The sequence below is a fragment of the Rattus norvegicus genome, chromosome 1 (genome assembly GCF_036323735.1).
Source record: "Rattus norvegicus strain BN/NHsdMcwi chromosome 1, GRCr8, whole genome shotgun sequence".
NCBI classification, from domain to species: Eukaryota; Metazoa; Chordata; class Mammalia; order Rodentia; family Muridae; genus Rattus; species Rattus norvegicus.
In genome coordinates, this window is record NC_086019.1 from 35,747,662 (window position 1) to 35,819,750 (window position 72,089).

The following is a 72,089-nucleotide window of genomic DNA, read 5'->3' on the forward strand; positions in this document are numbered from 1 at the left end:
CTGTGATGTCTATGTTCCCTTTGTGGCTGAGCATATCACTGAGACATTCTCTGTACATAGATCAGTTTCACATTTCTGCATTAACTGACATCTGATGAACAAAGAAACTTCTCAGACGACATCTCAGAGCTGTGCAACTCTGTTTACAGAGATACAAATTTAGAGGGCAGTTCGATACTGTGTCTTTTAACGGAATAATAGTAATAGTAATAGGTCCTATGCACTCTCCACCCACCAGTCCTCTCATACGCTTATAGTACCAGGCATGAGATTCTTTCTGTGGGTGGGCCTTAAATCCAGTGAGGGGGCAGTTGGTTAGCCTTACAACATTGCTGCCAACTCTTTCACCCATGGGCATATCTTGCCACACTGGTCCTTCATTACAGTTCACAGGGTTCATGGCTGGGCAAGGCTGTTGATGGTTTTCCTCCCTAGAAGCCTGTATAGAACCTTCCAGAATATGAGAGCTGACCAGCAGGGAAGAAACTTCCTAGCCATTACTGGTTTCTCTGTGTCCTGTAACCCTGTGCATGGTGTCTTCAGCAACTGGGTGTTACCATCAAGTTCTAGGGGGAAAGCAAGAACAACAACAGCCTTTATTGTTTTGTGTGTCTGAGACTCTTCTGACAAAACAAAACAAAAATAAAACAACAACAACAGCAGCAGCAACAGCAGCAGCAGCAACAGCAACCCACAGCAACCTCAAGAAGAGGCATCCTCTAGCTGGCATTGGATTTCTTTGGCAGTCTATGGAAACTGTGGCTCTAGGGTCAAGACTGGAGTGAAGATGACTTAGGGCCACAGGGAAGTGGTACAAGAGGAGATATTTTCATGCCAACCGACAAGAGAGATGCTCAGACACAGAGTTGGCTGATCCTGAGAGATCCTTGTTGCCTGTTTATCTCCAGCAATGATGTGGTTGTTGGCAGCCACTCTGTTATGAGATGATCACAGTGTGAAGGAGCAGGATAGGCATCCAATGGTGTCATGGAATAGTTGTCATCAGCTGCAAGACCTCAGTGGATGGGATTGTCCAGGCTATACATACTGATGATGACAGTACACACTGCTGTGGAGGTCTCTTTCTCCTAGGAAGAGAGTGTGCATGGTCCTGACAGTCTGTCTGTATGGGCCGCAGTGGAGGCTTTGTCCAGCCCCGTTTGGATGGCATGCTGGAGATGAGATTGACAGGTAGGACACAGCTGCTGTGGTTCTTGACTCATGGCAGAGATGCAGGCCAGGTGAGCATAAGAGTTGAGGTTCGTGTCAGATCTCAGCTTGGAAACCAGAGCTCTTGCAGTGCTATGGGGTCTGCTGTAGGAAGTGCTGTGGGTGGGCAGATCTGGAAAGGGTGAGATGGAGGGGTTGAGTTGGACATAAGCACTTGAGACTGCAATGCTGGGCAGGTGATGAACTGTCCAGGCTTACAGGAAGGTCCAAACCACCTTAGAGAGTGTGATAAGGACATCTACTGAGACCTGTGGAGCCACATGCTCGTTTGTGGCATATATTCAAATGCTTAGTTAGCAGAGGGTTGGGCTGCTGGCAATGAATGAGCCTATGGCTAGGAAGAGAAGGCAGGTATATGGCAGTGTGCTAGTGTGAACCACCCAGTTCCACACCTGAGTGTCGCAGCCCCAGTGAGCTAGAAATTCCTCTGGACTTTCCAGCTCTCATGAGCTAACTTGAACCTAGAATCCCATGGAATTCCGTGAACTACAACTACCTCCTTACACAGGAACATAGGTCCTCAAATGGTAGCACACGAGGAACCATTCGAGTCTTGTACTCTGTTTGGGGGTGGGAGGGTCACTTTTTGGACCACTTAATTATCTCCCGACCTGATCTAATTAAACATTAAGATGGCCACTCAGAATCAGGCTTTCATTGAACGATAGAATAAGCCATGATATTAGGGTGGTGGAGTGACCTTTTGGCCTGAGGTCACGCTGTTGCTGGCCAACAGGATGCCAGGGCAGGTGTTCATCTTCTCCTGGGCAGACGCACCTTAGGTGCTTTGGACAAATAAAGAAGAGGCCATGTCTCTGTACATGACACTTGGGAGGAGTGTCACAGGGACAACTGTCTGCAAGGACAGGAGAGTCCTGTCCCAGTGTCAGAGGATTTTGGGCTCCAGATAGAGTGGTATGACAGGAATGGGAAGTGGGAAGGAGTGGGCTTTGCTGCCTGGGATTCTGCTGTCTGTCAGTGAGTGATGAGTGCTCCGGACTTGTCAGCACAAGGATGGGGATCTGTCCTAGATACAACACCAGGGGCTTGTTACTGTTTCTCAAAAGGGTTTTCTCACAACTCAGATCCTCTGGTCTCCCCAGGTTCCACAACATTCTGCTTTTCTTCAGTTACTTCAGATCCTCGGATCTCTCCATTTTCCACAATTTTCTGGTTTTTTCTTCCATTGGAGGGCAGTTAGAAATAAAAATATGATCTGGGGAAACATCAGAATGGGAGACACACAGTGTCTTCCCTCATCCCGTTAGCATTCATGGCTTCTCAGACGTCACCTCCCATTGCCTTTGAGGTGGAATCCTATGCCCCATGCATTCCTGACACAGTGTCTTTGTTAACACAAAGACTCTGAACATTGGCAAGACCTCCTCTGGTTGTCACAGAAGTAAAAACCCATTTCACTATAGAAACCCAAATTGAAGTGTGTGTGGGTTCTATGGCTTGGAATATTTGGGCGGGCTTTCTGGCAGCTGTGTGATTGTGTACTGGACAGTGAATAGTTCTGTTGAGAAATTGCTCCCCTAAACCTGAAAACTTACTGTATGTGGGCAGAGCTAAACTGTTAACTAAGCCTTTCAGGAAGTACACAGAATGGGAATGTGCAGGCGTGAAGAGCAGCCTCACCCCCAACAGTGTAACCATCTGTTAAAAAAAACAAAACCCTTCAACAACAGGACACTTAGCAAACACTAAACGAGCACTTCCTAACCAAGAGTGCTGATTTTATAGGCTTTGTTTCTTCAGACACTGTAACTTGATAGGACTTTAGTAGTTCTAATTTGAAAACCATGAGACAAAGTTGGGTGGGAAGTTGGGACCAAGAGGGGTTGCAATCAGGATGTAAAGTGAATAAATAAATAAATCAATGAAAAAAATTAGTGAAAAATAATGAAATGAATTCTTAAATACCAAGCCCTCATCTCTCTTCGATCCTCCTGTCTCTTGGTTTCCAGGTGAATGTGGCTGAGATGATATCACAGGCTTAAGGAACCTGAGGCTACAGAGCTGGAGACGTGCTTGTGCTTCACGCTGATGGGTCATACCTCACGAGGCTGGTGTTATAACTACCTGATGCCCTAATGTAGCCTGGGAAACCCAATAAAGACATGATAGTACCCTCAGTGCCGCACTGAGGGTGATAGAGGCAGGTTAGCCCTCTCATTGAGCCACACATAGACTTACCACCAACTGTTTGATAGCCGTGTGTCCAGGTCTTCAGAACTCAGCTTCCAGCAGTGTTTTTTGTTTCCAGAATGAGGCAGGGATGAGTCACAGGTGTTTTACCTACCATGGGGTTTGTAGGGCTTTGCCCCTTGATCCCTGGGGAGGTGTATCTTTCTCATGTGATGTACAAAATGGCACCTGGCAAGTCCAGACAAGGTTGTTGTGGATTTGTTTAATGCTTCCAGGCAGCTGCACAATCAGTCTCTTGTGGGAGAAATGACAGACGGTACTGTCACAATTCCAGACAAGTCCAGTCCCAGAGGACACTGATTGCTGATGTGCTGGGTAGTACCGTGAAATCAGAGCAGGAGAGCAGCATAGGGGAGGGGGGAGGGGATCTTGTTCAAGGAAAATTCAGTGAAGTCTGAACTTACAGCTGCTTCTCACTCTCTGAGTGACAGGTACATCCCAAACAGGGCGTGGCATTGAACCTGCTCAGAGGGGTTGGCCTCTCCTCAAACCTTGTGGTTCCATGTTCTAAAATGTTCTCGTTGTTTTACAGTCTCCACTGGCCATGCCGCATGAGTTATTTGGGAATGGATTCTCAGGCTCCCTGGATATTTGAGACTGGCCAGTCTGCCTGGCTGAGAAGGACATAAGGGAGGCACAGACTTTTCTTCATTTTGTTGTAAAGAGTGGGATGGCAGCGACAGGCTCACACTGAGAGCAGCATGGTGCTTAGTGGGGAGGAGACAACACAGAGGCTCAGCGGCCTTCACAATTCTCTGTCACAGTTCAGCTCCTGTGAGGAATCCTCTTTTAAGACCATCTCCAAATTGCAGTTTCTTCTCTCTCTCTCTCTCTCTCTTTTTTTTTTTTTTTTTTTTGGTTCTTTTTTTCGGAGCTGCAGTTTCTTCTCTTATGTGAGGTTACCTTAAGTGAGGACACTTGCTTGGATGTTTCTGAAGAGAGAGAGAGAGAAAAGGAGAGGAGAGCAGAGCAGAGCAAAGTCCCCTCTTTAGAGGAATTTTTTTCTTTCTTCCCAATTAATAACCTCTGCTTCCATAATGCTCTTTACACTAATAGGAAGTGTATTATCTTGGCACAGTGACACTTTGGCATCTGCCTCTTCCAGCCCAGTGAGTGATGTAATTTGTAGCTCTCTCTGGTGTGAGATAATGATGCGCCTCCTGTTCTTAAGTGGAGGGTTGAGCCGGTCCACCAGCTCGCACATCATGAAGTGTGAACTCTGCTTCATGCCAGAAGAACAGTGTGAACCCTCCCATGTGGTGGAGACTCCAGTCCTCTCTGGTAGTCCAGGTTCCTCATAGTTGGTTTTCTGTGTTTGCCCTTCTTTGGTGCTGAGATATCGAAACTGAAGCAATTGTGACCATCGGTCCATTGAATCAGGTTGCTGTGAATCCAGTTGCACATGAATTCTCATCTTGGTTCCAGAGTTATCATCCTCCAAGGGGCCATTTGACCTTCAACATCATTGGAAGATGCCATCCTTACTTGCACAGTGCAATGCAGACAAATGTTTTGAACAATATAGTGGAAGTGATTTGTACAAGGCCACTTTATAGAACCATCTACAGTAGAGCAGGTCAACTGGTCAACCTGGAAAGGGCAAGACGGAAGATAAAGGTGGGAACATCTGCTTTCTCCCATCACCACAGCCTTGTCTGTATACATGGAATGTACTATGTGATGGGCTTGTGCTAAAATGGCCTGCTCTTCCCATGTCCTCCCCAGAGGGAAGTGATGACTCATCTAATACACACTGGGAGCTTGCCTCTGCATGAGGTAGTTTATACCAAGTGAAAAGGAGGACGGGCTGCATATCCATCAGCCTTCTTTACCATGCAGAAAACATACTTCTTGCAGAAGGACAGTTTCATGGGTTCCTGTGATCATTCTATGCTTCTTCATATGCTGCTTCAATCCTGCCTTTGTTATACTCATACTATTTTGAGATTTGGGAGGAGGTTAACTTCATTTTTTTTTTGAGATTATAATTACAGCATTTGGTTTTTCCAGTTTCTGACTCCAAACCTTCCTCTATATCCCTTTTAGTACTCTTTCAAATTCATGGTTTCTCTCTCTCTTTTTTTTATTGATTGTTAATGTGTTTATAAAAAGATAAAGAGAGGGGGACCCAAATCCTGTGGGGAAGAGAACTGAACTCCCAGAAGTTCAGAAAATGCAGAGAGCTCAGGGGAAAACGCCACTTCTGCTCACATTCCTGACCCAAGAGGAACCTGCATAGTGGTCTCTGGATACAGGAATACAGGAAGAGACAGTGGCAAGAACCTGCTGGTTTCTGCCTGTGCCCTGAACTGAACTGAACCAATCCTACAGCTCCCTCCACCCAAATCTCACTGGGGAGAGAAGTGCAGACACTCCTGAGAACTCAGAGGAGACAACTACTTTCTGCCCACATTCCTGACCCAAGAGGAAGTCGCCTAGTGCCATCTGTGTCCTCTGGGCACAGGGACCTAGGAGCAGTCAGGGGCAGGACCTTTTGGGTTTCTGCCTGCGCCAAGAACTGAAAGCCAGTAGCCAGGAGCACCTACACACCTGAGAGCAGAGGTGAGACCAACTCTTCTGTGCCAAGCAACCCACCTGGAGGCTTCAGATCACACAAACTCAGGAGCAGTTCACTATACCCAGATCCAGCTGAAAGAAAACAGGTCTACAGGAGTGATGACACACAGGCCTACAGGAGGGTTAAGTCACTGTTAGAGACAGCAAGACAAGCTAACAAAAGAAACAACCTGATGGCAAGAAGCAAGCACAGGAACCTAAGCAACAAAACCCAAGACTACTTGGCATCATTAGAACCCAGTTCTCCCACCAAAACAAATACTGGATATCCAAACACATCGAAAAAACAAGGTTTGGATTTAAAATCACATCTTATGATGATGATAGAGGACTTTAAGAAGGACATAAATAACTCCCTTAAAACATACAGGCTATATTATAGGATTGTTAAAGATCTTTTCCCAATCTGTTGGTTGCCGTTTTATCCTAATGACAGTGTCTTTTGCTTTACAAAAGCTTTGCAGTTTTATGAGGTCCCATTTGTCAATTCTTGATCTTAGAGCATAAGCCACTGGTGTTTTGTTCAGGAAATTTTCCCCAGTGCCCATGTGTTCGTGATTCTTCCCCACATTTTCTTCTATTAGTTTGAGTGTATCTGGTTTGATGTGGAGGTCCTTGATTCACTCGGACTTAAGCTTTGTACATGGTGATAAGAATGGATCGATTTGCATTCTTCTACATGCTGACCTCCAGTTGAATCAGCACCATTTGTTGAAAATGATATCTTTCTTCCATTGGATGGTTTTAGTTCTTTTATCAAAGGTCAAGTGACTATATGTGTGTCGGCCATTTCTGGGTCTTCAATTCTGTTCCACTGATCTACCTGCCTGTCTCTGTACCAATACCATATAGTTTTTATGACTATTGCTCTGTAATACTGCTTGAAGTCAGGGATGGTGATTCCCCCAGACATTTTTTATTGTTGAGTATAGTTTTCGCTATCCTGGGTTTTTTTGTTATTCCAAATGAACTTGCAAATTGCTCTTTCTATCTCTATAAAGAATTGAGTAGGAATTTTGAAGGGGATTGCATTGAATCTGTAGATTGCTTTTGGTAAAATGGCCATTTTTACTATATTAATCCTACCAATCTACAAGCATGGAAGATCTTTCCATCTTCTAAGATTGTCCTCAATTTCTTCCTTCAGAGATTTGAAGTTCTTGTCATACAGATCTTTCACTTGCTTGGTTAAAGTCATACCAAGATATTGTATGTTATTTGGGATTATTGTGAAGGGTGTCATTTCCCTAATTTCTTTCTCAGCCTGTTTATCCTTTGAGTAGAGGAAGGCTATTGATTTGTTTGAGTTAATTTTATACCCTGACACTTTGCTGAAGTTGTTTACCAGTTTAAGGAGTTCTCTGGTGGAACTTTTGAGGTCGCTTAAGTACACTATCTACACAATCATATCATCTGAAAATAGTGATATTTTGATTTCTTTCCTTCCAATTTGTATCTCTTTGACCTCCTTTCGCTGTCTGATTGCTCAGGCTAGGACTTTGAGTACTATATTGAATAAGTAGGGAGAGAATGGGCAGCTTTATCTAGTCCCTGATTTTAGTGAGATTGCTTCAAGTTTCTTTCCATTTAGTTTGATGTTAGCTACTGGTTTGCTGTATATGGCTTTTACTATGTTTAGATATGGACCTTGAATTCCTATTCTTTCTAGGACTTTTATCATGAAGGGGTGTTGAATTTTGTCAAATGTTTTCTCAGTCTTTAATGAAATGACTATGTGGTTCTTATCATTGAGTTTGTTTACATAATGGATTACATTGATGGATTTTCGTATATTAAACCATCCCTGCATGCCTGGGATGAAGCCTACTTGATGATGATGGATGATCGTTATGATGTGTTCTTGGATTCGGTTTGCAAGAATTTTATTGAGTATTTTTGTATCAATGTTCATAAGGGAAATTGGTCTGAAGTTCTTTTTCTTTGTTGTGTCTTTGTGTGGTTTAGGTATAAGAGTAATTGTGGCTTCATAGAAGGAATTCGGTAGTGCTCCATCTGTTTCAATTTTGTGGAATAGTTTGGATAATATTGGTATGAGGTCTTCTATGAAGGTCTGATAGAATTCTGCACTAAACCCGTCTGGACCTGGGCTCTTTTTGGTTGGGAGACCTTTAATGACTGCTTCTATTTCCTTAGGAGTTATGGGGTTGTTTAGCTGGTTTATCTGTTCCTGATTTAACTTCGGTACCTGGTATCTGTCTAGGAAATTGTCCATTTCCTGCAGATTTTCCAGTTTTGTTGAATATAGGCTTTTATAGTAAGATCTGATTTTTTGAATTTCCTCTGAATCTGTAGTTATGTCTCCCTTTTCATTTCTGATTTTGTTAATTTGGATACACTCTCTGTGACCTCTGGTTAGTCTGGCTAAAGGTTTTTCTATCTTGTTGATTTTCTCAAAGAACCAGCTCTTGGCTTTTGTTGATTCTTTGTATAGTACTTTTCGTTTCTCCTTGGTTGATTTCAGCTCTGAGTTTGATTATTTCTTGCCTTCTATTCCTCTTGGGTTTATTTATTTCTTTTTGTTCTAGAGCTTTAAGGTGTGCTGTCAAGCTGCTGACATATGCTCTCTCCTGTTTCTTTTTGCAGGCACTCAGAGCTATGAGTTTTCCTCTTAGTGCTGCTTTCATTGTGTCCCATAAGTTTGGGAATGTTGTATCTTCATTTTCATTAAATTCTATGAAGTCTTTAATTTCTTTATTTACTTCTTCCTTGACCAAGTTGTCATTGAGTAGAGCATTGTTCAACTTCCATGTATATGTGGGCTTTCTGTCATTATTGTTGTTATTGAAGACCAGTCTTAGTGCATGGTGATCTGATAGGATGCATGAGATTATTTCTATCTTCCTTTATCTGTTGAGGCCTGTTTTGTGACAGATTAATGGTCAATTTTGGAGAAGGTTCCTTGAGGTACTGAGAAGAAGGTATATCCTTTTGTTTTAGGATGGAGTGTTCTTAAATATCCATTAAATCCAATTGGTTCATAACTTCTGTTAGTTTCTCTATGTCTCTGTTTAATGATCTGATCAGTGATGAGAGTGAGGTGTTGAAATCTCTTACTATTATCATGTGTGGTACAATGTGTGCTTTGAGCTTTAGTTAAGGTTTCTTTTATGAATGTAGGTGTCCTAGCATTTGGAGCATAGATATTTAGGATTGAGAGTTCATCTTGGTGGATTTTTCCTTCGATAAATATGAAGTGTCCTTCCTTATCTTTTTTAATGACTCTTGGTTGAAAGTCAATTTTATTTGATATTAGAATGGCAGCTCCAGCTTGTTTCTTCAGACCATTTGCTTGGAAATTTTTTTCCAGCCATTTACTCTGAGGTAGTATCTGTCTGTGTGTTTCCTGCATGCAGAAAAATGCTGGGTCCTCTTTACCTATCCAGTCAGTTAGTCTATGTATTTTTATTGGGGAATTGAGTCCATTGATATTGAGAGATATTAAGGAATAGTTATTGTCGCTTCCTGTTATTTTCGTTGTTAGAGGTGGAATTATGTTTATTTGTCTCTCTCTTGGTTTCATAGCAAGGAAATTATATTCTTGCTTTCTGTAAAGTGTAGTATCTCTCCTTGTGTTGGAGTTTTCCATTTATTATCCTTTGTAGGGCTGGATTTGTAGAAAGATATTGCATACATTTGGTTTTGTTGTGGAATATCTTGGTTTGTCCATTAAGGTTAATTGAAAGTTTTGCTGGATACAGTAACTTGGGCTGGCATTTGTGTTCTATTAGGGTCTGTCCGACATCTGTCCAGGATATTTTGGCTTTCATAGTCTCCGGTGAGAAGTCTGGTGTAATTCTTATAGGTCTGCCTTTATATGTCACTTGACCTTTTTCCCTTACTGCTTTTAATATTCTTTCTTTGTTTTGTGCATTTGCTGTTTTAAGTATTTTGTGATGGGAGGAATTTCTCTTCTGGTCTAATCTATTTGGAGTTCTGTAGGCTTCTTGTATGTTTATGGGCATCTTTTTCTTTAGGCCAGGGAAGTTTTCTTCTATAATTTTGCTGAATATATTTACTGGCCCCTTAATTTGGGAGTCTTCACTTTCTTCTATACCTATTATCCTTAGCAAACAAAAGAACTTGAGAGAATATGCTGAGTAGGTGACAGAATGAGTAAATAGCAATAATTAATAGTGCACAAAACCCTGTAAAATCTCTTTTTGATGTATCTGAATATTCATATAATCAGATATTTTGACTCATATGATTAGTCAAACGTTAAATTTTAGGACCGATTTTTAACTTAGTTTAGTTTGACAGTACATATATTTTATATAATGTATTTTAAAAGACATTATTTCTATTTTTAAGTGTGTGTGTGTGTGTGTGTATGTGTGTGTGTGTGTGTGTGTGTGTGTGTGTGTAAAAGAGAGAGAGGGGGCATATGTTCTGTGGATGTGTGGTGAGGTATATCCCTTCCCTCTGAGGGACCAGCCAGAAGTCAGTAGAGTATAAAGTAGAATTTATTCATGACATGGGAAGGGGAGTCAGGGGGCTAGTAGAGACAGAGAAAGGCAGAAAGAGAGAGAGGGTGGGGGAGGAGAGGGGAGGGGAGGAAGGAGAGGAAGGGGGAGGGGGGAGAGGAAGAGGGGAAAAGGGGAAAGTAAGTAGAATAATAGAGGCTGGCCATGAGCACATGGAAAGAGATGGGGGAAGGGGATGGGGACAGAGTCAGGGCAGGAAGGCAAGAGAAGAGCAAGAGACCAAGACAGAGGAAGCAGCCCCTTTTATAGTGTTAGGCATACCTGGCTGTTGTCAGGTATCTGTGGGGTGGAACTTAGAATGCTAATAATTGCTGTCACACACATTCATAAATACATAAATTTAATATAAATATAAATTGCTTGATCTGTGTCTTAGTCAGGGTTTCTATTCCTGCACAAACATCATGACCAAGAAGCAAGTTGAGGAGGAAAGGGTTTATTCAGTTTACACGTCCATATTGCTGTTCATCACCAAAGGAAGTCAGGACTGGAACTCACACAGGGCAGGAACTTGGAGGCAGAAGCTGATACAGAAGCCATGGAGGGATGCTACTTACTGGCTTGCTCCCCCTTGCTTGCTCAGCTTGCTTTCTTATAGAGCCTAGGATCACTAGTCCAGGGATGGCACCACCCACCATGGGCTGGGTCCTCCCCCATTGATCACTAATTGAGAAAATGCCTTACAGCTGGGTCTCATGGTGGCATTTCCTCAAGGGAGGCTCCTCTCTCTGTGATAGCTCCAGCTTGTGTCAGGTTGACACACAGAACCAGCCCGTATGGTCTGTATAAAGCTACTTGCATGTGTGCTTTCACAGGCGTGCATACCATTTGGATAACTGTGCTCTTCCCTGAGGAGACTGTTTCTCCCACTCTTACTTGTTTGCAGTTCTTTGTGTGGGGTTGAAGCGCTATGATCTTTTCCTGTCCACGTTGGCATGCCTATTGTTGTTGTCTTTGTTCAGCTTATGTTTGCACAGCCATGGTGAGACCTCACGGGATTAGCTTCTGACATTCCTAGGAGACACAGTCTCACAGCAAACTCACCATCCTCTGGCTCTTAACCTTTCTGATCCCTCTTCCACAATGTTCCCTAAGCCTTAGGTCAGGAGTGTTTTGAAGATATATCCACTGGGACTGGGCTCTGCAATATTGTGTTTTAATTAATTGTGTTTCTTTTGTAATGGTCTCAGTTTGTTGGAAAGAGAAGTTTCCCTGAGGAGGAGCAAGATGGCATAGGGATAAATATTTAAAAAGTAATTAGGGACGATGCTGGTTTAGTAAAGTGGCAGTCGTAGGTTCTCCTCCTAGACCCGTGACTCCTCTAACCTTGGGTACTTGACTAGCTTTCCAGTCAGGCATTATTTCTCTCTTATTGAGCAGGTCTCAAGTACAATTAGAGAGTCCAATTGCGAACAAGGTCTGTGTGCCATGCTGAGGGTTATTGGGGTTTATAGGCATCATCGCTGGTTAGGATTGCTGGTTGCTTCCCTCCTTTGGAAGCTTGCATGGTGCTTTCTGGTATCCATGAGAGCTAGTCCTGAGAGAAGGGACATTCAGATCCATTCTAGCTCAGGGACCTCTGGGTCCTGCATCTGAAGTACATAGTGTCTTTAGGAATAGAAAATTACCTTCAACTTATGAGAGAAAACCAAGGGCAATAATATTAAGCTGCATGTTTCGTGAGTTTCTTGGACAGTTCTGGCAGCAACTCAATAGAGGGCATCACATGCCTGGGTTTTGTTAGATGGTAGCTCAGATGAGAAAAATCTCATTTAAACCATATGTGCATTTTTTTGATAGATAGTTAATAGTATGATTCCTTCTCAGGCATCCTTACTGTTATTTTGCCCAAGGAGGGGTTAGCTTTTGAGAAAAAAGAGTTAATCTTTTGTGACTGCATATGGCGTTTTTGCTTGGTCATTTTGCTCTGATAGAATTTTCCAGTTTCCTTCACTCAAAGGCATAACTCAGATTAGAACGCATTTCTGTGAGATTCTAGGATCAGCTACCAAGTCACGGTGAATGTAGACTCATTTGCTCTCAGTATAACTAGTTTGTTAACTTGTTATACAATGGGGAAGACATGATGCTTGGGATGGGTTGAGAGAAGCAGTGGTGTTGGACACTTGTTGGTTGTTCAACCTCATAAACCCTAAGTAAAATTTTCACCTGCTCATCGTGGGCAGCATCATCAGTTGTGATAGGCACTCTGGGTCCTTGTGACACATGGACCATGCTCTCTGTCATCTTCACATTCTTCTGTCAAAGTAACTGCAGGAATGATCATCACCACCTCACAAACTTGTCAGCAAGTTCATGTTGTCCATAATGACCTTGACAGGTACCTTGTTGGGGACTAGCCAGTGTCTAAGACCTTGTTAGTTGTGTGAAACTTCTGGCTCTGAGGAGGCTCTGAGGGACCAGATTCTCCCATATCATCTTCTGGAAAGCACGTGATCCCACTGTAACATGTGCCATTCTCAGAGCGGGCAATGATCGGAGTACAAAGACATTGATTTTTAGGATTTGTGTTAGAGGGTATGGAGAGATGGCTCAGCCATTAAGAATGTTTGCTCCTCTTTTAGAGGACCCAGGTCTGATTCCCAGCATCCCCTCTGGGTGCCTGACAATGGGCTGCAACTCTAGCTTTAAGGGATCTGGCACCTTTTTCTGGCCTCTTCAGAGACTTGCACACACATGATACTCATTCACATAGGCGTGCATATACATACATACATACATACATACATACATACATACATTCATACACACACACATACATACATACAAATATAATAAAAACAAATATTAAAAAGACTCGGTGTTAGAAGCTGCAGCATGTTGCCATGACTGATCATGTGGTGACCTTTGTGGGATAATGAGTGAGGATGTTTGTTTGAAGGTGTGCTCAGGAGAAGACAAATTTGCTATTGCTTCACTTAAGAGTCTCTTGGTTCAATTTGTTAAATATTTATCATGCATCTGTTACTTGCCAAATATAATGCCAAACTCTGGAGTTTAAATACCATGTACTTTGAAAGCATTTTTAGAGTGACAGGGGACATCATTTAGTGAGTAATGTGCTTTTCTACCACACACATACATTGCTGAGTTTGACCCACACCACTGCCTTAGACCGAGTGTGGTGGTCCATACTTGGGATTGCAGCACTTACCTGGGGTAGTGCCAGGAGCATGAGAGCTTCAAAGTCATGCTTAGCTACTTATCAAGGTTAAAGCTGCTTTCACAGGAGACCCTGTCCCAATGACAGTGTTCTTGGTGGTGAGGTTATTTGAGTGATTGTCAACACCATATAAAGAATAATGAGGAAGAGATTACAGGGCTGAGGTGAGAGCTGGAGAAACCACGTACCACACACACTGTGACCAAGACTAGCATGCTGTGTCTTGACAGGAGGACAGACAGATGGACAATGGGGACAGGCAGGTTTTACTGAGTTATATGAAATACAGATTATAAGAGGCTTTCCAAGGAAGGTAGTGATGGAAGGTTTTGGAGCCAGAAAGTGGCCCGGTGTTTGAGGTTAGGATCTGTGCTTAGGTAGCCAGGAGGGAACACCAGGGTCAAGGTGTGTGCCTCACCAGGACAGCCTTTCCTGTACTTGAATGTCTATCTATTCTTACTGCCAATTCTTCCTTTTTCTGGAAAAAAAATCCTGCCGTAGACAGACAGTGCAGTACAAGGATGAGCTGACGTTTCTTCATAGCTACTGTAACAGGACTCCTTCTACCCTAAAAGAACGATTTCCGTAATAACCCCTGATTAATGAGGACATGTAATTTTCTTGCCATTTCATGCTAATAGGTCAGAGCAGGAACTTTTATGATGCGATTTTAAATTTCTAAAAGGTCCTAATTTCCAAATCTCTCCTGTAGAAAAACTTGATGTTTAATAATACAGTGATAGCCATGATGATTACCAATGTGCAGTCCTTGTTAGGTTAATGTCATCAGTTCTGATGCCACTTAGTGAGGGGTCCAATTCTGGAAATGACCCAAGGATGGGGATTGTGCTGTTCTTGCCTGTGGAAGCTGATGTTCTGAGGGGTCACTCATTTCCCAAAGTGACAGAACTAAGGCCAGTGAAGACGGAACCTGGACTGCCAGAGGGTGGGAAAGCTCTCTGGCATTAACAGCCCCGAGTCTCCTTGGCCTGTGGCCATAGTTTCTGGACTGGGGATGTGGCTATTGGCTTTAGTTAATTTGTCAAAAGTTAAAACTAAGTAACGGCTTGTTCTGATGAATTGCCAACGAGCCCATTTCTCTGCCCATTCATCTAGCAGAGTCTTTACAAAGGAAACTGAGTGTTTTAAACAAAAACTAACTCAGGGATTACACTAGGAAAATAGAGAAAGATAATACCAGGAAGTGATCTGTGTAATTCTATTGAAACAATAAAATCGAAACATCAACCAAAATATGGGAGCTGAGAGTGAGATGTAGTATGTGTTTGAGAGACCGTGGAGTGCGATGAGGAAGGTGGGTGGGAAAATGCTGACGTAATAGCTCGGGCAGAAGGACTGTAGACTGCTGTTTCTGCTGTCACTGGCTCACCACCACAGCTTGCTGTCACACCCTGCAGGAATGTAAAAAGCAGTGAGAGGTGTATTCCATTATTGTTACTGCTATAGTGTTCACTTGCAACAGCAGTGGCATAAGAAGTGGCTAACACATTCTCCACACTGAGTCTCAGAGAACCCAGGAGCGGTGCAAGTAGCAGCAGACTTTCCAGACAGAATGTCCCTAGGCTTGGTGTGGCCTTCCACAAGGGCTGGGTGTTTCTGTGCTATCAACTCTTTTATTTTTTCTCTACATTGTATAGTATTTTGGAGATGTGATTTCACTGTATAGACAGACCATGCTTACCTCATACTTACAGAGACATCCTGCGCCTGCCTCCTGAGCGATGGGGTTAAAAGTTTGTGTTCACTTGCCTGAAGCTCTTTGTCTAGGGCTGAGGCCCCAAGATATTTCCACCTTCCATCTCAGCAGGTCTATTGGTGCCTTCCAGTTTAGGGTCTGTTTAGGCTGCCGTGATGATGAGAATTCATGGGTATAGCTTCACAGACATTTCCAGGAGACACAATCCGACAGCAAGCTTCCTGTCCCTTTGGCTTTTACCATCTTTCTGTCTGCTTTTCCATCATGATCTCTGCTACATCAGCTGGGCACTGAATCATATTCATACAAGTAACATTGTAAGAGCTGAGTGGGATAAGTTCTCAGGAACAATCCCCAACCCCAACACACACACACATTTGTTCTTGGGGCCATGCATGGGACTGGTTGGAGGAAGATGAGAGAGGAAGATGATGTAATTATATATTGTTTTCAAAAGGAGTATTTTTTAAAAAGAAGATTCGAAGAGAGAAAGAAAATGTGTTGATGATAGAATTATCAAAATGATGGAACCCACAGCTGTAATCTTTACATTCATACCCTTGTGGTGACACCACCCCATCTAGCACCTCACTCGGATAATGCCTGGGAAGCCACTGTAGAGGCATTCACTCTCAGAAATTCCACTGTGGCTGCCAAAGCACATCCCCAGAGTTCAGTAAATGGATGTGTTCATGCTTAAATAAACCAAGTCATTTGTCTCCCAGATTAACTCCGTGGTTACTATATTACCAGCCACACATGGTTTTTGTTTTGTCATGAAAATCAATATTTGCTCAGTGTTGGGGGGGGGTGTTTCTTTATTTATGTTAAATGTGGGTAAAAACTAGTAACTAACCATTAGTCACTGACTTCCTTTTAGATATACATTTTAGCAGCTAAAGAATAAAAGAAACAAAAGAGCACAGAGCTCAGCTGAGAAAACAAAAGAAAATGTATCAGAAACCTGAGATGACAAAGGCAAAGTGTTACCCTCCGCTGGGGACAATAGATTGCATTCTTTCAGGTGAGACCAAGCCCTTTCTCTTCCTCACAAGACAGGGTGAGGATGAGGTTGGAGTATAGCCTGGGGGGTCGTCTACTTTTAACTTGCAGACTTAGTAGGTAGCTCTGTGTAGGCGGGAATCAAAACTTGCCACAGGGCTAATTAATTTCCTTGTACTGCCCAGAAGGCATGGTAGCTACTATTATGGTGGTGGGGTTGGAAATAAGCTGGAGGGAGAGAGTAAAGATCAAGGGGGCAAGGGCAGGGTGTGGAACCATAACTGTAAGTGGAGACGATGGGGACTGGGCTGTGTGTATATTTGTATCCCGTGAACTTACAAGATCATCCTGAGACTGGCAGCAGCAGGGCTCATCTCTGAAAAGGACCAGAACCATTTGGGGCTCCCTGGGTCATACATATATGCTCTTCCCTGTCTTGAGGGATAGTCAGATGTGGCTGCCACCACCCAAAGTTCTGCAGAAAAGTCAGTCTGTGGCATGCTCCTCCCACCCCCACCCCGGGGAGTAAACACTTAAAACGAAATGCTCAGGGACTGGAGGCAGAAGGTTGGCAACCCAAGCACAAAGAGGATGAAAATGGGAGTATTTTATAATAAAAGTGCAAGTAATAAAGTAAAAGTAGAGCACACAATGAACCGTTTCTATTGTCATGGTCAAATTAAGCACCGGTATTGGTCTGGATGAGTGGAGCAGAGGCCAGGGCCAGGAGGGAGAAGGGAGCAGCTTGTCTGAAGGACCCTATCCTGGAGGAAAAGAGAGGAAAGCAGAATGCTGGGAGTCACAAGAGCCCACCGTTCCCAAGGAGCCAAGTGACAGACAGCAAGCAATAACCGCACAGAGAATCCAATGCAAGAAGGGGCAATAAACCCAGCCACGCACCCTTACCCACACCACCGTGGAGATCAGCATCAACACAGAAGGAGAACCACATCTTCTACAAATAAAAAAAAAAAAAAAAGCAAAGTTGTTCTCAAAATGTCAGTAGTGTGGATGGATGCTAAAGAAAATGGAATAAAATATTCCCATGTTGAGTGAAAAGAACCAAGTTGCCATTTAAATTACTGTGATGATACTGTCTAAGATATTTTAGGCATATGAAAACCCATACAATATATCTCCATGAGTCAAGTATGAAAAATATTTTATAAGAACCACATTAGCAGGAATGGTAGTGAACCAAGATGAAAACAACCAAAATAAAGAAAAAGAAAGGACCAAACGTGAGAAGACTCTCAGTAAAGGCTAGCACTGCCTATATAAACTCTGAATTCAAGGGGACGTGTGGACCATCAACACCGGAAGCTGTGTGGAGCAGTGCTAACGTGGGCAGTGGACAAGACACCTGGCAGAGATGTGTGGTCCACAAACTTCCCCGTATAAAGGAGAAGGTGACTTTGATGGGCTTGGCCAATCTTTGTGGGGGACATAGAGGAAAAGCATGGCTTCAGGCACACATTTAAAAAGGAATAGTAGAAGAGGGGCTGGAGAGATGGCTCAGAGGTTAAGAGCATTATCTGCTCTTCTAGAGGTCATGAGTTCAATGCCCAGCAACTGCATGGTGGCTCACAACCATCTGTAGAGTAATCTGCTGCTATCTTCTGGCCTGCGGGTGTACATGCAGATAGAACACTCAAACATGAAGGAAGGAAGGAAGGAAGGAAGGAAGGAAGGAAGGAAGGAAGGAAGGAAGAAGGAAGGAAGGGAGAAAGAAAGGAAGAAAAGAGTAGAAGAGTGCTTGCTGTGTTGAAAGGAGGATTAGTATAGAAAACAGGAGGTGGGGGGAGGAGGGGGATTTCAAAAGACCTCTTCCCCACACCCAAATGAATAACTTAAGGTAACTAAGGAGCCCTGAGGGTGGGAGGAAGCCCTTCTGGGGGATGAGTTGAGCTCCCAGTTGGTTATTTAGTACCAAGTAGTCAGCTCTGGGATCACATACCTATAAGAAATACATATTTACATATGTAGGCATGCATGTGTGCATGCACATGCATGTAGCAATAACAGCTAAGAGGCTGTGATTTTGAGCAGACAGCAAGGGGAGGATACTGGACGGGTTAAAAGGAGGAGAGGGAAGATGATGTAATGTTTAATTAAAACTGAAATTAGGGGGTTGGGGATTTAGCTCAGTGGTAGAGCGCTTGCCTAGCAACCGCAAGGCCCTGGGTTCAGTCCCCAGCTCCGAGAAAAAAAAAAAAAAAAAAGAAGAAGAAAAAACTGAAATTAGAAAATTCTGAATAAAGATGGAAAGTTGAAAACATAAAGTTATGAAAATGACTCAGAGAATGGGAAGGAAGCACTGAGTAAATAGTGCTTGCCTAGCGAGCCTGATAACCACGGTTCAAATCCCCACATCCTCAGAACTCTGTGAGAGCTGGGAGGGTGGCACACATCACTAATGTCGCTTCTCCTCTGGTGAGGTGGAGACAGGAGGATCTCCAGAAGCTCATGAGCCGGTTTATACTCTACACTCTGTCTCAGACAAGGTGATGAGGCAAGAGAGGACGGGAACTCGAAGGGTGGTCTCTGAGCTTTACTCATCAGTGTTCTCATCTGCAAGAAAAACTGTGCAGTGCATTTTATTTCAATAGGTCGCATCCAACACCTGACTTTTGCGAAGACTGAGGCGCTCTTCCCGTGGTTTCTCATTTGTGAAACAAAGGTCTGGACTCAGATTTATTTGTGAACCTGAGAACATAATCTTGGAAGTATTAAAGTCAGCCTTTTTTTAAAAATTCTCTTCTGTGAAGTTTCCAGAGTGATTCAGGGTCCTGTTGTGTCTGCACCGGTATCTTGTAATATAAAACAGCATGGCTCCGTGAGAGAGAAATAGCTTGAAAAGGGTCTGAGATTGTATTGTGATTTTCTGAGTCCAGCAGGGTCTCTTCCAGGAGTTTCGACACCCGGGTTCTGACATAGAGTCACTCCAAGGGTTGGCATCTCTGTGGAAGGGTGTGCCTGGCCACGTGGCCTTGGCCCATCTTTAACAATGGCCTTTTCTCGTTGAGCTTCTAGACTCTGGCACTTGGGAACAGGTCCCCCTTGAGGCCACATTGCTCACTGGGACCGCTAGGATGGGACACATAGCAAGTGCTAATGGAGTTAACTGTAGGAGTTCCCCCGGCACCCCCAGCCAAAATGCTGACTGGTTGACTGGGTTTTTGACACAATGGCATGTTTTTATGGAAGCACGTGTGGCTGGCTTTACTGGCAAACTAGCATTTCTGAAATAAACGATCTCCATTTCTCCTCCTGTGTTCCCTTCCCACCCTCCTCTTGTCTTGCTTTCCCTCTTTTCTTTCCTCTTTCCCTTCCTTCCTTCCTCCTTCCATTGCTACTTCTTTCCTTCCCTCCCTTTGTCTTTTCTTCCCTTTCTCCTCATTTTCTTTCCTCTTTAACCTTATGTAAGAAACAAACTCATGCAAAGCAAGAGGCACCTCAGGTCCTGTTAGCCTACATTTTCTGAAGGATGTTTATTTGTCTACCAAGAGAAGATTTAAAAATTGGCGCACAATCATCCCAGTGGGATCCTGGTTCCCACGGGGCACTTTCAGGATAAAGAAAGAGGCTGGTCTGTAAGCCGCCCCCTGGCAGACCGTGGGGAGTGCTTTCGTGCTCTTCTGCAGATGCTGCTTGCTGGCCAACGACCTCGCCCAAGTTAGTTACTCTTCGGAACTGAACACATCTCATCTGTTTGGGCTTCCTCCCCAGAGGTGTCGGGAGGCTTGAAAGTACGCAGAAGGCATTAAGAACAGTGGTTGTTATTCACCAAGCGATTCGTTAATAGAAGCCTTCTTCTTTCCCATTACTGTGACTGTGCTTTGTGACTGATGTGTCCCCTGCTGTGGCAGGGAGCAGAGTCCAGGACATGACAATTCAGCATCTTCACCACTCCACTGATGGGCATCCCTTCTGATTCATTACATTATTTTTGAGCAGTATTTCACCGGAGTTTGTCTATTTAGCAGCTGAAGGATATGCAAATTAAGATATGCAAATTAAGCTTTCTGACTTAAACCATCGTCCTCTAAGACAAGAGCTCACCCCCCAGCCCAGCTGGCTCCTGTTTCATTTTCTCCTCAACTTCCCAGGTGTTGGGATTTCAGGTTTGAGCTTTAGCTTTTTGTTTTGAAATAGAAGCACACAGAAAGTTACGGTGCGAGGCTATTCAGGCTGTTTGCCATTCTCCCTCAGAGTTACATCTTCCATTGCTCTAGAACAGTGTCAGGACCAGTAACTTCTTCCGGGGCCATGTTGCATAGATAGTGCTGGATCACCTGGCACATGCAGATCCCCATGACGACTGCCACGGGGAAGACTAAACAAACTCTTCCATTACCCAGAGGTCCCTGCATTCCTTATCTCCTTCTGCTCTGATCAAAGACTTTTTTTTTAGACATAGTCTTATTGGCTGTCCTGGAACTTACGGTGCAGAGTAGGCTGGCCTCAGATTCACAGAGATCTACCTGCCTCTGCCTCCTGAGTGTGGGATTAAGGTCATGCACCACCACGCCCAGTTCCAAGGGCATTTTTCTAAAGTTCTATACTCTAAGTAGACACTGTTTAATGGTCTGGAGTCTCCTCTGGGACTCATTTGGATCTTTTAATTGTGTGCCCCTCTGATTCTGCCTCCTATCGCCACATCGTCTCTATCTCGGGCTGGCTTTGCTCTGCATCTGAAGCTTTCCTTGGCAGACATCCCACTACACTGGCATTCCCAATATCATGGAGTCTCTTCTGCAATTCAAGTGTCACTTCCACAGCTCCATGCAATTAACGGCTTTTCAGCGTACCCTTAAGGGGAACTGGACCCCGCCATAAGCTGCACAGACTCAGCGGCCTTTTGGAATCTTGACAAAAGCCTCAAGGATCCCGTAATGTGTGCACTTTACACACCACAAAAGAAATATGATATGCCTTCAAATTCCAATGCAAGCTCCAGACGTAGCTGGGTTCCCTTGCAGCACAAATGTAGATATTTCTGTGTTTCGGTGGCTGAATCTGTGGAAACACTTTCGCAGGTCATTGTTTTTAAGCAGAGGACAGTCATAGCTCAGTCCAGTCTCCTTCTAAATGAGTTTACATCTTAAAAATGAAGCTTTTCAGAGGCATTTGCTGCTCTCTCTTGCCAGAAACATGAACAAGAGTGTTAACCAGCCACAACCCGAATTAGCATTCTTCCCCAGAATCCCCCTCACTAAACAATTTAGACCGTTACTTTTGAAGTAAGCCTCACTAAAGTTCCCAGGACACAGGGAGGACGAAGTTAGGTTGTCAGAATGTAATATGGACAGCTCCAGCTTTTACTGTGTCTGAAACTTTGTGGACAGAGGAGTCATTGTTAGTACTTTTGCCAGTACTGCAGTCTTCCACACTGATGCCAGCACGACCCAGTAAGCTATGAACACATCAGCCTAGGGATCTTCTAGTCCACAGATTTCAGACTTTCCACGTTCCTCCTGCATTCCAGTTTCAAAGGCCTACAGCAGCAGTGTCGTTCCTTGGCGCTAGCTTTTGATATTAGTTACTTATTTTTTAATTCAAAATATTTCACAGTGAGCAATTAAAGAGGTATTCATTTTGGCTCACAGTTTGTGGTTCAGCAGCAAGGGAGTGGGATGGCTGGTCACATCACATCAGACACACATCACATCACACAGAGCAGTGGATGCTGATATGGGAGTTATCTCCTATTTTCTTTTCTTTAGTCTTGAGACCTTGGCTTTTAAGATGGCAACATCCAGGGTGGATCTCCCTTTTGCACTTTGGAAACACCTCGAGAGACAGCCTGGAAGTAGGTTTCCTAGATGATTTTAAGTTCCCAGTGAAAAGTGAGCATGGCAACTACTCTCCTACTACTCTAGGTAGTAGCCAACTAGCTACATAGTGCTCACTACCATGCCTCATTGCATGGCCATTTCTGATCTCTGACCTCCAGAGTTCATCTGTACAAGACTACCATTTCAGGAGCACTGAAACTAGAATTGTTGCATGTGATGACTGGGAATTGACCGTTAGTCAGCATAATGGCCCTGATTTTTGTGTTCCTCATACATACTTTGATCCCACTGTAGCTAGAGAATATGTACTCCAGTGGTTTCTAGTTTTGTTTGTTTGTTTGTTTTTGGTTGTTGTTTGTTTATTTCCTGAGGTAGCTCAAGCTGGCCTGGAATTCACAATTTAGTACAGGCTGGCCTCAAACTTGTGGTATCTTTGCCTCAGCCTGCCAAGTGTGGGGATTGCAGAGGTGGCACCAAGCTCAGCATGGTGTTAATTCTTTTAGAGGTTTTGTTTAAAGGACTGGTGTGTGGTATATGTATCCTGGATCTCTGAAAATAACTTGTATCTTCAACCCTTATGTAATGATGGTGAGAATGTAAACAGTGTAATCACTGTAGAACGTAGAGCGATTTCTAAAACCAGGAGAGAACCCATGCTTAAGCCATTCTACTCCAGGGTATATGCTAAAGGAATTTAAGTCATCTAAGCATGTCACAGGGGCACCTGAACGTCCATGTTTATTGAAGCACTGCTCATAATAGTCAAGGTGTACAGTCAGCTTGATTACAAGTAACGGATAGTAAGGTGATGCATATGGATATACAATGGGATTTTATCCACTGGTGAATAAGGGAAATGCTCAGGAAAGTGGCCGGAACCGAGATCATTGTGTGAGGTGAAGTAAGCCAGGAAGCAGATGGCCATGTTGCTTATACATGGGAGATGGACCTTATTTCTATGTTTATCTGTATGTGTGTTTCTGTGTATGGATGCATTGTCTGTCTATCATCCAGGCAAATGTACAGAAGGGAACTGTTTCCTGGGATGCAGGAGAGTAAGAAGAAGGAGAGAGGAGCTGAGAGGGTCACAGCAGGGTGAATTGAGCAAAACACAGTAATAGACATTAATGAAAATGTCTTGATGAAAAACCCATTGCTTTGCACATATAAATTTAATTACAATGGTTATAAATACAAGATGTGTTTTCTGCTTGTCTTAGGGTTTTACTGCTGTGAACAGACACCATGACCAAGGCAACTCTTATAAAGCACAACATTTAATTGGGTCTGGCTTATAGGTTCAGAGTTTCAGTCCATTATCAAGATGGGAACATGGCAGCATCCTGGCAGGCATGGTGCAGGCAGAGCTGAGAGTTCTACATCTTCCTCTGAAGGCTGCTAGCAGAACACTGGCTTCCAGGCAGTCAGGATGAGGGTCTTAAAGCACACACCCACAGTGACATACCTACTCCAACAAGGCCACACCCCCTAGTAGTGCAACTCCCTGGACCAAGCATATACAAATCTTCATATTGCTGTTCTGGAATGTTCCACCATGTCCCCTGCATACTGGATAGTGGAGTTGTCAGCACCCAACTCCTTGGTCCATTTCTTGAGGTATGAAGAGTGTACTGCCGAAGTCTCCAGACAAAATTCTAGGTCTGTCTTTTTCTTCAATTTTAACAATTCAGTTTCCACATCTTGAAGTTTTGCTTTGTGAAGTGGTCACATGTAATGTTGGTTTTCTATCTGTTCCACCGTGTCACAATGCTTGTCCCCTTTCTGAGAATTTGGGTAGAAAAGTTTCAGTAGTTCATTTGGCTTCCTCTGGTGACTTCCTGGCAAGACTAACTGTAAGTTCCACATGGATTCCCACAGACTCCTGGGTAATGTAGGAGAAGAAATACCAACAGTCAGGGATGTGTGCTAGACCCCATAGAGGTGTAGTTCTAATGGGCTGGGATCTCACCTTGATGAAACTTCAGACCATTAGCCACAACAAACTCATTTACCAAATCCTTCATCAGGGACAAAAGGTCCTTCTTAAAGTCAATCCATTGGGTTGGTCTTGCTTTGCTATGCAGGTCCGGCCCCTCATAGACAGCCGGATCCTCAGAGAGTGCTATGCATTGTTGGCAGACTCTCTACACAACCAGTTTCCCAACCAGTGTGGTTTCCAGGTCCAGAAAGCCTCCATTTGGAAGAGCTACAGCACACACCTATTCAGCCTGTGCAGAGTCTATGGCAGCTGGTGCACCCTGCACAGCTGGATACCGAGATCATAGCTTTAGAGGAACATAAGCAGTGTTGACTGAACAAGTCAGGATGTCTGTGGTGCATCCTGGTCCAGGGCATGTGGCTCTGGGGTCAGGGAACAGCAGACTGACTTGTTGCACATAGCAGAGGCTGCAGGTACCTCCAGAACTGGCTGGGTCATTGGTTTTGTTTTCATTTCTTACCATTATATTTAAATCTATTTATTTAATATATTGACTAATGCTAATTACAATTAAGTGAGGTTACTCCACTAATAATGGAATTTCTCTGAAATACACATATATACCCCAGAAGCTGGGTTTGTCCTTGACCTTGACATAAGCATTGCTCAGTTCCATGGTGTCCATATTGGTATTAGTTTTTGGCAGCAGTATCACTCCTGTCCCTGATGACCTTTGGTTGTACCCTGATAAGTATCTTATGGGTAATTTAAGATGAGTCTCAGTTAGATAGTGCTTTATAGTTTCTTTATAACCCGACAAGTAGAAATAAGGTCACAGCAGGATGAATAAGACTGTGACCTCACGAGGCTGCAAGTTTCCAGTTAATTATGAATACTTACTGTGAACCACCTCATGTCTTTGCAAAAAGAAAAGAAGTCAGCTATGGAACGACTTTCACATTTTCCTTTTTAGAGCAAACCTAAACGTTCTTGAATGTTCTGCTTTTGTAAGAAATGATCTTAGGAGTACTATAGTGTGAGGTTTCTTTTCAAACTTATTTTACACAGGATTGCTTCACACCGTCATCATCATTGATAGACTTTTAGTGGGAAGAGCTGTCTATTGAGTACAGAATTGTTACCTTCCATGGCTGGGTTTAGAGTTTATTTATCCTTATTAAATAAGGTCACCATGAAGCATTGAATTATTCTTCCTCATTTTCATTATTGCTTATACCATCAGCTTTTCAGTTTCCAAGGTTCAGTGCTTGGGTCAGTGCAACGCACTGTGGGTTTGGCTTGCATGTGTACCTAGGTCTTCAAGGGAATTTATTTTCAGAGAACAGAGAACAGAGCATAGAGATCATGGGCTGCCTGCCCTCTCTGTGCTCATTCTTCCCTCTACTTATACTACCTGACCCATATACTCTGGAGTAGTGATAAAGTCACATTGTCACACTAAATCCACAACAGACACTGGGTCATTTTAGTTGCATATATCATGGTCTTGTACAAACATACAAAACATCACCATTACTGTGTCACACACACTGTAACCACTCCAAACATTCTCTGTCCCAATTCACCCCTCCACCCACTTCCCTTATGCCTGGCCCCTCAGATGTCTGTCTTTATGCTACCACAGTATTAGAATCATAGTATTCATGATTGTTTGTCCCCCATTGGTAATATGCATTAGATTGTCTTTTCCTGTTTTTATCTCCTTTTTTTCTTCCTCTTGTCTTATTGATCTGGCTAAGTTTTTAAAGACCATATTGAATAAGAATGGCAAGAGTTAATATTCTTGTGCTCTAGTTTTTAGGAAATGTCTTCACCTCGTATCTGAGCAATATATAGTAAAACCCTCCATATGCTGTTTTACATTTACAAGGTATTTGCTAGGACTGGGGAGATGGTTCACTGAGAAAGAGCCCTTGCTCTGCATGTATGAGGATCTTTCTTAGTTCAAATTCCCAGCATTCACAGAAAATGCTGAGAACTGCTGAACATGCCGGGAATCCAGGCATAGGGAAGAGGGAACAGGTAGCTGAGAGCTTGGTGACTAGCTAGCCCATGCTCCCCACTAGCTAGCCCATGCTCCCCACTAGCTAGCCTATGCTCCCCACTAGCTAGCCTATGCTCCCCACTAGCTAGCCTATGCTCCCCACAGAAACATCAGCATCACTAACAAGAACAAGGAAACAGTAAGCTCCATGTTCAATGGGAGACCCTGCTGCAAAGCAGTAAGGTAGAGAGAGATGAAGACAGCTGATGACTTACTTTGGCTTCCATCTGTGTATTGGCTCATGCACCTATATACTCAGGTGCATGTAACACACACACACACACACATACACATACACACTTGCTTACACACACAATCACACACACTCACATACTCATGTAGTCACACACACACTTATACACAGACACTCACATAGACACATACATGCACACACTCATATATACAGACCCATGCATAGATATACACAGTCACACTTATACACACTCACTCGTACACACACTCATGTACATTCATATACACATATATACACACATACATAAACACACACTCACATACTCACAATTCACTCACACATATACTCACATACATACACATATACAGACACTCTCACACACACTTACACAGTCATATATATTCATATACACACTCACAACTCACCCACTCAACCCACTCACACACATACTCACACACATACACACACTCACATACTCACACATATACTCACATACATGCGCACACATACACATACTCATACATAGACTCACATACATAGTCACATACTCACACACTCACACACACTCACACTCACCCACCCCACACTCACACATATTCTTTGCTTGATTTTTAAATCAATTTTAAAAGTCTAAGTTTTTAAGCTACTGGGGATGGAACCTAAGGTCTTATGTATTCACTGTATTTCTAGATAATTCATTTTTATTAATGTGAATATTATTTCTTTAGTATAAGAGTAACAAAGTTCTCTATTTAAAAGTCACCTCCCTTATTTTTACATTATTTCTGTTTGTTTGGGTCACCTTATTCCTGTTGGCTGTCGTGTTAGGAATCATTCTTGGAGTCTGTACCTCTTGCTTTTATGTGCAGGTTGTGTGACCCACCATTCCTTCTAACTTCTCTCCCTTCTGAGCCAGACCATCTGGTCATGTCCTCCTCTCTGCCGTCAGATATCTACAGCACACAGCCCAGACCAGGAGCTGTTCCTAGCTTACCTTGGAATTCCCTGATGCTTCCACAAAGCAGCCTTGGTCATGTAGGTCCAGATCTCACCAGCGGCAGGGCTGCTTCCTCCTGCCTTCCAAGTCTCATGACAGCCACAGGGCATCCAGAAGAGCATCTGGCCTGCGTGAGCTTAACTGAGGGCTTTGGCTTTGTTCCCTGAGGTCCCACCTCACACAATTCTGCCCCTGAACACACTCCTCTGTCTTCAGAGCCAGCCAGCAGCCAGCATAGAACCAGCCCGCACTCCCCTTTGAATGACTTCCTTTTCTGGTTCACAAAGCTGTTCTTCCTCATTTGTGCCCCCAGCCTTCCAATAACTTGTTTTCAGCCATCCTTTCATACTTAGAGTTGAGGGGGCACTTGAAGTCTGAACTCAGCACAGCACATGTTCCAGAAGCCCATGTGCTCCTTATAGATCTCAAGGGCAAACTGAAACACTATTTGAACATCCTTGCATTACAAGGGAGATGACTCAAAATGAATGAGGACATGCAGAATCCCAGTGTCAGATAAAAATCCCTGCTTTTAGAAGATGGAGACAGAAAGTTTTCACGATCCCCAGCAGGACAGAGGACGTCTGGAGGGATCAGTATGGGAGAAGTATTCTTGGAACCAAGACCTCACATACTGATTTGTCTGAGTATTAAAAGGGAAACCATAATGGCTGTGGAGCAGCATCAGGACCAAGGCTGCGGAGCGGCAGCAGGATGAATAGCTGACCATCTAACAAGGCTTTATAAACCCATTTGTTCCAACCAGATTCACTGGCGTCGGTACCCAGAAAGGATGATGATAAAGTAGCTATAAGGAAGTTTAAAGGACTTCTGAGATTCATCCGTCTCTTCCTTTGAGAGCATTTATATAAGGCTGTGCCTCTATAAAGTGTTCACTCATGTGGCAAACACAAACGTGTCTAACGTACAGTGTGAGGAGACTAGGAAACAGGAGACGGGCTCAGCCTCCAGGCCGTGGGATTTTGCTCTGGCATCATGTCCGTGCATGCTTGTCTTGCTCTAGATTTAACCCCATTTGTTAAAAATTTTAAGTTCCAATGAAAGCCTTTCCCTGGACATGCCTCAGGCTTGCTTTTCTATTCTTCCTATTCTATTCTATCCTATTCTATCCTATTCTATCCTATTCTATCCTATTCTATCCTATTCTATCCTATCCTATCCTATCCTATCCTATCCTATCCTATCCTATCCTATCCTATCCTATCCTATTCTATCCTATCCTATTCTATTCTTCCCTTTCCCTGCTTTCTTCTTCCTTCTCCTTTATCTTTTCTTTCTTTTCACTTCCCTTTCCTTCTACCCTTTCCTACTTCCTTCTTTCTCTTTCCATCTCTTTTCCTTTTCCTCCCCCCAAACTTTCTCCTTCCCCCTTCTGTCTTTCTTTCACTCTCTTCATGTTCTTTTTCCTTTCATTTATCTTCCATTCCCCTTCAATTCCTACCTTTTTCTACCCTTGTGTCCATTTCTTTCTTCGATGTCAGATTCCTTCCTTTGTATGGTTGCTTCTGTAATGAAAAATCTACGGAGCGGTTGCTTATCTAAATTCAGGCTTCTTGGGTCTAAAGGACCAGAGGAAATATCTCAGCTTCTCCCATCCATGTCTTAGTTATTAGGCTGGCAACACTCTGTTTGAAGAAGGTAACCCATGGACCAAGAGATGAAGAGGCAGAGAAGGGTGGAAGCCTGCCCAGCATTCGTCATCCAAAAAAGCTTTCCTTAATCAGCTCCTTGAGATCCTGGGCTTGGCCTAAAATCCTTGATAACACTATTCCCTTGTTAGCTTCCCTTACAGGAATAGTCAGGGGGTGGGGAAAGAGAGCAGGATTAAAGTATCGAGATGGTCTGCAAGGGTCTAGCAGTAGTCACAAGTGTGCCTGCAAGGTTCTGCCAGGAGTCACAGGTGTGTGAGAAGCCATCGACATCACTGATGAGCAGTCTGCAGATGTGGAGCATTCGGAACATTTGAGTCTCTGAACTCCATGGTCTTCTCAAGGCCGGCCTGTTGACATGCACCGGTTTCTTTCTCAGCCCAGTGGCAGCTCATTGCATTGTGTCCAGATGGGGACATGAAGATGGGGTGAAGATAGCATACACATGAGTGACAGTTGCACAAGTGGCCTCAGGTCACAGGGGAAGGGATCTTCATTGTCAATGATCCTTTATTCTATGGAAAACAAGTGGTTTGAGCATCTTTCTTGTAAGATGTTTGTGAGGGTTAATATTGATTGTCAGCTTCTTGGGATCTATAGTCACCATGGAAACAAACTTCTGGGCATGTCTATGGTAGAATTTCTAGATTGAGTTAATTGAAACAGAAAGACCCACCTGAAATGCAGATGGCACGGTTTCCTGCTGAGGTGTCCTGGGCTGAGTGGATGCAGAAAGGGGGCTGACACTGCCATTCATCTCTCTCATTCCTGCCTGCGGACGCAGCTCTGGTTTGTCCACTACTGGCTGTGCACAGTGATGGCTCAGCTGTCTGTGCCATGACCCTTGGTGGTAGCCTTACGGGTTAGACGGGTTGCCTACCTTTCCTGTGAGCATGAACACAAGAGGGAAGACTTCCTGACTTTTATTTTGGGACATCTCTCCATCTTTATGTGTGCTCTGTGCCACATGGTTATGTGTACTGAGTTTGTACAGCCGCTGGCCTCGGATAACCCCATTCCCAATAGCAGTACAGTGCATTTGTTTCCTCTGTGAATAAATGAGATCTAAAATTACCCAGCATCTGCAATGCTCAAGTTAACACCACATGGCCTCCCCTCCCTTGTCTTTCCCAGAACAAAATTAGTTTGCCATTTATGACTTTTGAAACATCTAGAGACATGTTTTTTCCTAGAGAGTAAATCCTCTGCTTTGGAGGATTATGTCCGAAAAGTATGTTATGGTTTTGATAGGTGTGACTGAACTCACTCCAGCTTAGCTAGGTTCTGTGGAGTGCTTGGCTTTGGGGCTGAGGCATAAACAATGTGTATTGTCCTGGGCTATGCTAGGGCTTCCAGGACCCTGATTTAGCCACCTTCCTGCACAAACCCCATCTATCACCTCTAGTCATGGCATCAATAAATCCCAAACCTCTTGAGCTAATAGGAAGTCAAGGGGTAAAATGTGGTGTGTGCTATTTTGAAGGTCTCAGGTTCAGGGATTTTTTTTTATATGCTTTTGTTGAATTTCTATGAAATGGGTAAAAAATTTCCATACACCTAAATTTAATTAACTTTATGGTGCTTTCAAATATACATAACTTGAGCAATGGTTTAGAATATATTGAGAAAGACTAATGCTTTTGTTACAATACCTATCTGACGCGGATGTAGTGGTAACAGCTTCACTAAGCCTGTGAAGGCCCCTTCTTGGGCATTTGACTGACAGGTCAGATATACACACAAAGATATGTGTATATATAACTTCAGTCAGCTTTCCTCTCCCTTTAAATTTTTATTTTTTGATTACTACTTATAGTACACATACATTAGTAGAGTTCAGACTTGTAGCTTGGTCTTCCCCTTGCCCCATTTTTTCTGTAATTGGGAGCCTGAGAGCTCCTCTAAGCTCCCTTCCACGTCCTCACCAGACTATGACAGGATATTGGGAAGTAGTCTATGGAATTTGTAATTCTAAAGCGGATTGTATCCTACAGCCTATGATGGACTCTAAGTCTTTCCTAATCATCTTTTTGAGAAGTGGAACAAATTTTTCCCTCTCTGCCTATGTAAACCCAGCTCATTTACTTTCTTTTCTGGCGAAGACATTGCATTAATGTCTTAGGACATTGGTCACTACAGGCTGAGTGGTTTCATTTTCCATTATCAGAAGATGTTCACTGTAGGGACTTTTTCTTTGGGACTCTCTCTTCCATGCCCCAGGAAGCCCAGAAACTTTCATGGAGAGGCTCATGTAGAAAACATTGAGGTTTCTGGCTGGGTGTCACCTGATGAGTACTTGTCACATGGGACACCGCAGTCATGCCATGGGTACAAGCTAAGAACTCACTTGAACTGTGTTGACTCTCGGTGAGGGCAGCCTGCTAGAGTACTTCTTTAATTCATTGACCCTCAGAGTAAGCACCTACAGAGAGTGAGCATCTAGGACCCTAAGGTTAAGTTCTGACTTTGGATTTGAGCTCTACCCACTGAACTATATAACTCATCAGCTGCATGGAGAATGGTTGGTTTCAGGTTAATCAGTCCTCAAGTTGCTGCTTAGAGCTTCATTCTTGGGAGATCACATCTTGGTGCAAGAAATAAGACACTATCCAGGTAAGAGGTGCAAAGTAGGAGTGAAGCCTGGAGTAGTCACAGAGTTTTGGAAGTGACAGTGGATGCTGAGGGCAGAACCACATGTTGGCTTTTGGAGGGTCTCTGTCAGCCCCAGCTCTGGCTCTTAGCAACTTTTCTGGGTGATCAACTGCTGACCAGAAGGAGTTCAGAAACAGCAAATGGCGCTTGGTGCGTCTGAAGAATGAGAGCATGTCAAGTCCTTGTGTTCAGAGTCTACAATGTTTGATTAGAGAAGACAGATGAGGGCTGCGGACTGAGGCTCAAACCGCCTCAGTGATGTCTGGTTTATATTAGTTATGAAAACTCCCAGGGTTCTGGGCTCTGTTTGTTCCGTGGTCCTTTTCTTTCAGCTGATGGATGTAGAAAGAGGTAGGAGACAGGTACCATCTCAAAGAAGGACCTATTCTTTCTCCCACTATGAGTTGGTAAAGTCAACTGAACTGGCTGACAATTTCTGTTTTCCATCAGACATTTATATGTAGGTTGGGAACTTCATTTAAAGAGTCCTTCCTTCCTTCCTTCCTTCCTTCCTTCCTTCCTTCCTTCCTTCCTTCCTTCCTTCCTTCCTTTCTCTCTGTCTTTCTTCTACTGAGACAGAGTTTCTCTGTGTAACAGCCCTGGTTTTCCTGGACTCAATTTATAGACCAGGCTAGCCATGAACTCACAGAGATCTGACTGCCTGTGCCACCCTAGTCCTAGGATTAGAGGAATGTACCACCATGCCTGGCTAGCAACTCATTTCTAGGCCTCCTTCCTCCCTATTGTTCATCATTGGCCACCACTAACGAAACAGATGTTCTACATACATAAACATATAAGGAACACTGAATAGACTTAGGAGAATACATACATGTATGTATAGTGTATGTGTGTATATGGGATGACCACTTGGGATTAGGTAACTTACCAGGAGGCTTGTTCCTGGAAAAGACTGAGTCTCCTTCTCTCAACAGTTAACTAGCTCTTCATATAGGCGTTGGGACTCATGTACTTCCCTCATCTCTGTGGGAAATGCTTCAATTCACATTTAGACAACAGTATTTTTGAGATTTCATGGGTGCAGTTTCCTCCATGATATAAATATAGAAGACACTATCTTGAAGCAGGTGTCCCAGTCCTCTGGTTCTGGCAGTTTTTCTGTTCCCTCTTCCTGCATGTTCTGTGAGTCTTAGGTGTAGGGGTTGCATTGTAGATGTAGCAGTAGGAGTTGGGCACCACAGTAAGTGTTCTTTCCTCTGTGAACAGTTGTACATTTCTATAATGGTTTCTGTTCATACAAAAAGAAGCTTTCTTGATGACAGGTGGGAGCTACACTTATCTGTGGGTTTAGGGGTAAGTATTCAGAATACAGTTAGAGATTATACTGGTTTAGGAAAGGGTTAGTGTAGATTCTCCGCTAAGATTCACTTCTCTAGCCGCATAGTTGAATTCCCTCCTACTGAGTGGAAGGTGGATTGCTCCTAAAATATATGTCGCTATTGCATCCTTGGGGATCTTTGCTATGCTGGTTGTTGTGGTTCATAGGCTCTATAGCTGGGTAGAACTATTGATTTCTTTTCTTTCATAGCAGCTTGAGTGATGTCTTTATGTCTTATGAGAGCTAACACGCATGGAAGAAGCTTCCAGGTCAGTTGGAGCTCTACTCTGCCTAGTCTTGTGTCTAAAGCATGTGAGATCTTCAGCAGTAGGGTTTTACTTCCAAGTTCAGGGAGGCAACCATGGGCAATGGCAATATCCTCTATCATTTTAGAATCTTTAATTCACCTGATTGATAACTTTGAAGAGAGGTTTCCTATGCCTGTCATTAAGATTTAAGACTTAGACAGCTGCATGGTGATATTCAGGGAGCAGAGAGGGAATATTGTGGATACAGGGTGCTGTGTCATCTGTCCAGGGACTTGAGACATTTTTGTGCACCATTTGTGTTAGCCAAATAAATGATCAGGATAGATTTCATAGTAACCACCACTCAACAACTCCCTGGCATTCTTGGAATCATGCAGGAGTTTGATTAATATTTCTGCTTTAGGCAGGGAATAGAGAGGCAAAGATTAAAACAGAGACTGAAGGAACACCCATTCAGAGCCTGCCCCACATGTGGCCCATACATATATAGCCACCCAATTAGACAAGATGGATGAAGCAAAGAAGTGCAGACCGACAGGAGCCGGATGTAGATCGCTCCTGAGAGACACAGCCAGAATACAGCAAATACAGAGGCGAATGCCAGCAGCAAACCACTGAACTGAGAATAGGACCCCCGTTGAAGGAATCAGAGAAAGAACTGGAAGAGCTTGAAGGGGCTCGAGACTCCATATGTACAACAATGCCAAGCAACCAGAGCTTCCAGGGACTAAGCCCCTACCCAAAGACTATACATGGACTGACCCTGGACTCTGACCTCATAGGTAGCAATGCATATCCTAGTAAGAGCACCAGTGGAAGGGGAAGCCCTGGGTCCTGCTAAGACTGAACCCCCAGTGAACTAGACTGTTGGGGGGAGGGCGGCAATGGGGGGAGGGTTGGGAGGGGAACACCCATAAGGAAGGGGAGGGGGAGGGGGATGTTTGCCCGGATACCGGGAAAGGGAATAACACTTGAAATGTATATAAGAAATACTCAAGTTAATAAAAAAAATATTTCTGCTTTAATAATTTCTTTGGTTCTTTTCCTCTGACAGAAGGAAGAACATTCTCACATGAGGTCACTTTGGAAGCTAATGAAATATTTATGGAAGAAAAGTGTGAAAAAATAATGTGAATGCTTTCACATTCATTTATTTCATACTGCTCCTTAAAAAGAGTCCTCAGCTCCCTGCCCTAAGAGCGACTCAGAGGCTGAACCAGGAATGTAGACCTCTCGAATTCAGTTCCCATGTCACATTCTCACTGGGTGATGTCACAGTAGCATATGGCCCACAGGGGCTGAGAAGACAGATCTGCCCCATGCATTCACCTGTCCCCACCACATGTGGTTCAATAGCTGTTTGGTTGTAGCCTTTGTGGTTGGAGTAGAGGCTCTTTCTCACAGACAGTGACACACTGACTCTTTTTAGGGCTGACCACTGGGGATTGAGTAATCTATTAAGGAAGATTAATAGGGAAGAAGATTAATTCTCTCTTTCTCTTAGTAGCCATTAGTTATCTATTGCTCTTCATCTAGGGTTGGGGCCTTGTGAGATTTCCACCATTCGCCTTGACTTGTCAGCTTGCGTCATTGTATAGTCCTTTTAGGTGATCTTAGTGTTGAGACTCTATGGGTGCTTCTCAGTGTCATATGTAGAAAACACTGTCTCATAAGCAGATGTCCTGGTCCTCTGGCCCTTGCAATCTCTCCACCACACCCACACTTCCTCAATGGTCCCTAAGCCTTAGGTGGGTTAGACTGTAGATGCATCGGTTGGGGCTGGGCTCCCTATGGTCACTTGTTTTCCACATTAAAACACCACTGTGGGTTTCTAAGATGGTCTCCATGAGCTACAATAAGAAGCCTTTTTTGAAATGTTAGAATAGGGATGCAGAATGGACTTGGGAACTGTGGTGGTTTTGAACAGTGGCAGTGATAGAGTCTCTTTTAGGTTCAACGGCCTCCCCAGCTATGGGCAGTTGGCTAGGTTACAGTACCTGGCCTGAGTTTCCTATTAAGTGGGTCTTAAGTCTTCATTTCTCTGGAGGTATAATTGCATTGTTTTCTTCTTGGGTACCTCTTGGTGCACTGGTTGTGTGGTTCATAGGATTTGCTGCTGGGTATGGCTATTGACTGATTTTTTTCCTTTGCATAGCACCTTCCAATGCTATGAGAGCCAGTTCTTAGGGAGGAGGCTTCCAGGCCACTTTTGCATCAATTCTATGGGACACTCAATTTTCAATTGTGGCTGTTGTAGCTTCCTTCTCAACAACCAACTTAAAATTTTACTTAATATTTATTTAATAGTTTGCATGTGATCTACACACCTTGTGTATGCTGTGTCTACAGAAGCTAAAAGAGGGAATCTGTCTAATTCTGGGACAGAATTCTAGAGGGTTGTGAGTCACCCTGAAGGTTCTGGGACTAGAAAGTGGGTCCTTTGCAAGAGCCATCAGGTGTTCTTAACCACTGAGCAATCCCACCACTCAAGCTTTCTTCTTGATAATGGGGGAGGGGTGTTTTGGTCTTTTTATTGTTGTTGTTTATTTTGTTCTTGTTTGTTTGCTTTTTATGAGATCCTGGGGACAGCGTGACTAAGTGACTTTTTCTTGCATATGCAGCAAGACACAGGAAGACCCTGCTCTAAACTTGGTCACCTGAATAACTTCTCTCCTGTACAGGTAACTAAAAAGGCTGCCTTCAACCAGTGTAGTAAAGTATCGTTAGGAATAATTTTATTGACTTCTTTAAAATGCCAGTCATATTTGGTTCTATCCTAGGTCTCTGGACTATTCAGCTTCTGATTCCTGTCCCTCCAGGCAGTGTCAGAGGTGGGCAGAGGTGGGCTTTCTCTTGTAGACTAGGTCTTTTTTTTTTTTTTGGTTCTTTTTTTCGGAGCTGGGGACCGAACCCAGGGCCTTGCGCTTCCTAGGTAAGCGCTCTACCACTGAGCTAAATCCCCAGCCCCTTGTAGACTAGGTCTTAAGCTGCACCAGTAATTTGTTGGAAATCTCACAAGTTCTGTACATCTTTACCCTTGCACATCTTGCAGGAAGGACAAATTGTAAGTTGAAGGTGGAGCTTAGACAAATCATCATCAGAGAGGCTAATGAGAACTAATGGTTAGTTGCTAGTCAGCAACTGATGAGAACAAATGCAGAATCTCATAGCCAAACAGTAGGTGGGACTTTAAGAACCCTGCAGAAGATGGGGAGGGAGGATCGAAGGAGCCAACAGGGATCGAGAACCCCACAAGAAAACTCACAGAACCAACTAATCTGGGCTCATACGGGCTCACAGAGACTAAACTGACAATACAGGAGCCTGTATTCACCTTAGCTAGGTCTTCTGTGTAAGTTCTGGTTGTGTAAGTATGGTGTATAAGTATGGTCTTCTTGTGTAACTCCTAACAGTGGGAGCGGGTGGATGTTTCTGACTCTTTTGGTTGCATTTGGTACTGTTTTCCACATACTGGGTTGCTTTGTCCATTTTAATATGACGTTTTATGCCTAATCTTATTGTAACTTGATATGTAATGTTTGGTTGATATCCCTGAAAGACCTCTGTAGGGGTTGGTTCTGATGCTAAGGACCTGTTCTCCAATTGGTTTTTGACCCATCAATAAAGACACCAGTGACCAATGACTGAGGATGGGATGGGGAGGACTCAGACAGAATCGAGAGACTGTAGCTGTAGGAAATAAAGCCAACCAGCCATGTGATTATTCAGTTTTGAGTTAGCAAAGGCATTTTAAAATTAACTGCTGTGTGTGTGTGTGTGTGTGTGTGTGTGTGTGTGTGTGTGTGTGTGTGTGTTTATCCATGGATTCAAGGTGTATCACATACAACAGGCCTACCCTTTTCTGAAGGGAAAAGGCAGAAGAGTAGATCAAGGTGAGAAGGAAGGACTGGAGAGGAGAGATAGGAAACTGTGGTTGGGGTGTAATATATGAAAGAACAATTAAAGAAACAAAAAGAAAAAGAAAAAGAGAGGCTGCATTCTGAATAAACATGGGGAAAGGAATCAGCTGAAAACCGGCTGGCATCCTCCCCCACACCCTGTGTGTTTTCTGGCCTTTCATGACATGAACTATTTTATTCTGCTACATATTCTGTACCATAATAACCTGATACCACAAGCCTATATAAGACCTTTCTTCTAAAGTTGCCTGTGTAAGGTGCTTTGCTACAGCAATGAAAAATACACATTTAATGATATTTTTTTCATGCAGTAATCCATGAGTACAATGGCTAAGAGTCTTGAGGACTAGTCATTTTCATGTTGACTCTACTCAAAAGCCCTCCCTCACTCAAGAATATTTGTAATATGGTGATAAACTTGAAATAATCTCATTATGTTCTCAGTCTCAATATAAGATCTCAAGACATACAACATGTTCAATATTAACTCCAGAAGTCAGCAAAGGCAGAGACTAGCTCTGGTTACAGGTCGTCCTCTAGGAGCCATAGTCTTAGGCTAGTACAGAATAGTATAGTATAACTCCTGCACCCTTTACCATTAGTTCATTATCTTAGGTCCAATTAGATGTCTTTATATTCACGGTGGAAGCCATGTCAAGTACCCTGGGTTCCCAGAGCTTGGTCAACTGTTACCTAGAATGCAAGCTCAGCAGCTCCTGGTTTTTGAAGTTTAGGAAAGTATACAGAACTGTGACTTCTTCATTTCAAAATATATTTGTAAGCAACATGATTGAATCCCACAGGAAAGTTTGAAGAATCATATGATTTTAAAAGAAAAAGACACTTGAACCTGGAGAAAATCAAAATGAAACCTCCAAGATTTTGAAACACAGGGAGGCAAATAGTGTTAAGTCCCCACAGCACTGGACAAGCAGGCTCGGAATTAAGTCTTCTGCACAGAGAAGATTAGAGTAAGGTTCATAACCCTGTGAGTTTTTTTCTATTTTGAAAGAAAATCTCAACGTTTAGAGACAGAATGTTGGATACTGAGAAAGCAAGGTTTTCCTACCTGCTGTGGCTGGAATGAAGGTCAACAGCTCTCTCCAGATAGTGTTTTTAGATAATTAATGTCTTATAAAACTGGAGCCATTGTCCTTGTGAAGATATTTCATCATGAAAGTTGGCCATTGAGAGAAAATTGCCATTGCTTCACATGTATAATGTGGCCTTCCCTATGCTAGGTAGTTATTTTGAATGCCCAAGGGACGCCAGGCCATGTGGATGGATTTTTACTGAGGCCTTCATGACAGGCTGATTCTCAGGGACCAGGAAGTCCCATGTTCACTGGCACAATGTTCCCACTGTGCCCAGGTCACCAGCATTCTCTAGACAGTGAACTCCATCATTCTTCACCACTAGCGTCTACCAAGGAGAAGTCCAAATCCAGTTGCTAAATTAAATTGCATTTTCACAAAACAATTCATATTTATCTAAACAGCACAGGGGTAGTTATCTAAAAGCCCACATGCAAAGTGAGTCATACTGCCTCCCAGAATGTGACAAGTGGGTCTTTTGAGCTCAGGAAAATAAAACAACATTAAAGAAACAAACCCTTTCACTCCAGGCTTCAAATAGAATACAGATATCTTTAAAATTTTTATGAACATAAAAGCTATAAATTAAGAGATATGGCATATTAATGTTCTGCGTGAGCTAACAGATGATAAAGACATCAATTGTATATTATTTTTACTTAAACAGATGAGAATGAGCTTCAGTTAATTTTGAACCTACCAAAAAATGATGCATAGTTCATACTAGAAACAATGATGGTCCCGGGGCCAGGTTGCTGACATGGTCTGCAGAGTGAAGGGCTGGAGAGATTTAGGCCCCAGCACAACACCCATTTCTTCTGATGCTTCTATACCATGTGGTTTCCTCTCTGATAACCAGACTTGTCAACAGATCTGCTTCCGAAGACTCAAAACCTTTGTACATTGGATGTTTTTTAAACAGCGCTACATCTCTGGATATCAATCCTAGGAATCACCCATTTGTCATTTACCTTTTCCTGTGCCTTGATTAACCTAGCAATGGACAGACCGGCTGGGTGACCATATTCAACCATGGGTGCTCATTTGCACACCTACACATCTGATTAACACCAAAAGCCATCATGATCCTTGGTCATCCATACAATGTTCTAGAGAAAGACCAGGTGAGAAGGAGGCAAGGCTCACTCCTCCCTGTCAACTTCAGCCCTGTCACTTCCAGCAGAGCAGGTGAAGACGGGAGTCTTCCCATAGAAAGAACGCCATGGCACAGCTTCTTTTTCCTCCAGTTCTCGTGTGTGCCTTAGCACACCCTTTGCAGAGATGGCAGCACTTTAGAGGCCTTGAATGTGGCTCGTAGGTTCTTCCTTTGTGTTCCTAGATGCCTTCTCATCTGGAGCCATGGTTTCAGAGTCATGAGGCATTTCCTCCAAGCTTCCAATGCACGATATTAGTCAGGCATAGAGAAGAAAAAGTCATATTTTCAGAAACATAAATGAAAACTGAGATTATCAACTTAAGTGAAATAAGATAGAAAGACAAACACCATGCACTTCCTCCCTCATGTGGTCTTATTTAAAATCAAGGACACAAAGATAAAAGTTTATAAATAGGGAGAGGAGATGGAGAAGGGAAAGGGGGATAAGCAAGGACAGTGGAGTGAGTGAATTCTCAGAGTGTATTATATACATGGAAGAAGATGTCCTAATGAAACACTTGAACAACCAATGCACCCTGACAATGAAAACACAGTGCCTATGTGCACAGTGGCCTGTCATATGACCTGCCTGCCACCTGCAATGTGATAGACACATGGAAAGGCCTCATGTTGGTCTCCCATGCTCTAACAATCCCAGCCTGCACCCACCTCAGCGATGGGAGTTTGGAGGTGGGGACAGCTGCTTTGCTTTAAGATACCTTCTGTATTCTAATCTTCAGTAATATCCTTGGGTGTTATTTCCTCTCCCTGACTGATATGGAAACAGTAATACCAACTCTGAGTCAAACTCACTTGTCGTTAGTTTTATGGATAATGAAAACATAACTGAAAGGAACCGTCTCTAACACTGTTGTCTATTTGCTACACAAGAACCGAAATAGGGTTCAGAGTTGTTATCGCAAGTGTATCAGGGAAAGCTCAGGGCATCAAGTGACAGAAAACCTGACTTCAACAGAAGGAAGGATGTTCTGGCTTCATTAAGCAAGTGGCTGAGCAAACACCGGGCCCTTGAGGTGTAGGGGATGAGCTGGGTCTGGAGCCCACTGCCCTCACAGACATTGGGGCATGAAGAATAGTCACTGACAGGAAAAGCTATTGCTTCAGAAGGTCTGCTTCTGTTTTCCTGTCCACCAGTCCAAGGCATTTGGATTTGCAGGGAATGGGGTAAGCCCTGCTGGACCAAAGGTTCGGCGTCCATTATCGATTCTTAATCTCATCTTCCCTGTGCAATTCTGCTTGATTCTCAGGCAGCTCTTTCTGGTGACATCTAGCCTGCTACCAACTCCCTCTGCTCTTTAACTCTCTGCAGCCCATCTGGGAGGTACTGTGTGTGTGATGTCATCTAGTCCTAGTCCCTGGAAGCCCTCTGTTGGTCCTGAGTTGTGGGATGAGTCATATTCTGACAGTCTAGCGTCATACCAACACACCTTGGGGAGAGGGAAACAGACTCATTTCTAACCAAAGATCAATTGACCAGCCGTGAGTGTGGGTTTCTGGGCAAGCGGGAACAAACATTGATCTTTAAAACCAATGCAAGCCCCTTTGAGCACAGCAAGCTGTGGTCAGAGAGAGATACATGAGAAAGGCCTTGTGGAGCCCATCATGTCTTCTTCAGCATCAGTGTTAGAGGCATGGATATTTACGCTATCTTTGGACAATGCCTATCCTCTGAGGCTCCAGCTTATGACAGAGACGATGAAGAACAGGCCATTTCAGTTTGGTGTATTGATCAATTCTGGTCATCTACTCAGCCTGCTGGGCAGGTCCTTTCTGGTCTGTCTGTCTTTCCTTCTGACTCTTTTCAGAGGCATTGGACCTGCAGCAAACTAACCACTCTGCCTTTCTATCCTTTGTTCTTCACAGTTCTTTTGTTAGCTGATGGCAGCTGAAGAAAGGGCAGCCATTTTTCTTTAGGGCTGTGCTTCACTGGGTGCCCCTTCCCCCAATACACAGGTAGCACTAATTTAATGCAGTGGAATATGTTATTTTAGAAGAGGAATGGATTTTGGAGAGGGACTGGTTAAAGGAAAGAGTGGTGGATATGGTCGTAATTCACACTGAATGCGTGTATGAAATCAATATGCAGGTATGAAACTGTCTTAATTTTTAAAAGCAGAAAAGATAATTTTTTTAAGCAGAAATCAAAGACTTTGGAGGGTAAACGGGAATTTGATAATTAAAATTGATCCAAATGAAAAGACGAAGCAGACCCCAAGGTGTTGGTAAAGCCACAGCTCCTATCTTCTTAGGGGTGGGAAGGCATCTTAGCTCCATCAAAGGAGTCTCAGCACATTAGGGGAATCAGTGGGAGGAAATGTACTTCTAACCATTCAGATGGAAAAGCCCACACTCCAGGCCGAAGAAATTCAGAATGTTTCCATGCTAAGGTCAGGAGGCTCCGCAGCCGGACACTGCCTGGGAATCTGTTAAGAGTGGACAGTCAGTGACTTGGTGAGACTTCAGTCAAGCTCCGTGCCTGCCACACCAACATCTCCATTTCTTTCCATGCTGCTGGGCTCCTGGCGATGACCCAGTGCTGCCTTCTGCTGACATCAGCTGAGGATGAATACGTGAATTCTGTAGCAAGTTAGTGTGTAATATCATGTCATTTGTCTGTATGAATGTGGTGTCAAAACTTTGGTGGAGCATGACAGATATTCAGGGTGCATGTGTTCAATTGAGAACCCAGTGTGTGTTAAAGGAAATGTGATTGCCACTCTGTATCTTAGATCATTAAGACACCCTAACATTAAGAAAGATATTATTTTATTTCATGTGTGTGGTGTTTGCCTTTATGTACGCCTGGCACCGCACATGTATAGTGCTCATGGAGGCCAGAAGTGGGTGTCAGATGCCCTGGAACTTGGCTTACAGATAGTTTAAGCTGCCATGTGGATGCTGGAACGCAAACCTGGGTCCTCTGGAAGAGAAGCCAGGACTCTTACTCTTAAAATACTCTAAAGGTATCACTTCTATCTATCTATCTATCTATCTATCTATCTATCTATCTATCTATCTATCTATCTATCCATCCATCCATCCATCCATCCATCCATCTATCTATCTATCTATCTATCTATCTATGATCTGTTTATTATCTGCCTATCATCTATCTATCATCTATCTATCATGTGTGTGTTTGTGTGTGTGCATATGTATGTGGCACAGTATGCAGGTAGAGGTCAGGGAGTAATTTTCAGAAGTTGGTTTTCTCTTTCCAGTGTATGGGTCTCAGGGATATGATTTGATCACTAGATTTGTAGTAAGTACTTTGTGACTGAGCCATTTTGCCAGAACCAATACCAGTCTTTGCATTTTAAAGTAAAGTGGGTTCAGTGGTAATGCTACAACTGCTATCTCTTCTTCTGTACAGGATTTTTACAAATCATGCCAACCACTCCAGTGACTGTGTGTGTGTGTGTGTGTGTGTGTGTGTGCGCGCGCGCATGTGTATGTGTTTGTGTGTGTGTGAGAGATTTTTCTCATTTTATTAATTCTTTAGGAATGTCATACAATATATTTTGTTCATATTTACTTATCCCTATCCTTCTGATTCCTCCTTGACTCACCCCATGTGTCTGCGAGCACTACTTTGTATCTTTTTCTTTTAAACCTCAGCTCCAATTGAGCAATGGCCTCCTACTGGAATATGGTTGATTTTCTAGGTCTACATTCTTAGAGAAAACCGGCTGTTACTCCTCTAGTAACTATTAATTGCCAATACCCCGCCCCATGCCCCATCTAGGCTTGGGGCTCTGTGCCTACCTTCCCTCCGCATGCTGGGATTTTGCATACCTTGAGTTTATGGAGGCTTTGTGAACACTATCATAACTATTGTGAGTTCATACGTGCAATTGCCACCCTGGATCTGGGAAACACTGTTTCTTTGTAGCCATATACTACTTCTTACAAATTTTTCATGCTGTCTTCTGCAATGATCCCCAAGCCTTATGAGGAAGGGTGTGATGCAGATGTGTCAGTTAGGGTTGAGCGTTCTGTAGTCTTATTCTCTGCACTGTGGCCAGCCGTGGGTCTCAGTGTGAGTCACCTTCTACTACAAATAGAAGCCACTCTAATAAGGAACGTGAGACATAGTGATCAGTGGTTATAGTGATATATCACGAGGAGTGGGTTTAATACTGTATCCGTTTAGTAATACAATAGTAGTAGGTTCTCTCAAGGGCCTGGCATGTCTAGCCTCAGGTTATTGGTTTGATTATGGTGCCAAGTATGAGTTTTACCATGTGGAGTAGGAGTTAAATCTAACCAGAAAGTGATTGTTTACTCATGTGCTATTCATGCTACTATTGCACTGGTGGGCATGACTTTCCAGTCTGATCATTGCGGTGGCTCACAGTGTTCCTAGCTGGGTAAGATGAACTATGACCCCTCACCATCTGGTAGCATGCATGGCAACGTTCAGCACTGCGAAAGCTAGCTATTAAGTTTCCAGGAGAGTACATCAACAAGGCAGTAAACATCTTCTGGCTACAGTTGGAGCTCATTCGACATAAATGGTAAGTGTAGAGAGAACACTCTGTCAGTGTGTTTCTCAGTTGTCTCCTTGAAATCTGGGCACAGGCTTTGAAGTGCTCAGTGATGTGATTTTTATAATGGCCATTTGTTTGTTGATTTGATTCATCTGACAAAAAATATGGTGCTTGATAGTTGATTCCCTACTGAAAGCAAGACCAGGTTGGGGTACACACACCATAAGGCATCGGGTGCCTCTGAGCTGTGCTGTGAGTGAGTTGGGTGCTGTTACACTCAGAGTGAGAATCTGTGATGGCTGTCACATAGCTGAGAAAGTTGTCCGTTGTGTCACATGGGCTCTATCCAGAATCTTTCTTATTCCTCAGTGTTCTTTCTCATCATAACAAATAGAGCTCAGAGGTTTTGGTTCATGAACTTTCCAATGGTCCTTTCATGGTTCATCTGTTAGTACTTAACATGATTTTCATCGCCATATTGGTGCTGTGAAAAGAGCTGGCCCAGACTGTCCTCATCATGCATAGTGTTTTGTGGATTCTTCAGTCATGTTCATATTAAGGCATTTTTCAATACTTTTAATAAACATTTCAATAAGATGATAGGATATGGTTCAATCACTAGTTATATGATGTGAATTACATAACAAAATTATATTATTAAAAATGGTCTAGAACACATAGGTTCAGCTCTCCTCAGATCACAGTTTAAGAAGAAGAGAGATGGTGGTGGAGGGACTTTGAGTTTTACTTTCTGCCAGCTGTTATTGGTCCTACTTACAGAGATCTAGAAACTTCAATGATTACCTGACATCAAACAATTTTCAGTGACAATTTGGGTAATATGTCATTTTTCCTGTGAGTGCTTTTTATTTAACACTATTTAATTTTATTTATTTTTAAATTTAAATTTTTAAATTTTTAAAATTTTATGTTCATTGGTGTTTTGCCTGCATATATGTCTATGTGAAGCTGTCAGAAGTCCTGGAACTGCAGTTATAGGTAGGTAAGCAGCCATTAGGGTGTTAGAAATTGAACCCCGGTCCTCTGGAAGAGTACCCAGTGCTCTTAACTGCCTAGCCACCTCTTCAGCCCCTATCCATGTGCTGGTCAAGACTGCCGGAAGTTGCTTATGTTGGAATGGATGGATCTGGTGTCCTTTTTCCTCTGTGCTCATTATTTTCTTGGATGGCATAGAGATAAGATGGATTTATTTTTCAAGTCTATGTTTGCTTATACGAAGAATCTCTAAATTTTTTATAGGGCTTAACTTAATACTTAGTAGAATACCCCTCCCTTCTCCTTAAAGATGCAGAATCTCCATCTGTTCTCAGCAGGAACATCAACTCACCATGAATACAAAGTGAGATGTGCTATAACCTATGACATAAGAAGACATAGATAGAACCTGCTACAAAAACTGGAAAGAGAAGTGGATGGTAGCAATGATGTCATGTGCCTGAGAAGATCAAAGGAATGCTATCAAGAAATTAACCATGAACTTTGTGTAACAAATTAGTAAAGTTATAGACCTATATAATGTATAGTATCCCTTCCAACCCAGATATATATGACTTAATTACAATTTATAGTCTCTCTCTCTCTCTCTCTCTCTCTCTCTCTCTCTCTCTCTCTCTGTTTTCCTCAATCACTTTCTACCTTGTATTTTGTGACAAGGTCTCCCTCACTGAACCTGGAGCTTGCTGGGTGGCCAACAAACTAATTAGATCCTGCCATCTCTGCTTTTTCAATGCTACAATTGTGAACCACACCTCTGAACCCTGGTTTTTACATGGGTGTTGGGGATCATCTCATGCTTACCACAGCAAACACTTTGCTGACTGAACCATCTATCCAACCCCTTATAAAAGAAGCTTTGGTTGGGTACCATGGAGTACATGTTTGCTAAGCACTTCATTTGTTCTGTGCTGTTTTCTTCTTGCAATACTGACCAGGGTCGTCTGAGTATTGTCCTTCCATCCAATTAATGCCACACACTATCCATGCAGAACATGTAAGTCACAAAATACTGATTTGTTATGATAGTTTTATCTTTAAATGGACACATGTGATTAACTTGTTGTCTGTTCTGGAACTCACAGGATCATAGAAAAGACTGTATAAAGAAGAGAAACTTGTGAACTGAGACAGAGAGCTGGTTGAATGATTTAAGTAAGGCTTTATGGAGTTATAGAGATTAGAGGGAAAGGCAACTGGGCCAGCTGTAGAACTTCCAAGACCAGGTAAACTAAGACGGTGTGACAGGTGGCCTGAGTGACATGAGGGTCCTGGTGACCTTTCTGGGTGAGTGTAGTCAAGTGATGGGCAGAGAAGAACCACAGGACAGAAGGGATCTGATGAGGATCAAATGCTGGGCAGTGAATGAGTGCGAAGGCTGGGCAGATGTGGGCTCACTGAAGGGCGTATTTAGTGTAGGAGGACATTCAAAGACAGAAAGTAGTAGAGGAAAGAAAGTAATGTGCTGTAAGGTCTGACATGAGTGAACATGGGAAGGACACTTAGAGTGTTTAATGACCAATACAGACACTCACATTTGTTACAGAAATCACAGAAAAACAGAAAGCAATAGACCCCCAAACAACCAGAATTAATCATTCAATGAATTTTTTATTTTAATAACTTACTGGTTCCACTCTGCCTTGTTTAGTACAGTTCTGCATTTGGTTTTAATATAGAGTAGGGAATGTACTCTTCATTAATCTTGTAGTGTCTTCTTAATTATTTGTGTTTATGTATTTTTCAGAGGAACTCTGAGCCCCTTCTGCAGTGTTATAAAACATATTGTTGAGATTTTGACCCAGTTTGAAGACATCAGTAAGTTTCTTCTCTGCCATCATTTGCCTGCCACCAGTTCACCAGTTTTCAAACTTTTGTGTTATTTTTATTTTTGTCTTAGTGGTTTTTCCCCTACAAAGATTTTCCCCATCACTTGCTAAGCTAGTCTTGGAGGTTTTTTTTTTTTTTTTTTTTTTTTTTGCTGTGGTGGAATGTTTTCGCTTTGCTGAATATTGGGACGTGGTTTTTAACTGTGTTTTTAACCACTAACAGTTAAGGGACGTCAAGGGGTTTCGCCAAAGGATCACTCACATCCTGAAAGCTATGCGAAGTTGGAAGACAGCATTCATTTGTGTGATCCTCCTAATCTTTGCTGCTGGTGACTGGCTTGATGTTCTGTGTGTCTGTCTGCACCTGCACTCCATATAACATAAAGGTGGGCAATTGTCTTCACATAGCTCAAATGCCTTTTCTGCACTTGTCTTTAGTCAAAACTTATATATGGTCCACATGCCTCCTCGGATCTTCCTCAAATGAATTCCTCAGGCTTTCATCCTGCAGATTTTGAAGTTACTGCTCTATGCACTGTAAATGCCCTTTCTGCCTTTGCTACAGAGCACATGCTTTGCTTCTGGCAAACGTTCATTTTTTTTTTTAACCACATGCTTCTGGAGAACATATCGTGATGGGTAGCAAAAGTGAATGAAACCAGCAATGGGTTTCTTTGTCTTCTTTTGGTGTGAAAGCAGACATTTCAGCACTGTAAAGAGTAAGACACAATACAGTCAATGCCTTTCTGGGAGGTACATAGGAATCTTCAGCTCACTCCAACTCTGGCCTGGGTCCTCGCTTTTCTGCTGCTGTGGTGGTGCCAATCCTGCCATTGCTGACCTTGGGGGTGTGTGGTTCATGAAGGCAAACACAGTAGAATCAGCGCATGTCCATGGCTCTCCACAGTCACTTCCAAAGAACGGGATCCCTGACAGACATCCATTCAAAACAAGCAAAACAAACTACAAGAAGTTTTTTTTTTTAATGCATTTACTTTTATTTCCCAGTGAATAATTCAAGGCCTCTCATGTCCCAAAGCATCATCTAACATTAAGATATAATGTCAGAGAACTTGGAAGTCAGCTGTGGTGGAGTTGCTGTGCATGCTCTGGAATGTTGAAGTCCAAGGCCAGCGCCTGAGACATGATTCTGGTGATGGGGTGGAACAGTGGAGCATGCTGGGTCTAGATCTGACCACAGCGCAGCCTTGAAGAAGTGCATGCTTGCACAATAGTGCAATAGAGGGACAATAGTGAGGGACAGGCTGTGTAGCATGAAGGGATTATGGACACCGAGGTCCATGTTGTCGGCCATAAGTCACTTATTTGGCCCCTCAGAAGGAGCTCAGGCATTATTGTCACCCACATCTGTTGTGCAGTGACAGCTACGTGCTGTGCACTGTCAAAATCATGGCCTGTGGGACAGGTTCCTCCAAAGGGAATCAGGTGTTCCTAAGTCCTGCAAAACCCCTCTGGGACTATATTATAGTTTAAGTTTTTTCTCTTGTTAATGAAATAGAAAACAGTCATTTTCACAAACTAGATAGTATCAGATATTGAGTTCCATATAATGAATGATTATTTTGATTGCAAACTTAAAAAGATAAATCATTTTTAAAATAATTTTTATTTAATTGGTTAATTATAAGTTAATTATTAACTTAATTATAAGTTAGCTTTGAAATAATGTCATGTTAAGCAGTCCCGGCTAACCTAATAATTATGAGATTGCCCAGATTGGCTTTGAATTCATGTCAATCCTCCTGCCTCGGCTTCTTCCAAGCTCAGTATATACGTTCCTATCCCACTCACCTCACGTCAATGCCTTGGCAAGTTGGTGTTTTTACTGGACAAGCAGAATCGCTGATGATTAGCCAAAGCAGACCCTGCAGCCTTACAATATCAGTTTCTGAAAACTGTAGTGCAGATTTTTAGAGATACGCTCTAATTAAAAAAATAACATTACTTTATTGTAATGAATTTATAAATACAAATAGTTCACACAATGGAGGTAGCAGCCACTCAAACAAACACCCCCCCATCCCCCAACTCTCTGCTTCTCAGTGAACGTTCATGCTGTGAGAATGGCTTGGAGCCTCACTTAAGGACTTACCCTTTCACAGTCAACTGCATTTTATGTATTTATGCACCATAATAATAAAAAACCGAGTTGGAGCCAGAAAAGCAGTTAGCTTTACTCATGGCTCACATGTGCTTCTTTTGCGTTGGGCTGTTATACAAATGAACACACAGCCTCTGATACAGATGTAAGCACTAGAGAACCGGTCTGTAGGCAGCCAGTGTAAACATCATGTTAATCTCCCTCAAAATGCCAAGCATCCCTTTCCCATTGGCTTTTTACTCCCCATTGCCTTTGCAAAATATACAGTGGCTGGAACAGAGCAAACCTTCATTCCATCTACAGGCCACTTTTCTGAGGAAGGGTAATCCAAAAGGGCAGGGTTTGAGAATCTTTGCTTAGTGAATTGTGCTCGCTCTGCAGTCAGTGTGAATGGAGCTGCTCAGCCACATCTGGTAGTGTGGCCTCCCATCCTTCCAGGGGCCTCATTATCACTCCCCTCCAAAAGAAATGTAAACTTGATGATGCTCAGAGACTCAGGTCCAAAGGAGGCCAATATGGAGAGCTGGGATTCGACCGCTGATCGAGCCCAGCTCCTGTAAAGTACTCTCATTGAAAGATCCCCGAAGAGAGACCCTTACTCAAGTCTTGGGAAATTGCGGACCCCAGACACAGAGAGACCATTTTGGATGTAATATGCAAAGGTGAGGTTTATTACGGAGATCTATTACGGAGATCTTCGGGCCGACACGTATCCCACGCAGGAGACAGAGGTGTCGACCCTGAGTGGCTGGGAGAAGGGCTTTTTAAAGGAAGAAGTCACAAGCTCCAGGAGATGGGGGATGTCAAAAGGAAATACCAAAAATGTCACAAGGAGGACCTCCCAGAGTCACAGGACAGTCCTCACTTCTCCAGTGTTTTATGGTCAGCTAGTTCCTGGAGCAGGGCTGTTACTAAAACCGGAGGAAGGTCAGGTCGTCCTCATTGTTCCCAAAGCGGGCCTCTTCTTTGTCCTTTTGGGGTAAATGTTTGTTAGAGTTGATGAAGCTCCTGCACCTGATAAACATCTGGATAGGCTTTGCTGCGGCTCCCCAGAACTCTGTCTGTAGGACACAATGACTAGAGCAGTATACAATAACGACTTAGACAAACATCACAGGGGTAGGGCCCATTACTTGTTTACTCACCTCTGGAGGGCCGGTGAATGAGTCAGTACCAGATGCCCTGGAATTTTTAATTTCTTATCTGCCTTAAGACGCCATCTCTCATTATCATTCTTCACCAGCGACCCAGCAATGTCAGTGCTAACATCTGAGGCCTCACTTCACAGACACAGGAGTCAAGTCCCTCTGTGGGCAAGAGACAAGCCTCAGGGTATCAGGCACTTGCTTGCTGCTGTGAGAAAATATCTGACCAGAACAATTTACAGAAGAAAGGGTTAATTTTGGCTCACAGTTCGGAGGTGCTGCCAGTCCACCGCATGGGAAGTTACAGTCGGTGTTGGGAGCTGCTGACATTGCATCCCCACTCAGGAATCGGGGGAGGGGGCACGCTGGGTCTCAGTTTTCTCTTCCTCCTTCTTCAGCCAGGTCTCCAGCACATGGAATGATTCAGTCTATATTTAGGGTGGATCTTCCCATCTCAATTAATTAGCCCAATCTAGAAACTCCCTTTCAGGCATTTCCAGAGATTTGTCTGCTCTGAGATTCTAGATTCTATCCCACTGACAATATCCACCATCATGAATGTGAAGGCTAAGTGTCTAGGGTTTGGGCTTCTTTTGGGGATTCTGAGATGAATCCCGTGTGTTAGCCCAGTGACCATGTTGGGATGGCACAGTAGCCTTTAACCTTCTTCATTGTTTGATAGTGGGTGACGTCTCAACTCTGATTATGGGATAACCTGGTTAACCTTGTTAACAAGTTAGTTTTCATCTTTGTTGGCTACGTTCACTGCAGTGAAAGTGGGAGACAATTTTATAAAGGCTTGAATGGCGAGTTCTTCCATTCCAGTGTATTGTTAAAATCCATACTTGTTCTCCTTTGTTTGAAGAATGTCATAAAGCAGGGAACTGGCAGGAAGCCTGGGGCAAGCCTGTGGGCAGAAGGCAGTGTGGGAGGACAGGGCGGGGAGGCAGAGTTGGCCTGAGGCTGAAACACGGCTCTTAGCACATAAGTACTTAGGACTTCAGTTTTCCTCCACCAACTGTGAATCAGAAAAGGTGCTAAAATTCACAAGGGGCTTCCCATTACATTTTTGCTTTGTTAATTCCCCCATGAACCTGCTGATACCCAGATGAAATTGCTCACCACAACCAGACTGATTGAGCCTGAAAAGCCCTGGGCAAGTGGAATTTATGTGGTGCCTGTCTGGGAGTCTCAAGGACTTCCCAAGCCTTCACCACACCTCATGACTTACTCTCCTCGCAGAGCGTACACTCCTGGAAGGACATCTGGAAAGCCTTCAAGACTGTGTTAACTCAGAGAGATTCTCCTGAGAGGGCAGTTGCCCAGCAACAACACCCCTACCAAGCTGAGGCCAACTCCTGTGGTGCACACTTGGTTTGTTTCTAAGCAGCTTGCCTGAACTCCCCCTTGAGGATAAAAACTTCATTGGTCCACCCTGAGTGTCCCTCCCTGTGTTCAGCACAGCTGTATGCATCACGGGTTATGACCCCACTTCCTTTTTACCATAGTTTCTGTATTTAAAGAGATTTTTATCCCTTGTCCCCTCTTTTCTTTAGTCCTTTGATTTATTCTTCTTCCATACACTACATCCTGAGCACAGCCTCCCTTCCTTCCACTCTGCCCAGTCCCTCCACCTCTACTCTCTCCCAGATCCACTCCTGTTTTCCTTCAGAAAAGAACAGGCAAGATGTGCTAAGACTAGGCAAAACCGTCATATCAGGGCTGGACCAGGTAACTCCCTAGGAGGAAAACAGTCCCAAGAGCAGGTGAAAAGAGTCAGAGGTACTCCCACGTTCCCTGTTAGGAGCCTCACAACACCCCTAGCTGAACAACCACAATGTATATTCAGAGGACATAGTGCAGACCCTTGCAGACTCTGTGATTGCCACTTCAGTGTCTGCCCCTATGAGCTCTGCGTGGTTAATTTTGTGGACTGCGTTCTGCCGGTGTCTTCCATCTATCTGGCTGTTATAATCCTTTCTCTCTCCTTGTCTCTTTCATCTGATACTATCTTCTTACCCATCCTTCAGTGCGCACTTGGCCATTACCATGAGTTCAGTCAGCATCTAGTTTTCTATTTGTGCTTCAGTTCTCAAACCTGTGGCTCATGACCCCTTTGACGGTTAATGACCGACCCCCTAGAGATTACCTGAGACCATCAGAAAACACAGATATTTACATAAACATTTATAGAAGTTTCAGAATTACAGTTGTGAAGTAGTAATGAAAATAATTTTATGATTGGGGGTCACCACAACATGATGAACTGTACTAAACAGTTGTTGTATTAGGAGGGTTGAGAATCAACACCCAAGACTCTTGATAATATCCTCTCCCTAGGCTTTGGCTGCTATAAAAACATCTCTGCTAAAATGGCTTGATATCATCAGAGGACTTGTCAGAAGCGAAGGCTTCTGGGCTGTCTCAGACCTACTGCATGGCTTTTCAGAGAGGCGCTAACCACGCTGTAGTAGATGTAACATGATAAATTCATCAAGAAACTCATAATATTCATCTTTAGGCAATTAAGTCTTCGGTAATATTTACAGATACATTCAGTCAAAAGACAATTTTCTATTAGTCTTTCCTCAATAACCAATGTCTTCGTTTTTCCACTTTTCTTTTTACTTAGAGCACAACATTTCACATGTCCTATGGTGAAGGCAGAGGTCAGACAGGGTAGGCACTGTTGCTCACCCAATATGGAACCTGTAACTGCTGCATCTGACATTTGAACTCAAACCCTCGGTGACTTCTCTGAATTTTTGACTGTACTGATTATGGCCAAATGGGCCTGAATTCTGGAATGCAGGTGATGTCATACTTCTACAGTTTTTTAAATGTGTTTTAGTCAACTTGAGACATAGTTTACAAGAAGCAAACCCTGGGGAAAAATCAATGAGAAAAGCAGTCTATTGATTGTAAGGATGGATAAAAGGGCCATGGTTATTGAGCCCGCATACAAATGTGTATTCAGGGAAGGTTTCCACCCTGTCTCCAAATCACCCCATTGATGCTTCTGTAGACTTCTGAACCAAGTCCTGATGTCCTCCGGTTCTGCTCAAATTTCCCTGGGAATTTTTTGAAATGGGTTCACAGACCTGAAAGGATATAACTCCTGTTTGACACAGGCTAAGGAACATCTGTGGTATCCTAGAAATGACAATAGTCTCTTTTTATCTGGCTGTTCTAAACCAATGTCTGTTCAGGGCTGCGCTACATCAGAAGTGTGCGCTCCAGCACTGGAACCCTTAGCTGTGTGTGTGCTAATTTGCAGCTCAAGTAATTGAAATACAAATAGTTTCTCGGCTGCATTAGCAGAGAAACTAATCCATAGGCTGCAATAGGCCCTTCAGTAGTCTGCTCCATTAGAGCAGTCCCCTCATGTCGGAAGCTTCATCAGAAAAGCACCAGGCTAGACGTTTGCATCATCTTCAGGAAGGCCCAAGCCTCGAGATTCAATGTGCCTTGTCCAGCCTTTCCAGAAAGACAATGGCAGCTTCACTGACAGTGGACAAATGTGTCTCTGCTCCTCCTCGGGGCTCCTGGGTGTCCTCAGTCTGCACATTTCTTTACCAGGGTGGCTCCTAGGCACTTACTTAAGTCACACACCTTGCTTAGACTCTGTCCATTCTGGCCCCTCGGAGCTCACCTGTGCTGAAGCTCCACGGGGCTGTACCCTTGGTCCTGTCTCCCACCTTCACTCAGCTTTGCCTTCCTGCTATTTAGTCATTAGTCACACACGTCTCCCTCTGCTGGGTTAGGTACAACCCCACATCGTGTGAGCCCTAGCCACTAGCTTCAAAGTACAAGGGCTGTCACTTCTTATTATCCACAGCAGATGCTTCCAGCAAAGAAGTGAAGCTGAGAAGCTTTAGCCTGGAGCAAGAGTCGGCAGGATTATCAGGGTTTCTGGCCGGAACTGCTGATGGCTCATGATGTGCTCTGAGCACAGAGGCTCAACCTGAGCCACTGTTTTCCTCCATGTGTTTGAGATGTCAGCTCTCCATGCAGCCATGAACCTGAACCTGGGTTCTGCACACATACACACACACACACACAGACACACACACACAGACACACACACAGACACACACACACAGACACACACACAGACACAGACACACACACAGACACACACACAGACCCACACACAGACACAGACACACATACACACACAGACACACACACACATACACACACACACACACAGAGAGAAAGAGAGAGAGAGAAAGAGAGAGAGAGAGAGAGAGAGAGAGAGAGAGAGAGAGAGAGAGAGAGAGAGAGAGAAGTTCTGGGTTTGTATAGCATCTCAGGCCTGGTACCCTTCCTCCTTTCATCAGAGATAGACTTCTTTGGGATATGGGTAGTTAAGGAGGCATTTGTCACTTTGGGGACATAAGGACCCCATGCATCCTGCTTTGGACATTTGTTGAGTTGCCTTCACATCCAATGATCATTTATTTAGTGTCTGTAGGTTTCTGGCCCATATGTCATAAAGATAACCAAATAACATGTAAAAACACATTAAATCGTTTTAACCCAGTGACAGAAAGGCTCTTTATGATAATCTATGTAATTATATGTTTTTAATACTCTGAACTCTTTTTATACAATGAATGAATAAGGTGGACTTTAAACATAAAATGTGGATTAACCAATCCAGAATGAGTCAAAGTTGAGCAAATGCTCTTCCTGTAGGACTTTCCATTTTTACACTGCACCTTCGGGTGCCTTTCCTTCCTGCACATTGCGGCTGCCTTCATCATCTCCTAATGTGATATTCTTCCAAGGCATTCATATTTTTTTTCTCCCTCCCTCTCTTCCTCTCACTTCCTTTCTTCTCTCCCTTTCCTTCCTCTTCTTGCTCCGTCTGGGCCTGGCTTCTGGAAGGTGGCAAATTGCACAGTCTCTACGCCTTTGGAGTCTATATTTCTTCCCACAAATTCACTCTGCCAGCGTTCATGACTCTCACCTACACTTCCAGATAGAAACATTCAGACAAATGTCTGAGGGAAGCAGGGCATCCTGTCGTGTGGTACTCAGCTCCAGGACCCACCTGACCACCCAGCCTCTGTGTCAGTGCTCTCCCTCTGTCTGTCTCCTTGGGAATTCTGCCTCATGTTGCCTCCCCACAGCCTCACTGTCTAGACTGCAAGCTTGACCTTGCCTCCCCCACTCCACTGAGACCACACCCTTCCCTGGCTCTCTGGATCACACCAACCCCCAGATCCGGTGGCCTTTCCCCAGCAGTATGCTGGTCCCTCAATGCTTTTACACAGTGGGTGGTTACGGTAACATCCTCTTCCTGATGATGATTCTAGATTCTCCTTGTGACTCTTGTCTGCTGTTCCTTCTGTCTTCTATTCTGTCTGTATAGCTGAACCTCTCTAAGACAATTTCCTTTCCTCAGTCCTTACCCAGGAGCAACTGAAGCTGCACAGGTGACTTTTGCATGGCCTTCCAGCCTGAGTTCCATCCTTTGCTCTGGTCCATCCCTAGGGCAGGACCGGAATTCTGCCAATTTCAGCTTTAACATGCTGAAATGGAGCGGTAGGCCTTTTCAAAGATGCCTCTGCTGTTAACACTTTTCTGGGTCTTTTCAGACTAAACTTTGTTACATTTGCCTCTCTTGCCTGCTTGTTTCCCATCAGGAAGCCTTACCACTGCATCTCTCACTCAGCTGAGACCACACCCTTCCCTGGCTCTCTGGATCACACCAACCCCCAGATCCGGTGGCCTTTCCCCAAGCCTTATGCTGGTCCCCCAAAGCTTTTACACAATGGGTGGTGCCTTTTTCCTCCTCTCCGTCTATTTCCAGTACAGGTCCTAGAGACTGCAGCCCTCATGATAGATGCCAATGGCCCTTAAGTCGATGCTTTCTAAAGACATTATCCAAGACTAAACTGTTGAGCACGTCCCTGCTGTCCATATAAGGATCAACGCCCCCCCCCCTCCAATGATGTGGTGCCGCAGGGTCTCCACAGTGCACACCAGCCTCACCCTAGACCCTTCCCCCTCGAACACATCAACCTCTAAAATGCGCTAGATTTTTCTAAGTGTTGAGCTCCCCTTTCCTGTTTAATTTGAATTTCATTTCCTCTTCTGTTTTCTTCTAGATGAATCCTTCCCATGTCTGAAGTCTACCTTCATTCCTTCTCCCCTCTCAGGATACATATTCCCCTAAATCCCATGCCATGGGATAGTCTTTTATTTCTTCCCTATTCTCCATTCAGCACCAATTACTTGATTTTGAAGGAAACCTGGACTGGAGTTTTAAGTCCTTGGACTCAGAGTGAAGATTTATGGTTTTGTGCTTGTCCTTGGGCAAATCAAATATATGAGCCAGTGAGAATTTACTGACAGTGTTGAGCAGAACCAAACAAATCAAATGTACCAGACAATAAAACAACTGATGAATTTTCACTTCATCTAAAATATAGCTATAAAATCATTAATAGGGTGGGGTGGTAAAGGTTTAATACTGCTAGCTCTAACTCTGGTTTATTCTTTAAGACACATAACTCTTTGGAATGTGATCAGATATAAGAATAATGGCAAGGCCAGGTTGTGTTAAGTGAACTAGGTTAACATGACTCTTGTAGGTCGGCTTAACTCCATAAACTTATTCCCACATGCTTTTGCTTTCCTCAAGAAAACTAACAATTGAACTCTTAAAAATTATTTTACTAATTCTAAATGAATGTAGTTAAATGATAAATGTCTTATTTCCACTTCCTCTTCCTGTGAAGAAGTCACTTCTTCATGGGCGCCACCTGAAGAGGTGGCTGGACTCTGACATAGAGTGCTGTTTCTCCCATGCCAGGCCTTACTGGATTAGGTTTGAGGTAGCGTTTGCATGAATGCTGTAAAAACTATTGCATGAATAATGGGAACATTGTCTTCTTTCCTGTTATGCCATCAGCTTGAGCCACTTGTCCTCTTTCACAAAAATTTCATATTGATCATGCTGTCATTCAACTACCAATTCCTATAAGTTAGATGGAGAATGTGGGACACTCCATTAAAAATCACAGATGACTTCTCTCTGGAAACTTTAGTATGTAAGAAGAAAAAAATTCTAGCCAGAATACTACAGATGCATTTTTATTTTTAAAAGCCCACTCTTTTCCTTGCCTGAAACCAACTGGCTTGCATTGTTGAGTTCTGCCCAGGTGCAGACACACTTTGTCTCCTCCTGTTGGAAATTTTGTGACATTAAGACTATATCACATTGTAATAGCCCCAGTCAAGAACTACTTTTAGAGAAATGGAGCCCATCAAACTTAGCCTACTTTTAACGTTTTATTTATTCACTCCAGATATTTTTACTGTAGTGTGTTCATTGCGCATAATGATGTGTTTCATGAAGACATTTTTCCTTCATGGGATCATGGACTTTGTTCATATTCTTTCTGCCCTCCTCCCTTTTCGCTTCTTTACTTACCTTCTCTCTCCTCCCCTCTCCCTCTTCCCCTCCCCTCTCCTTCCTCCCCTCTCCCTCTTCCCCTCTCCTCTCCCTCTTCCCCTCCCCTCTTCCTCCTCCTTCCTCCCTCCTCCCCTCCTCTTCTCCTTCCTCCCTTCTCCCTCCTCTCTTCACTCTCCCCTTTCTCCCTCTTCCCTTCTTCTTACCTCTTCCCCTCCCCTCTCCCTACTCCTCTCCTTTCTCTCCTTTTCCCCTCCTCCTTCCTCCACCTTTCCTTCTTCCTCCTCCCCTCTTCTCTTCCTTTCTCCTTCCTCCCTTCTCCCTCCTCTCTTCTCTCTCCTCCCTTCTCTCCTTCCCTCTCTCTCTTCCCCATCCCTCTTCCTCTCCCCTCTTCCTTCTCCTTTCATTCCTCTCCCTCCTCCCTCCTCTCTCCTTCTCTATCCCTCTCTCCTCTCTCTCCCTCCTCTGCTCCCCATCCTCTCCCAAACCTCTTTATTATTCAAGTCTTGGTTTGCTTACCCGTCGCATATGCAAGTGATCTTGTATATATCCATAATTATCTTTTATGAGTTTCTGTGAGACAATGCATATTTATTCTGCTGAAATTTGTTAGACCCTTTGTTTTCTGTAAGAAACAAAAACCCAGGACAGTGAAAACTATCCTCAACAATAAAAGAACTTCTGGGGGAATCACCATCCCTGACCTCAAGCTGTATTACAGAGCAATAGTGAAAAAAACTGCATGGTATTGGTACAGAGACAGGCAGGTAGACCAATGGAATAGAATTGAAGACCCAGAAATGAGCCCACACACATATGGTCACTTGATCTTTGACAAAGGAGCTAAAACCATCCAGGGGGGAAAAAGACAGTACTGTCAACAAATGGTGCTGGTTCAATTGGAGGTCAGCATGTAGAAGAATGAAAATTGACCCATTCTTATCTCCTTGTATGAAACTCAAGTCCAAGTAGATCAAGGACCTCCACATAAAGCCAGATACACTGAAACTAATAGAAGAGAAAGTGGGGAAGAGCTTCAAATGCATAGACATGGGAAAATTTCCTGAACAGGACACCAATAAGATCAAGAATTGACAAATGGGACCTCATAAAATTGTGAAGCATCTGTAAGGCAGAGGACACTATAAATAGGACAAAATGGCAACCAACAGGTTGGAAAAAGATCTTTATCAATCCTACATCCAATAGAGGGCTAATATCTAATATATACAAAGTAATCAAGAAGTTACTCTCCAGAGAATCAAATAACCCTATTAAAAATGGGGTACAGAGCTAAACAAAGAATTCTCAGCTGAGGAATACTGAATGACTAAGAAGCACCTAAAGAAATGTTCAACATCCTTAGTCATCAAGGAAATGCAAATCAAAACAGCCCTAAGATTCTACCTTATACCATTCAGAATGGCTAAGATCAAAAACTCAGGTGACGGCAGATGCTGGCAAGGATGTGGAGAAAGAGGAACACTCCTCTATTGTTGGTGGGACTGCAAGCTGTTACAACTACCCTGGAAATCAGTATGGAGATTCCTCAGAAAATCGGACATAGTTCTACCTGAGGACCCAGCTATACCACTTCTGGGCATATACCCAAAAGATACTACAACATACAACAAGGACACATTCTCTACTATGTTCACAACAGCCTTATTCATAATAGCCAGAAGCTGGAAAGAACCCAGATGCCCTTTAACAGAGGAATGGGTACAGAAAATGTGCTACATCTACACAATGGAATACTACTCAGCTATTAAAAACAATGACTTCATGAGATTCATAGACAAATGGATGGAAGTAGAAAATATCATCCTGAGGTAACCCAGTCACAAAAAGAACACACATGGTATGTACTCACCGGTAAGTGGATATTAGCCCAAAGCTTGGAATACCCAAGAAACAATTCACAGACCATATGAAGGAAGACCGAAATGTGGATGCTTCAGTCCTTCTTAGAAGGGAAAAAACAAAAACAAAATTCTAGCAGGAGGAAATACAGGGACAAAGAGTGGATCAGGAACTGAAGAAAAGATCATCCATAGATTGCCCCACCTGGGGTTCTATCCCACATGCAGCCACCAAACTCAGTTACTGTTACTGATGCCAAGAAGTGCATGCTGACAGGAGCCTGATATGGATGTCTCCTGAGAGGCTCTGCCAGAGCCTTACTGATACAGAATAGGATGCTTGCAGCTAACCATCGGACTTAGCATGCGGACCACAATGAATGAGTTAGAGAAAGGACTGAAGGAACCGAAGGGGATTGCAACCCCATAGGAAGAACAACAATATCAATTAACATGTCTGGTTAGACCCCCCCCACACACACACACACAGCTCTCAGGGACTAAACCACCAACCAATGAGTACACCTGGAGGGACCCATGCCTCCAGCTGTGTATATAGCAGAGGATGGCCTTGTCGGGCATAAATGGGAGGAGAGGTTCTTGGTCCTGTAAAGGCACGATGTCCCAGTGTAGAAAATGTTAGGGAATTGTGGGAGTGGCTGGGTGGAGGTGGGAGCATCTTCATAGAATCAGGGGAGGAGGGGTGGATTGGAAAGGGGGAAAGCGGATAACATTTGAAATGTAAATACGTAAAATATCCAATAAAATTAAATAAAAAATTAAAAATGAAAAAATAAAAAATTATTCCTATAAAATTTAGCTTTTATTCCAGTAGTGTAGTTCAGGAGGTAATAATAAAATCTGTGCAAACCTGTTATCCAACTCTGATTTTTTTTTCTGACATGATTAACAACTCTAACACGGTCAAGAGCACTGTTAAAATAAATATTTCAAAGTTCATGTTTTCATTCTTTTTTTTTTTTTTTTTGGTTCTTTTTTTTCGGAGCTGGGGACCGAACCCAGGGCCTTGCGCTTCCTAGGTAAGCGCTCTATCATGTTTTCATTCTTACACACATTTTATTTTTGTGACTCAAAGAGAATTAAAAGAATCCCACCAAAAGGGATCTACAGATTCAATGCAATCCACACCAAGAACCAACACAATTCCTTGTAGAAATTGAAAAAGAAATTAAACTTCATATGGAAACAAACAAACAAACAAACAAACAAAAACCCCGTGATAATTAAAATGATTTTGAACAACAAAAAAAGAACTTCAGAGGGTATCACCATCTCATATTTCAAATAGTACCATAGTGATAACAACTACAGAATACTGGCAAAAGTACCCCAGGAACCTTGATCAATGGACATAAGTCCACAAATTCATGGACTCTTGAGTTTTTCCAAAAAAGGCAAAACAATGAATACTGGAGATAAGATAGTAACATGAACATATGGATCTGGTCAAATTGGATGGCTGCATATGATAATAGATCCATATTTACCCTTCTACCCAAAACTCAGCTCCAAATGCATCACAGACCTCTCCATAAGTCCAGATGCCCAGAAGCTGATAAAAGCATGCAATGGGCTGGACTCATTGGCACAAGAAAAGACTTTCTGAATAGCATCCTGATAGTGCAGGCTTTTAAAGCAACAATTAATAAACCTCATGAAGCTATAAAGTTTTCATTCAGCAAAGGATACCATCATTTGAGCAAAGAGGCAGCCTACATAATAAGAAAAATATTTACCAATACATACACAGAAGGTTAATATCAACAATATGTAAAGAACTCAAAAAAAAGGAACTTCAAGAAAACAAATAGCCCAATTTAAAAAATGGGGTATGGAAATACATAGAGTTCCCAAAGGATGAAACACAAATGGCCAAAAGGCATGTTAGGAAATCCTTGCCCATCAGAGAAATGCAAGTTAAAACTACTTTGAGATTCCACCTTACTCAGGTCAGAATGGCCAAGACTAATAAGACCAATGATGGGCTTCCCAGGAAGCTAAGAATTGGTCTATCATGAGATCCCAGCTATACCATTCTTGAGTATACACCCAAAGGATACTACATCTACTAAAGAGACCCTTATTCATCCATGTTCATTTCTTTTCTGTTGATAATAGACAGAAACTAGAAACAGCCAAGATGTTCATCAACTAATGAATGGACAGTGAAATCATGGTATACTCATACAATGGAATATTATTCAGATGACAAGAAAAAAAAAGAAATTATGAAACTTGCAGATAAATGGAAGGGCCTAAAAAGAATCATCCTGAGTTAGAAAACCCAGACTGAAAAAAGTAAACATTGCATTTTTTTTAAATGTGGATGTTTGCTTTTAAGATTTCGTTTTATGTCAACTTGACACAAGCTAGAGATGCCTCTGTAAGATCAGGCTGTAAACAAGCTTGTTGGGATTTTCTGAATTAGTAATTGATGTAGGAGGGTCCAGCCCATTGTGGGTTATGTTATTTCTGGGCTGGTAGTCTTGGATTCTATAAGAAAGCAGGCTGAGCAAGCCATGGGAAGCAAGCCAGTAAGCAGCACCCTCCATGGCCTCTGCATCAGCTCCCGATTCTAGTTTCCTTCCCTGCTTGAGTTCTTGCCCTCGTGGCTTTAGACGATGAACTGTTATATAGACGTGTGAGTGAAATAAACTCATTCCCAAGTCACTTTTGGTCATAGTGTTTCATCACAGCAATGATAACCCTAACTAAAACAGGCAGCTAGAAAGGACAAAAGGGGCAGAGGGAATCTCTCAAGGAGGGAAATACAACATCATAAAGGGATGAGGGGTGAAGTAGAGTAGGAAGGGGGATGTCAGAGGTTTGTCTTTTCTGATACATGCTGGAAAAACAGAGTGGGAAACCGGAGGACCCTAGGCAGCTAAGCACTTGAGTGCAATCTACAGGAAGCCCATTTCTATTATCACAGCTCCTCTGATAACAGACTTGTGAACTTACTGTTTAGCAGTCTAGCTGATTCACAGGCAAACATGTTCCAGGTTATGTAAAGCACAAACATGTTATTTTTCTCCAGGGAAATGTCTAAGGTATAGGATCACCATCTATTTGAACTATTTTCTAGAAATTGTGAGTTCTCACATGCCTTGGTGTTCCCAACTTTCTTCTTGAGAAGTATCAACTTGGTTATTCCTATGCCCTTGTCACAAATTTGTTACATCCTCAAATAACCTTAATTCAAACCAATTCACAGTGGAGAATGGAAAGGTACAGGAGACAAGGAAAGAGAGGGAGAGATAATTAACTGCCAAGTCCTGCATGGAAGAGACAGTGGTGACACGGTTTCCTGCCCCTGGAGCAGAGCAGTGGGATGTGGGTTTCCATGAGTGCTGACCACTGCTCTAGGTGCATGGCTTGCTTATACAATAATGTAGATATTTTCACATTCCTCCTTTGGGGAATGCTCTCCCCGTTAAGGTTAATGACTCCATGATAATTAGAAACAGCGTGAGTCTGGGAGTCGAGAATATGTTCCTCAGCAAAATAGTAAATGTTGTGACCTTCAAGATAGACCTTAAGGCTGTGGGAAAGAACTCTCAAAACATGAATTCAAGAATACATAATTTCTCAACTATGCAAAAATAAGGATGAAATATGAGTTGTATGAGGGGCCTCAAAACCTATAAGAACAGAGACAACTGCACTAATTAGACAGCAGATCAGAAAGATATTAAGGAAAGAGATAAGGGGATTTCTGGAATGGTAATCTCAAGACAGGACCCCACCCAGCTAAACTTATTGTTTCAGATTCCAGAGACAGGCAGATCTCTGAGTTCATTTGCTATGTTAAAAACTGTATTTGTTGGGCTGGAGAGATGGCTCAGTGGTTAAGAGCACTGACTGCTCTTCCAGAGGTCCTGAGTTCAAATCCCAGCGACCACATGGTGGCTCACAACCATCTGTAAAGAGATCCGATGCCCTCCTCTGGTGTGTCTGAAGACAGTTACGGTGTACTCATATAAAATAAATAAATAAATCTTTAAAATAAAAACTGTATTTGTTGTTTCCTTTTAAGAATCAACTGGCTAAGGTCATAAAATGCTCATTTTATGAGGTAATCAAAAGGGAACCTGGGGTAATGATTGAATTGATATATAAATAAAAAACTGGGACACACAGCTGTCTGGAAAGCCAGCTCAAGCAGAACACAGGACAGTCAGCTTGTACCCACAATTGACTTTGAGGATTTTTTTTTTATGGCTCCCTAATACCTCTTCTTCAAAAACCCCTCTCCAAGTGGAGACTGTCTCTTTGTAATTAATATCAAGTGACTTTTGAAAAGATCTATAAAAACTTATTACTGTAGATAACTAAAGTACACATAGTTAAATTGAGCCATCATATAATGGAGGAGAGAACTCAGCATACCTTATGCCAACAAATAATGGCATTTGTTACTACCCTCTACAACCTAATGGTGACATCCTCTTGTTGAAGTCAGTACACACTTATGGCATTGAACTTGTAGAAATATAGGTGCTACCTATTTTTTTTTCCTGAGACAGGGTCTTGCTATGTAGCTGTGGTTGACCTAGAACTCACTATGTAGACCAGGCTTGCCTCAAACTCACAGAGATCAGTCTGCCTCTACCTCTGGAGTGTTAGGATTAAAGGTATGTGCTACCACTCCTAGTCTGATATTGTTCCAGAAGTCACGAATCTGAGACTACATAGATCATGGCCCAGGAGAAACCACATGACTATTATTCTACTAAGTGAACATAGACATGGAGCAACTCCTAATGATGTATTGCTATAATCACAGACCAGGACATCACTCATCACTCAATAGAGAAGCTTCTTTCTCCAGTAGATGATACTTAACAGATGATCAGTCAGTCCTTCATGGTGTGTCTTTATCCTACCTCTTCCTTCAAGGCTCAGAGATCTGTTTGGAAGAAGGCGGAAAGACTGCAAGGGCCAAGGGTGGAGAAGAATTATAAGGATGCAGTGCTTTTCAGACACAGGGCAGATGTGTGTAAGAACTCACAGAGACTGTGATACAATGCACAGGACCAGATAAAAATCTCAGCATGAAGGGGGAAGTGAGCACAAAGGCTGACAAGAAGGCCTTTACGAATGACAGCTTCTGGGAAAGGTAAAATCATTTCTCCTCAGTGGAATGACACTGGGCATATCAGCTATACTCCAGGGCAGTCCAGATACTCAGGGGAAGATGTCCAACACAAATCCATGTTTATCTTTCTTTTCTCTTTTTCCCTTTGTTGACCTTCTCCCTTTCTTTTTGTTCTTAGAAAGAGAGCTCATGAATTTGGCTGAGTAGGTATGAGGGAAGGATCTCAGGACAATTAGGGGATGGGGATGAATATGACAAAAATATATATCTTCAGGTTCCCTTTCTGCACTGTTGGGCATTTGAGCTAAGGTTACCCCCATTGAGTCCTGGGAGCTTCTCACATCCCAGGTGTCTGGCACTTCCTGGAGGTTCCCCCACCCCCTGCCAGGTCCCCAGCAGCTGAGTATTTTCATTCATTCTCCTGGCCCTCTGGGCTTCTCTCTTGTCTTCCCTCCTATATCTGATCCTGACCACCACCCCCTTTTCCTCTCCCCTCTAATCTCCCATCCAGGTCCCTCCCTCCCTCTGTCTCTTATGATTTGGGGACCCCCAACCTACCTTCAAAATTTTTGACCATGAATTGTTCCTGTCTAAAAGAAATTCAGGGACAAAAATGGAGCAGAGACTGAAGGAATGGCCAACTAGAGACCAACCCAACTTGGGATCCATCCCATGGTTGGGTACCAAACCTTGACACTATTACTGATGCTATGTTGTGCTTGCAGACAGAGCCTAGCATAGCTGTACTGGGGGAGGCGCTACCAGTAGCTGACTGAAATAGATGCAGATATGTACAGCCAAGCATTGGACTGAGACTGGGAACCCTTATGGAAGAGTTAGTGGAAGGATTGAAGGAGCTGAGAGGGATGGTGATCCCACCGAAAAACCAACAGTGTCAACTAACCTGGACCCTAGGGAACTCCCAGAGACTTAGCCACCAACCAAAGAGCATACACATGCTGGTCCAAATATCCATGTGTTTATTGGATGGCCTCTTTCTGGAACTTTGCTCTTGAACCTACTCCTCTGAGCACTTATATAATCAAATGTTAAATTTCTCTAGGTCCATTTTCATCAGTAAGTAAGAGTGCTGTGTTTGCTCTCATTTAAATATCCCTCCATGACAGAACCACTCCCCAGCTGCTACCCCATTTTACAACTCCCTTTAAAGTCCATTTCCTAAAAAGAAGGGCTATTTCTGTCTTCGTATTCTCACCTCACATTTCTGTTTTGAGTACATATCAAGCACCACTTTGACCAGCAGTCTTGTTGGCATTAACTTTATCAAGGCCAACTCTCAATTCCCAGGTTTCATGGTCCAATCTAATTCTCAGCAGCATTTGGAGACCTCATTTCTGTGTCTCTGCTGCGCTGGCTAGTTTTTGTCAACTGCACATAAATTAGAGTCAATTGAGAAGAGGAAACATCAACTGACGAATTTCCGCCTTCGAATTAGCCTGTGGTTTGTGTGTGGGGCATTTTCTTGGTTAATAATTGGTGTGGAAGAGCCCAGCCTGTGGGTAGGGCCACCCCTGGGCAAGCAGTCATGGGTGCTATAAGAAAGCAAACTGAGGAGCCCTGGGCAGTAAGCAGTATGCTCCTGTGGTCTCTGCTGCAGTTCCTGCCTCCAGGTTCCTGCCTTGAGTTACTTCTTGGTTTTCTTGTATGATGAACACATAAACCCTTTCTTTCTCAGGTTTCTGTTCAATGTTGTTGTTATAGCAACAGGGATACAAAGGAGAACATGTGCAAGCACCTGCTCCTTGTGTTTCCCTGGATTGTCTACATTTCCAGGGCCTTTCATTCTCAGTGTTTTCCAGTAGATTCTCTAAAGTTCTGCATGTATTGAAAGTTGCTCAACCCAAACTTTTTGCAATTTCACACAAATGCAGAGTGATCAGAACCAATCAATCAGGAAGCTCTTTCAATGTCTTCTTCCTACGGATGCTGCTATCTCTCCCTGATGCTGGGCTAGCCATCCTTCACTTGATCTTCTCACACAGAAATAAACCTCCATCTATACAAGAAGCCATGTCCTTTTTTCTCATCATTATATTCTCAAAGAGTACACAAGATGAGTTCAATAAATATGTGTTGAATAACAGAAGGAAGGCTTAAATAAGTTATTAAAACTTGACCAAGTTGATTCCTTCTGACTTCTCAGCTCAAAGTCATATAACTAAAGTGGTCAGAGTAGGCAAGTATTTCCTTTGTAAATATTCCAGATTGCCTTATTTATCTAGTTGCTATTGTTGAAACACCATTTTACAAGTATAAATATAAAATAATTACAGACAAATTTGATGTGGACTCAGTACAAATTTTAATATAATCAGTGTATTCCTTTATTTCAATGATTCTGCTTTGTAATAAGTTGTGTCTTTCTTCATTGCTCATGGCCCTGGCCTGTGTGTCTGTGTTTGGTGTTAAATGAGTTCATAAAGCCGGGACCCTGAGCAGATGGGTCTAGGATTCTTTGAAAAACTTGTGCTTGCCCCGAGCAATAAGGCACCCATCAGCAGGTCAGATCAAGTGCTCTCCTCTCACCAGAGCCTCTCTGTGCTGGCTACCCCATCTCAGGCTTCCAGCCTGCACACCACACTGTGAGAGAAGTTGACCATTTTCAGAGTCACTTATCTGTGGTATTTCCTTATGGCAGCTGGAGTAGGCAGTTAAAGTTCCCCATGTCTCTGTCTTTCTTCTAGGCTTAACTGGTTTCTTTGTTTCTCAACATCAGTGAAAATCTTCTATTGTGAACCCCAAAAATGCAACTCTGTCTCCATCGAATTTGTTAATCACAGGCCTTAAATGCTCTTCTAATAATGCCCAGTATTAACGTTGTTAATGCAGTAGACATAAATCTTTACTGCTAATGGTCTTCCAATAATTTCTAATGATTTGTGTTGACTGCTTGACAGATCCATACTGATTGTTTCTGCCTCCTCCAAAGCAGAGAAGAGTCTTCAGAAGCCTCGCCGTCCTCTATTGGTTACTACGAGTCTTACATGCAGTAAACATGCCCTTTAATAAACTCTTCCAAAACTAGGTAGGTCTTTTACAAAGCTGGCTATTTAAGTCTAGTTATAGCCTTGCTTCTCATGGCTTTGTGTGAATTGTTTCTTCAAAAATGACCTCCAGAACAGCATTTGCTCTTTGTGTGTAGTGGTCATTCATGAGGACCTCCAGAAGAGCATTCACTGACAATGAGTGAAGGAGCTGACAGAATTGCTCACTCCTTGGAATGTAGACCTGATTTTGTCTGCATGGTTGGTGCTTGTGTCGGTTCTATGTAAAGGTTACCAGCTAATATGAAGCTGGTACTGGGTATATGTGCAACTTCACATATTAAATATTATTCAGGCCCCAAATTTCTCTCTCCTTTTAAACAGACAGATTTGTAATAAAGAAACAGATATCTAAGATTTAAATTTTTTTCTTGTTGGTTTGTTTTTCTGGCCCATGTCACAATCACTATAGACTAAGGGCTTTTATAGATCACCTCTGGACAGGATGGTAAAATACAATCCTGTATCTCGAAGCTTACCTAAACCACTGGTTCAAGGGTAAGAATGTCCTGCACAATGCTTTGGAGCTGTGCTTGTAAATACTTCTGAAGAAAGTCTGCTATACAGCCAGATTTGAATGTTAGCATTTGTGCTGGCTGACTTGTTTTCTCAATTTCACACACGCTAGAGACATCCGAGTAAGAGAACTTCAGCTGAGAAAATGATTCCAGCAGATTTTCCAGTAGGCAAGTCTGTGTGGCATTCTATGGCTGAATGATTGTTGTAGTATCATTATGGGACAGTTGCGCCTATTGTGAGGAGTGCCACCCCTGGGCAGTATTCCTAGGTGGTATAAGAAAGGAGGCTGAGGGGAGGAGACTGGAATAGGAAGGAATAAGAGACAGGAGGGAGAGGGTGAGAAGCCTTGGCAGGTGATGTTAAGATTCCACTCTGTATTTACAGGTTGTTATTAATGTTCTTAAGGGATGGATGGTACTGGACTTTGTATGTTTAGGTGGGCAACTATATCTTATCAATTGGACCAAAGGTTATTGTGTTGTGTGTTCTTTCATGTGTAGATTTAAGTGTAATGAAGTGTGGGCAGTTGATCAGGGCCGCCACAGAATTGGAATGTGTGCTTCTGGCAAGATATCCAGCAGATATCTTGGGGCACTGTGGTGTAGGACCTAGCAGGATAAAAGACAACCATACTTTTTTTATTTTTTATATTTTTACAACAACATATGGTGAACCACTGTGATGGGCAAGAATCCACTAGTAATCCTAAGAGTTGAGAGAAAGTTTTTATTTTCTAAGTAAGAGGAGGCCAGTGCCATGTTAAGTCATGTGATATTTCAAGGGCGGGAATTCAAACAAAGAAACAGGGAAGTAACCTGGGCTGGCAGGCTGTAGGTCCCCTGCTGTGTGATAAGTAAAAGAGTAAAAGCTGCTTTTTAAAGAAAGTTGTTTAGAAAGTCTTTCAGGATACTCAAATTCCTTTTAACTTGGGCTCCATGGAAATTTTGGGTTGAAATCTTAGTTAGACAAGCTACTTCTTAATGACAGGTATTATTAAAAGGTGATTAAGTTTGTTTTTAGAAAGAAGAGAGTAAAGAGATTACCTGAATCAGGTGGGGATTTTCACCCACGGTTCAGAACTTAGGGAAAAATTAGTCACTAACTCCAAGTAGAGAGTTGTGATGAAATGTCTGTAACACCAGGCAGAGTGAATGCAGACATATATTATAGAAGTTGTTAAGGTTAAAAAAAAAATCTGTGGCTCTGGGTAGACAGCTTAACAGATGGATATATTTTGGACAAAAGTCCTGATTGTAAGTTGCTTATTGATACTGGAACTGATAGAAGGTATTTACAAGTTACTAATGTTAAAGAAAACTCTGTGGCTCCAGGTAGAAAACTTAACAGATGGATATATTTTGGGCTAAAGTCCTGGTTTGATAAGTCGTTTATTGGTATTAGAATTTGTAGAAGGTGTTTAAGTTTGGTTTAAGGAGAGTACAGAGATTACCCAAATCACGTGGGGATTTTCATCCATGGTTTAGAACTTAGGGAAAATTAGTCACTAACTCCAAGTAGAGAGTTGTGATAAATGTCTGTAACACCAGGCAGAGTGAATGCAGACATATATTATAGAAGTTATTAAGGTTAAATAAAAATCCGTGGCTCCGGGTAGAGAGTTTAACAGATGGATATATTTTGGGCTAAAGTCCTGGTTTGATACGTTGCTTATTGATATTGGAATTGATAGAAGATATTTGGGTTGTTTTATGAATTAACCCACTAAAGACCATATGGCTCGTTGATGCCGGCTAGCGAGGGTTTGTGGTTATTTTTGATATTTACCACAACAGGAAGCTTGGATTCTCTTAACGTGGACTCCACAGGAATTTTGGGTTATTTCCTGATATCATAGAGTACCAAAGCCTATCAGGCTCATTGTTTAGCTTACTTCCTTTTTAAAAAATTGTTTAATCTTCATAATGGGTGTGACTTTGAGTTTTATGGTTATATTATTACTCTCGGAGAGAGAGCAAGATACAAGCTTTTCTGGTTACAGACTTAGGAACACAGTATTTTGGGAGAAAGATTTTGTCTTTGTGTTTTTAAAAAGTGTGATTAGGCTCTAGAAACCTCACAGAGTCATACTGATAAGATTTAATAGAGGTAGACCGCCTGAAAAAAATTGATTCAGGAGAATCAAACAAAAAGATATCTCGATTCTAAACTTTTGTCTTGAGAGTTGTATTTTGCAGAGTGTGCCTACTTGGATTCCTGGTCTCAAAGACTTTCAGCTGGGTCCAGTCAGGACACACCCACTACAGCATTTGCTTCATTCTTCCTACCCCCTAACCCCAAGGATATCTCAACGCCCATGTACAGCTTGAAGAAATTATGGAGGAGTCATCGCCACAATTCCTTGGGGGGCTGAAAGTGGTTATTCTAAAGTTGTTTTTATGAGGAATTTAAAATTGCTTGTAATTTAACAGAGAGGAATCAGCTAGATTGAGTTATACAGTCATAATCTCATTTGGTAACTAAGCTAAAATCATATCTTGGCTTTGATATAGAATTTATTTATTAAAAGACTTTAAAAGTACAAGGTTTAGAGCTAGTCCTTCTAATGATGTCATTACAAACTTCTAAGTTGATTACACCTGTGAGTTAACAAATAACAAATTCATGGCTCTGGGTTTGTAAGAATACTTTCAAGATAATATTTAGGATATGGAGACAACAGTGCAGATTACCTTATATAGATAGGTGGTTTCCAAAAATGTCAGAAATCCACAAAGTTTGAGATTTAAAGTTATTTATCTTTTATTGAGACATATCTGCTCCTAACAGTTCCCCTTTGGCAGATTTAATGAAGAACTTGAACATCTCTACCTCTAGATGAGGCAATACTTTGTGGCTAGGCAGTCACTGGACAAAACTGCCTGTTTTATCTGCAGACTAATACTGTTCAGAAAAGGACAAATTATGCAGAATAGTTGACTGATTATCTCTGCCAAGACAGGGTGATCAGCCCTTCAAAAATCTGCATTTCAAGAGTCTGTCAGTTGATTTTGGGCCAGAAGGCTGAAGATTTGCTCTCACATTTTGTCATTCTCAGATTTCTGATGAGGTTGAAGACTGATTACAGTTTCATAGCCTATCCGGCTGTTTAACTCTGGAAATACATATTTTATTGTCTAATTATCAGATAGTATACAAGCTAGCCAAGATATAATATAGATTTTAAGCCTTTCTTAAGCTGGAATGGATCACTAAATGTTCTGCCTAACTAATATAGTGATGGACTGGGTGTTGAGTATATCATATGTTTTATAAATTGTAGAATGGTAATAATCGTACTCAATTTATATATAAGTGAAAAGACCTTTTAATGGGACAAAAAGGGGGAAATGTTGTGGTTTGCCCTGGAGTTATCTGTATTTTGATGCTAATTCCATTGCCCCAAGGATAGCTGCCTAGTCACATACTCAGGACTCAGGTGACCTCACCAGAACCTTCTCCCCATTGATTTTGTAAAGTACAGGTGAGGGGCAGGTACAGGATAGAAAGAGGCCTGTCATTGGATAAGAAAGAAGGATGGGTGGGAGAGAAGTTTGAAGGAGGAGGAGGAGACTGGAATGGGAAGGAAGAAGAGATAGAAGGGAGAGGGTGAGAAGCCATGGCAGGTGACGTTAAGATTCTGCTCTGTGCGGGGTTGGGGATTTAGCTCAGTGGTAGAGCGCTTGCCTAGCAAGGGCAAGGCCCTGGGTTCGGTCCCCAGCTCCGAAAAAAAGAAAAGAAAAAAAAAAGATTCTGCTCTGTGTATTTACAGGTTGTTATTAATGTTCTTAAGGGATGGATGGTACTGGGCTTTGTATGTTTAGGTGGGCAATTATATCTTATCAATTGGGCCAAAAAAAAGAAAGAAAGAAAGGAGGCTGAGAAGGTATGGAGACGAGGCATGTAGCCAGTGCTCCTCCATGGCTTTGGCTCCAATTCTAGCCTGCTGTTTGCTGCCTTAA